The sequence below is a fragment of the Cucumis melo genome, chromosome 1 (assembly GCF_025177605.1).
Source record: "Cucumis melo cultivar AY chromosome 1, USDA_Cmelo_AY_1.0, whole genome shotgun sequence".
In the NCBI taxonomy this organism is placed as follows: Eukaryota; Viridiplantae; Streptophyta; class Magnoliopsida; order Cucurbitales; family Cucurbitaceae; genus Cucumis; species Cucumis melo.
The window spans coordinates 18,565,910-18,637,998 of NC_066857.1; the positions used below are offsets into that span (position 1 = coordinate 18,565,910).

Sequence of the window (72,089 nt, forward strand, 5' to 3'; positions counted from 1 at the left end):
ATGGATCCAAAGGGATGAAGATGGATTGAGGACGCATGTTTAACACGGGTTGAAGGCAAAAGTTGAGGAGACAAATCGGCAGATGATTGGGAGAGTTTTGAGGGTAAAATGGGTATTATGGAAACCCTAAAACTAGGGTTTCCATAACCCTTGATCCAAACAAGGGTTAGGTTTGGGGTAACCTAACCTCACAGTAATAAACCGCCCACCAAACACCACCTTAGTGTTTTAGATAAATGTTACGCGACTGAAGGATTTTTCCATGGCAAGGGATTTGGGCATTTTGGCAGAGAGTGAAGGAAAATACATGTATGATTTATTTTAATTGTGTGAGAGAGGGAATTCAAAAATTTTGAAATAAAGTATTTTTTTATTTGAAAATATTTTGAATGACATAAAAAAAATTCGTTAATTAATAATGCGAAAATTATGTCAATAAAATTGGATCATGAAAAAAATTCGTATTTTTATTTTCAACGACACATTTTACTTTACCCCACCCTTTTTTCTTGATTTCAAGTGCGTTAAAACCCATTTTTCTAGTAGTGATTCGTTAACTAACGAGTAATTCTACTAAAGTCTCGTAGTTGCACTCACCTCACAATAGATATATTTATATCCATCTAATATAACCATGATCAGTAAGTTAATCCTTCACAGATTGTTCGTAATCTCAATTGAGTCAAAATACTATTTTACCCCTGAAACTACATCTTGTTTCTTAAGTCTCACTAATCCACTATTGAACAATTGGTTTAAGGTTCAACCTATAAATTGAATTCCTCTCAGGCCAATGAAAGAGTGGGGAGACCACTTATTCTAGACTTGGATTCAATTCTTAAGAGAGCAACCTATCTACTAACCTTAAAACGCCGATAGGAGTGAATTTCGTCTTGCACCCTATGTCCCAAGTCATCTACCCGATCTTACCCCTAAAATGGAAGGCTTGTTGGGTCAACGTCGTTGAGCTGCACTCACCTATGCAGATCTAAGGATAATACCGATTGAACAAAAGTTCAAAATTAGCTCAGAATTAAGATTAAGTTACCTAGGTCATCATAATCAAAATAGTTAGTTTTATATAATCAACGGTGTTATAACTTAAAAGTGACTATTTCATAGTTCCAGTGTAAACTCTTTACATAAGATGCCCCCACTTCCATGTCTCTACATCAACGATTCAGGATCACATCGTTTCTACTAATTGTTGGGGTTGATGCCCTAAATCTAGTGGTCTTATAATTTTTAATTGTATATATTATACAAACTTTTTTATTTATCTAATAAAATAAAGTGTTTTATTTTATTTGACATTTAGTTACATTAACCCGCAAAACCAATAAACTAATATCCAAGGTTATCTTCTGTAACCTAAACATGTATGTGGAGACATACAAGTGGATCATGTTTAAGTGATAACTTAAATGGTTGTAGTAAATGGATAAGGTTGTATACCTTATTTTGGTGACACTACGAATACAACCTGCTTTGTAGTTGTTACAATTGTTCTAAACTGCTACAAATGATTTGATCTTAATCATCATTTTGAGACATTAGAGCGAGGATATTCTATATAAAGAGTTTGTATAAGACCGGACCATGAAATGAATAGTCTCTCTTATTAACACCGTTACTAGTTGAGACTACATTTTACCAGGATGAGCATAGGTGACTTGACCTGAATCTTGGGTGAGTTGTGAACTCCTTCCTCTGAAGGCGATCCTTCGATTGTCATGGGTGAGAGTGGCCTATGTAGCCGACTTAATATGCCTACCATTTTGGGGATTCGCCTGATTGGGGAGCTGGGAACACAGCTACACAAGAAGGAATTCACTCCTTTTCTATAGATAGAGTAAGTAGAGACATTGCTCTTTTAAAGGCTAATTCCAGGGCTCGAACAATGTGGCGCCACACCCTCTTTTGGCCTGAGAGGAGTTCAGTTATAGTATGACTATAATTATTATTCATTAGAGGAATCAGTGGTACTTAAGGAGTTAGATGTAATTACAGGGGCAAAACGATAATTTTTGGCCTAGCTGTACTTACGAGCAATTTGTAAAGGGTCATTGCACTATTGATTGGTTATATCTAATGGACACAAAAATATATCTACAGTAAGAAGAGTGCAACTATTAGTCTTTAATGGAATGACTAATAGTTAATGAATAGAGATTAATTTAATTAAAGAGTTTAATTAATTAATTCCATTTTATTGGAGCTTCAATTTGTAGGTCTATAAAGTCCCCTTGTTAGCTCAATAAGGATAAATGAGAATCAAATTTTATTTTAGTTTAATTTGAATTGTTCAAATTGATTAAAGGGAATAAATTGTATATAATGCAATTAATATAATGTATCAAATACATTATAATGTAAAGTTTTAATGAGAGAAGTTAATATTTGAATATGATTCAAATAATAATAATAATATGAATAAGATTCATAAATAAATTGTAGGCTAAAATTAATATGGATTCAATTCATATTAGAACTATAGATTATATGAGAGATCTAAACCATTGGTTATATTATATATGATATAATATAAAGTTTATATTATATGAGATATAATATAGATTAATTAAATTTTATGTTTAAAAAAATAAATAAATAGAATAACTGTGGGAAAGAGGGAGGAAGTTATTTTGATAACTTCCCCCTCCATATCAATATCAATGGTTAAGATTTGATATAAAAGATAAAGAGAGATTATTTTGAGTGCTCTTTCTTATCGATCTCTCTGTATTCCAAAAAGAAACAGAATTCTCTCAAAAAAATTTCCCTCACCAAAATTACAGAAGCCCACAACTCTCTGTGATTCTTTGTCTGAAGAATAACAAGGAAGACTTTGTGGTGCTCTTGAAAGGTTGGAAGAAGAGTTCTTTAAGATTCTACAAAGGTTAGTTTCTTTACACCTTTTCCTCCATAAGAAGCATGCTTAAGTTCTTTTGTTTGTTTTTCCTTTGAATTTATTGGTTTTACAAACTGAATTTCATTTGCACGGCGTTCATACGCTTCCGCTTTGAGAATTCCATTCCTTCACTAACTACAAAGTGGGCTGCATCCATAGCGTAACCATAATAAGATATCTAACATTATTCATACACTAAAGAACATTTTGGCTATATACTCGAACTTGATCCACGTTTATATCTCTACATAAAGTTCAATTCTACATTAGATAGCCTTTGGACTTTAGTTTATTGGATTTAAGAGTATAATATTCTAATTTCACTAATAAGTCCTCAATAATCATTTTATTGAATAGAATATAATTTAACTACAAATTACGAGTTTTAGGACATAAATTCCAACATTTTAAAGGAAGAGAAAAATAATTATATTAAGAATAATATAATTATTAGGAATATTATATTTTGATTTTGGTAAAAGATGATTTGATAGGTATTAAAGGAGGAGAGAAGATTGGTTACTATTTTGGAGAGGGAAAAGGAAATATTAATAATAATAGGATATTATTATTAATATTATTATCATTTTTTTTAAACAGACCTCCCTCGTGAAGCGATACACTATTCACCTTCTTCTTCCTTGAAAAACCCTAGTCGATGCTAGCCTTTGTTCACCGTCATCATCTCTCTGTCGCGCATCATCCATTCGCTGCTCGTTATCTTTGTCCCTCACTTCGATTGTCTGTCACCTTGAAACACGTCACGGAAGCGCATCACGTTCAAGCATCATCTTTTGTCCTCCATTGTGCGTAAGGTTCTCCGTCAAGCGTCGCGTCTGTTCAGGCTAGCACCTCCACCATGTCGTCCGTGTGGCTCTGATCAACTTCCGTTGTTCTCCTCTGTTACAGGTGAGTCTAAGCAGGTGCTTCCTCTAGAGTCGAGGTCTAGTTGAACGAGTCTGTCTAAGTCGGTCCTCTCTAACCCAAGCCGCATGTGCCAGTCACCAAGCCACCCGAGTCGATCTCCTTCAATTGTAAGTCGAGTCGTATTTGTCCTCCTCTCCTTCAAGCCAAGTCGTCAATGAGCTTTTTTGCATTTTCCTAAGCCATTAGAGCCATCTAGTACTTTTGGTAAGTTTTTGAGTGGGTTTTGGTATGCCCATCTTATATTGATTTTTGGTTTAAGAAAACTAGTTTTTGGATTAAGTTGATTTAGGATTAAAGTAGGATCATTTTTGCATGAATGTTCGTTTAGCTAACGATTTATAAGCTGGACTTTAAACCAACTGATTCAATAGTGAATCAGTAGGACTTAAGGAACAATATGTAATCTCGAGAGTAAAACAATAATTTTGATCTACTCGAGATTACGAACAACCTGTAAGGGATTAACTTACTAATCATGGTCATATCAGATAGACCAAATATATCTATAGTGTAAGGAGCGCAACTACGGGACTTTAGTGGAATGACCCGTTAGCTAACGAATGTTGATTAGCTCTATCTAAAAGGGTTTAGCTAGTTAAAATTTTGGTTTGTTGGAGCCCATGATTTATATGTCCATTTGGTTCCCCTGCTAGTTCATATGGAATCAACTTAGAATGGTATGTTTAATTAGTTTGAATAGTTCGAATTGGAAAAAGAGAGGGAAAAAGGGAGGGAAACTGATAAGTATATGTGATATAGCAGTCAATTATAAGATTGGGATAGGCTTTACGTTTAAATGTGATTTAAATATAAAAAATGTGACTGTGGATTCATATTCGAAAGCTCAAAAATAATGGAAATAATCAAAATTGTAAAAGTCAAAGGGTTAATGAAGGACCGAGCCATATGATAGACGACGAAGAAAACCCGACGACTAAAGGAATCGAATGGCAGCAGACGACGACAAGGTGCAGCGAGGGGTGGTGTTCACGAAAAAGAAAAATAGAAACCCTTTTCTCCTTTTTTTTTTCTTTCACAACACGATTCTTGAGAGAGTTTAAATAATAATAATAATAATAATAATAATAATAATAATAATAATAATAATAATAATAATAATAATAATATTATTATTATTATTATTATTATTATTATTATTATTATTATTATTATTATTATTATTATTATTATTATTATTATTATTATTATATATTATATATATAGACACACACACATTTATTCCTCTTTTCTCTTTCTTCTCTTAATTCTCCATCCAGTCAATTTTATCCTTTTACCAAAGTAATTATTCTTTTACTAATAATTATATTTTTCAAAAACACAATTATTTTCCTTTTTCTCCCCTAATAATATATTTTCTCCAAAATACAATTATCCTTTCTTTAAATAATTATATTTTAACAAATATAACTATCTTTTCATTTTTCATAATATATATAAATTATCAAATCTCCAATAAAATTTACTCTCTTCGATTTAATTAAATAACACCCAAAATTAATTAATTAAATTCCAACTTCCACAAAACCAAATAATTTTCATTAAATGAAATCAAAATACCACCTAATAAATTAAATCTATTTAAACAAAACTAAGATAATTAATTCCAAAATTATCTAAATTTTTTTGGCATTACAGGAAGCCTTTTTAAGTACTCATACTTTCACATATGGGCCATCCAAGTTTTGTAAGGGGAGAGAAGATAGGCAAAAGTTGGTTTGACGACATCTTCACGCTTGCCGCCGTCTAGCCGATCGTCGTGGCGAGGAACAAAATAATATCTTTTGCTAAAATCTATTTTTAATTTTCAAAACCATTTTGGATTTAAAGGTTTTTACCATTTCCAAAATTGTAGGACTTATTACAAAATCGTGAACTGTTGAACCGTTGAACAGTTACACTTTTGACTGTCATAAAAGAATTACTATTGGAAAGTTTTTTGTCATAAATTAATTAACTGTTGAAGTCTCCCTCATCTACTATAAAAACACCAGCACAACAAAAATTCTCTCCACTTCTCAATCTCTACTATCTTTCTCGGCTCTAATCTCTCCTATCTCTCTCGGCTTGAATGAATCATTTGAAAATAGAAGAAAAAAAATCTGAAAGAGGAGATAAAGAAATGTTGAAGAGAAAATGAATAAATTGCAAAGAATAAGAAATTGAAGTAGTGACGAATTGTCTCTAATATTCAAGGGCAAATCTGAAATTTATGAAAATATTGTACTGACTTCTTGGACTTTTGATTTTTATTACATAAGTGTAAATATTTTTGTATTTTGTTACATTTATGAAAATTAATCTTAAAAGAAAATTTTCTTTTCTTTTTTTTTTTCTTTTTTTTCAGAAATAATAGTGTCATGTATAAATAGAAGAAAAGTAATGGAGTCTGGCAAAAGAAAAAAAAATTAAAACAATAATAACCCTACATTTTCCATCCTTTTTCCCATTGAATTTATTTCCTTTCAATTAAAACAAACCCATCCTAAAAAAGGGTTGTGAGAAGAGACTTAATCTAATATAAATATTTACTTTTGAAAACTTTTGGTATACCAAACCAAAAGTGTATTATCTGTCCGAAAAACTATCAATTTTCAGGTTAAGAATTTTATCTTATCTACTTTTCTCTCATTAGATATGGATATCTCCCAGAAAAACATGTTCGTATGTATTGGTGTTCTTCTTATTAGCACAATTCTAATTGATATTACAAAAGCAACGACAAGAACCATAAATTATGATGCTCCTCAAGATGCGGAGATAGTATGTAGCCCAGAAGATCCAAGAGTTTTCAAACTACATTATGCAAATGATGAATCAGGTGAATATAATTCAGTTGATAATTGCAAAACTCTAAAAAGTAACCTCAATAATGATGGCGGAACGCAAAATGTGGCTCCTCAATCACCATCGCAAAATGTGGCTCCTCAATCACCATTACAAAGTATGGCTCCTCAAAGCTCACAGGAAATTAAAGGAGATAAAAATGTTGGTACTCCTTCACCATCTATGAATTAAATTCATTTGGTGGAAAATTCTTTATTTTCTTTTTTTTTTTTTTTATGTTTTGTTCTTTCATGTGAGTTGCAATCTCACAAAATTAAATATCAGAATTTTTTATTTTATGAAATTGAATTTTTTTCAGACGACGTTTCATTCAATTGTTTCTAGTTGATTTATGTATTGTTCACGTAGAAACAATAACAACCATTAACTCTTCTCATGGTATTAAATTTTCATCAAATCCGACGACGTTTTCATCGATATTTTTGCATATCTTTGAGTTCAATATAAATTGACGTTATCGTTATATCGTAAAAAGATGATTAAAAATATATAAAAAAATAAAGAGTATTATCTTTAATACAAATATTATTGGAAGCAAATGTACATTTCAATGCATTAAAAATGTAAAATGTTTTATTTATTAATTTAAATTGTATTTTATATATTATTTTTCGAAATATTCATCAACATCCATATTCGATTTATATTTCTATTGATCATTTCATAGGGTAGTATTGTGTGAAATCATATAATGATATAAATATATTTGCAAGTTAACTTACTATATAAAATACATAGTATAAAACATGGGCAAATCAAATTTAGAACTTTTTCTTTTATTATTTCAAATGCTTAAGTTTGTTTTTATATATATTTATATTTATATTTTAGGTCCACTCTCGATAATTAACTTACATGTTTCTTTTAAAAAAATTCATATTAAAATAGATAAAACCCAACTTAGTTTAATTTGGATAAATGTGATAGAAATCGAGGCATGCACAGCAGAAATGAAAATCGAAATTTACTCTAAATGCAACTAAATTATATTTAGTGATTAACATGCATAAAGAACCCTAGTTAAACGAAATTAAGGATAAAGTGAGATCATACCTTTAATGTTTTTCGATTCCTTGAAAACACCTCACGAACTCGAATCGGGACCACTACTAGTATTGACCCGCTATTCTCCAAACTTAGAACCGGGTTGTGGGACCCGATTAGTTGTAGGAAAATGACAGAGAGATAGAAATTTGAGGTGGAAAAATTAGGGTTGAGATTTTTTAAAAAAATATTTTATGAAACAAAATTATACAAAAAATGGCAAAAAAAAATTTACAAATTTGAAAAAGAACCTATCTATAAGCCATTTGTAATTTGTTTATAAAATCTCAATACCTAATATCCCACTAACATCTCATGTAGCTATCTATCCCATTAAGTGTCAGTGGGATTATCCAATAAAATGTTAGATTTTTCCATTAACATAGTTTAAGGGCAATATGATCATTTGACCTTTTAAATCAAATTTAAAAGTCAACATTTTGACTTTTTACTATTTTGTCCATCTTGACTAATTTCAACCTCCCAAGCATGAATCCGCATTCATTTTTTTCAAATTCAAATCTCATTTGAATATAAAGTCGGTTAAAGTTTGACTTTTCAAAGTCAAAAGTCAACATCTTAACTTTTTACAACTTTGATCATTTCCGTCAATTCCAAGCTTCCAAATATGATTAATCCGTATTCATAATTTTAGTATTTAAATCACATTTAAACATAAGACTCTATCTTAATACTATAATCGGCGACTATATCACATATATTTGACGGTTTCTCCCTTTTTACCTAATTCAAATTATTCCAACATATTTTTCTAAGTTAATTCCATATGAGCTAGCAAGGAAATCTAATGGACCTATAGATCATGGGCTCCAACGATCCGAGATTAACTGGTTAAACTCTTTTAGACTGAGCTAATCAACATTCATTAACTAATGGGTCATTCCACTAAAGTCTCATGGTTGCACTTCCCTCGTTATAGATATACATTTCTGTCCATCTGATATAATCATGATCAGTAAGTTAATCCTTCACAGATTATTCGTAATCTCAATTGGGTCAAAATATCGTTTTACTCCCTTATTACATCTTGCTCCTTAAGTCCCACCGATTCATTATTGAACAATTGGTTTAAGGTCCAACCTATAAACTAAATCCCTCTCGTGCCAATGAAAGGGTGGGGCCCATTGTTCAAGACTTGAATTCAGTCCTTAAGGGAACAACCTATCTACTAACCCTAAAATAGGTAAGAGTGAATTCCGGCTTGCACCTTATGTCCTTAGCCATCCACCCAATCTTACCCTTGAAAATGGGAGGCTTATTGGGTCAGCGTCGTTGAAGTGTCCTCACCTATGTAAATCTAAGGATAATTTCGTGTGAACATAAGTTCATAGTTAGTTCAAGATTAAGATTAAGTTACCTACGTCACCAATAATCGAAATAGTCAGTTTTATACAGTCAACGATGTTATAACTTAAAAGTAATTATTTCATAGTTCCAGTCTTACATAAACTTTTGACATACAATGCCCCCACTTCCATGTCTCTACATGAACGATTTAGGATCACATCATTTGTACTAATTACAAAGTGGGTCGCATCCATAGTGTTCCTAGAATAAGGCGCTCAACCTTATTCACAAACTATAGACCATTTAGGCTATATACTCGAACTTGATCCACGTTTATGTCTCTCTACATAAAGTTCAAGTTTACACTAGATAGCCTCGGGACCTTAGTTTATTGGATTCAAGAGTATAGTATTCTATTTTCGCTAATAGGTCATCAATAACCACTTTATTGAATAGAATATAATTTAAACTATAAACTACGAGTTTTATGATATAAATTCCAACAAAATGTAACAAAACCTCTAAATATTTACAACCTGTATAACAACAAGAAAAAGACAAGATTCTCCTTTTATTGCAACTACAAGAAAGAATATGGGCTACTATTGATACAATTGTCAAGCCAAAATAAGGAAGAAGAAAGTGAAAAAGAATGGCATAAACGTCAAAAGGCGCCTTCATTTTCCGATTTTGAGAATTTATGAAGTGTCAAATTTATAAAATTTTTAATTATCATTAAATATAAATAATTAATCTATGGATGTGTTTGGGGAAGGGAAAGAGTTATGGGGGGAAATGATTATGATAATCCTAGTGTAATGATAATATGTGTTTGGGGGAAGGGTTATTATTGGTAGTGTTATTGTAATGTGTTTGGGAGAAGGAATACGAAGGTAGTGTTATGATAGTATGTGTTTGGGGGAGAGATTATGATAGTAATGTTATAATAACATGTGTTTCGGGAAAGGATTATTGTTGTAGTATTATTATAATATGTGTTTGGGGGAATGATTATTATTGTAGAATTATTATAACATGTGTTTAGGGGAAGAGTTATGAGTGTAGTATTATGATAATACTTGTTTAGGGCAAGACTTACGTTAATTAGATTTAGGATATTTTTTTTAATAAGGAATATTAATATAAGAATTAAAAAAATATCATATAATTTTTTTAATTATCAATATTCATTTATGTAATTATAATAACCCAAAATATTTTTTACATACGTTTTCAAATATTTTTCTTACATACCCTGTGAGTAACTAAATATTTTTTTCTAAATCGTTAAGATGAGTCCCATTTAATTATTTTTTTTCTTCTTTTTGAGCATATGTCGTGCAAAATTAACGTGTAAATCCATAAATCCATTAGCGCATTGAAACAAATTATTTCCACTTATACGTAATTGAGAAATAGTCTTTCAATAGAACTTCTGGTTAACATTCAACGAAAACAGTACATTCATACAATAGTACAACAATATAGACCATTACATAGGAAAGCGAAATAAAAATATAGACCATAAAGCTTGAATACAAAGAGAAGTTCATATGATAAGAAGACAAAATACGTAATAAGAAGAATGTATAGTCAAAGTCTGAAAATCCACTAATACAAATACAACAAACAAACAGGTCATCGATTTTCTTCAAGAATGATGCTGCAATACAGGTACTTCATATTGTCGAGAACGTCAAGGAAAGCTTTCATGTCGTCCACGTTACGCATCAGTATACACATTAGGCGACACCTATCCATCAATGTTAGCTCAGGGATGGTCTCCAACTATCGGACGACCTCTTGACGTGTTTGGCTTGCTCTTAATGTTGTAGGACAAACCATTTGACAATGCGGTTAAGTTATTTATTTTGGTACTCAATCGCAGTGTGAATTACGTCTTCACTGTTTACAGGTTATCCTCCATGTTTCCGCTTAGACCCACTCGAAACATACCTACCCTCACTTACCCGAGCGGTTCTTGTTCCCATTAATTCGTCAGGCGACATGTTCAATCCCTGACTGTATATAGGTTGGAACTCCATATCTGACGCAGTGTCAGTGACAAATACCTCATACCCAGTAGGATCGTTTGACCCCACATCCGCAAAAGTCTTAACCCGGGCTTCCGTCACAAGATCTTTGCCAAACACGTACGACAGCTCGTCATAGTGGGGAAACGACTTATTAAGGAGGCACTTGGCCGCTGGATGACTCTATTCAAGTGCAATAATAAATTGTTAGTCATTTTTGTAAATAAGCTACAATAATTGTTGAAATTACTAATAACGCACCTTGACCCAATCGTCAAACACTTCTTTCTCTACGACGATGCACTTTTGTTCATCGTTCCACCCAAACTCACTGCAGGTTGGGCCACACATCTCTGCTAGCACATGGAACATTCTCTTCAATAATTTTATTCGACTATCGATCGTTGAAGCATGGACGTTACAATCTGGGATATTGAAGGTCATCTTCTCGCTAGCTGATTTAGGTAGCCAGGGCGAAAGATCCCGTTGTCGAACCTCCAACCACCAGCATTTACTAACTCGACGTGGCACTTGAGAAGGGCTGCCTTTTTCTCTTTTATCCAACTGTACTTAGGTAGTCCCGATGTAGTTGTCATGCTATAAATCAAACACAAACAATTAGTGACATTAATTTCCCTACGATTACAATACAAATACATGGTTCATTCAACTCCTATTGAAAAACAGTTCATCATTCATTTACTTGCGTAATCAACACATTTGAAACAAATATATTTCAAAAACTATGACAAAATAAGACCCAATGCAATCACTACTTAAATGTGAAAATGAAAGTCGAACATTCAATTATGGTACACTAACTGTTCTACTGGTTAAGCAACTCCCGGTCACCAAAATCTACAAACTCGTCCCTCCACTGACTCCACTCATTGGAGGTCTCTATGTAATGTATGTCATCGACGGCAGTAGTCACGTGGGTGGAAATTAAGGGTGAGCATCAGGCGGTTGGGGTCGATTTTCTGAGCAAACCGCCTCGAACCGACCAAAAGTCGATATGGAAGTTGAAAAATTGGCTTTCGTCGCTGGTTCCAACAAAATCGATGGGTCCAACAGTCGATCGGTCAGTTTTGTTGGTCGGTTTGGTCGGTTTTTTAATAAAATTGCTAATTTTCTAAACATTAACACATTTTTAAAATATTTTTTCTAACATTTTGTCTTTAATTTTTTAAATATTTTAAAATTTAGACAATAAACCATAATTTCTTACCTATAGATTGGTTTTTGTGTACTTCAAAAAAATAATTAAGCAATCAGTAAATGAAATTGAAATGGTCCATGAATAATAATTCAAAAAAGAAAGATGAACTGACCGGTCATCGAATAGGGCGAACGGCTGCGGAAAGGGGAACGGCTATGGACGGCAAACCGCTGCAGACGGGCGAACGATTGTGAACGACAAATGGCTGTGGATGGGCGAACAATTATGAACAGTCACCAGGTCACGAACTTCAAGCTAAGGTTCACCGGACGACAGGCAAATGCTCATTGACGGTAGGTGAAGGGTCACCGACGAGATCTGTAACAGTGAGATTCAAAATGGTAGAGAGGTAGTGCGTCACGAGGGAGAATCGGAATTCGGGAGATGTGAAGTCGAAAAAAACCTAACTTATAATATATATATATATATATATATATATATATATATATTATATATTTTAAAAAAATACATAGGGTCAGTTCGGTCAGTTTACAAGACCAACCGATCCCTCTCAGTTAACCCGACCGTCGACCAAGCGATTTTTGAATTACTAGAACCGAACCCGACCACCTAGTGTATTTTTTTCGATCGCCCAAACTTAGTTTGTTCGATTTCTGTCATTCGTTTTGGTTTTTTGACCCACCCTGCTCACCTCTAGGTGGGATCAACCTCATCTATGTCGTCTAGTATATCAAAGTTTGTCATATCTCTATTGATAAGGTTGTGTAGCAGACAACATGCAAGTATTGTGCGACATTAGACTTCTACAGAATAGTATGACTTTCCCCATAGTATTTTCCACCAACTCTTTAACACACTGAATGCTCTTTCGATTACATTATGCGCAGACGAAAGCTTCATATTGAAGAATTTTTTGGACGTTGAAGGTTCATTTTCAGCGCCACGTCATTCCTGCAAGTGGTAGCGTAGGCCTCTATAGGGTGCCAGGAAACCCTCTACATTTGGGTAACCGGCATCAACAAGATAGTAATAGCCTATGATCACATTGCACGATTAAAATGCCGCAGCTGCTAATCGCTAAATAGAATTTATATATCCAGTGTCATCGATAGTTACCCTTGGGCACCTTCAGGCCATTAGGTCTTGAAATGGCATCACGAAGGATGCGTGAGTCCGTAGTTGGTCCTTCCCAACCAGCAAGTACGTAAATGAAATCTCTTTTCGTGTCACACACGCCAAGGACATTTGTGGCGACCTCCCCCTTGCGTTTTCTATACCTAGCCCGATCACTTGCTGGAACGTTGACTTTTATGTATGTCCTATCAATGCACATAAGCAATTCTACAACGCATAATTGATGATTACTGACAAGATCTAATGTCGGATGGTTGAAAGTATGTAGTTCTAAAGAAGTGTGCACCTCAAACCACCTCCATCTTTGATTTGTGAAATCGCTAGGCACTAGTTGTGGTTTTTTCAAAAGCTCGTCATGTAGTCGAATAATGGCCAACAAAATCATGTTGAAATGATGAGAAATTGTCTCACCTGACCGCATGAACTCCTATTGAATCACACGATTTTTTATGTCATGCTACCATTTCCTCATCATTGAGGACTTTCGTCGACGTTAATCCAGCAATGGTCCTCAATAGGTGGCACAAAATGGTGAAACATCTTCGATCCATTCTCGTACTCTAGCGATACATTAAGTCTGAGGCATGAATCATGCGAAAATAGGCTAACTATCTAATCTTATGCCTAGTGTCATGTGGGATGTGTGTTATCCTCTTTGTGCATTGTTTAACAACTCCAACATTAGTAGGAATTGACGTTGGGATGTTATGAACGCATTTAGAAGAGACGCAAACTCGTGTTGGTCCATTATAAATTCTAGATTGACACCCTATTGAAAAAGAATCCTAAGAACGAGTTACATTCAAATGTTGTTAGTCTAATGACATACTTCAAATTAAGTTTACAAATGTTGAAAATATGTTTAAATTTATAATTTGTTTGTAAATTAACCAAGGGAGTTTGTAAAATATGTTTATAATTATAATTTGTTTGTAAATTAACCAAGAGAGTTTGTAAAATATGTTTATAAATAGCATTTGTTTGTAAATTATTAACCAGGGGAGTTTGTAAAATATGTTTATAAATATAATTTGTTTGTAAATTAATCGGGGGAGTTTGTAAAATATATTTATAAATATAATTTGTTTGTAAATTTACTAGGGGAGTTAGACTTTTTTAACCCACTACACATTAGATAAAATAAAGTTCGTTGAAAAAATATATTTCAAATTTATTATCATTTAACATGAATTAAATACAAATAAATTATTTGTCAAAAAAAAAATTAATGTGAAATTACCACCCATTGAAAAATCCAAAAGACAAAATAAAAAAAAAATTATATAATTTTGAAAAGTTAATCGAATATACTTTTGTGTGCAAATTAATCGAAACAAACTTCTTACCTAGCTCAATGTCTTAATCAATTTTCTTAAAGAAAAATGTCAATTAATTTTCATCTAATCCATAAATTTTTTAAGGTATTACACTTTTAGTCCTACACGTAAATGTGACACCATTTAGTTTCAAAACAGTAGCTAAGTAATGAATATGGCATTGCTAAATATGGGCAGCGGCAAGTTTAGTATGGAAAGGAATGAATAAACAAAAGTATCATTCAACTTAGTAAGAAAAATACGGTTTACAAGCTAGAATTCGAAGCGTTTAGTATAACAAACATTAAATCGAATGAAAGAAAAGAATTAATTACAAAAACTAATTAAGTAGACCACATATAGATCGACTTCATAAATGAATGAGGTTTATAGCCGTAGTACCTCGTTTACGAATGGTTTAAGTATGACAACCTGAAGATGAAGACAAAAAATGGCCTTGACATTACATATGTGTGCCAATAAACATTACGTAATGTAAAAAAGTAACGAAAAAACGCAAAGTAAACATACCTTAACCACAAATAAAACCTTACAAATCCATGTAACCGTACAAAAAAAGCATTAGTACATAATGTAAGGGAAAGGAAGTAGCCTTGAGGTAAGAAATTCTCGCAAAGACGTTTAAGAAGCACGCATTTGCAGAAGAATTTCGTGTGGTGGACTCGATAACATCATATGTAAAAGAGAAGCAAGCAAAGAGAGACATAAAATAGAGATCATTCTAGTGTTGAATATAGACATGTTCACAAAATAGTGGTCAGTGTGACAAAACAGTGAGCCAACCAACAGCAATGGAGCATTGAAAACAGCAAGCAAACATTATGACAGAAATAGTGAGTTGTAAGTAATTACACATAGTCGCAAATAAGGCAACAAAAAGGGGCTGAATGAAGATGATAGTTGATAATAGGAGACATACACAATAGTGTGACATATGGGATGCATTCAAAAGAGCAATTAAGAGGGTTGTAAAATATTAAAAAGTGGCTAAAATGCCAAAACAAATGGGATGCATTAACATTGTAAGTGAACATGTTCGACATGCAAAATAATGGTGCAATAGGAAAAAAAAAGCTGAGGTGAAGTGCACGAGGAAACCTATAGGGAGAAAACATAGTATAACAAGCAGAATTCTTTTGTAAAAAACAAATAAGTAGGCAACATTTGAAGAATATACGAAAAAGTAATTAAATCGAGAGCAATAGAGCGTTCAAAAGAGCAAGGGGTCATTCAAAAGAGCAAGCAAACATTTTCACAGAATCAGTGTATTGTAAATAATTACACATAGTGGCAAAGAAGGCAAAACAAAGGGGCTGAATTAACTCAATATTTAAGCATATGAGACATATATCAAGTGTGGTGAGAAATGGGATGCATTCAAAAGTGATTGGGTTGTCAACTATTAAAAGTAGTGGCTAAAGTGGCAAAACGAATGGGATGAATTAACATGGTAAGTGAGCATGATATACACACAAAATTATGGTGCAATAGCCAAGAAAAAAACAAAGATAGACAACACGAGGAAACAAATAGGAAGAAAATAGAGTTTCAAAAAGCAGTGTTCTTCTGTCAAAAAAAAACTAGAAGGCAAGATTTGATGAACATACAAAAGAGGAATGCAAGTACAACAAAAGGGAAAGACAATCGGACATGGAATGCAAGGAGGAATGTCCAAATATGTAGTAAAGGGATTATCATAATAAATAGGCAGCCAACATTAATTAAGTCCAACAAGAATCTCATAAAATAGGGGATTTCAGAAATGAGAGTGACAATTCAACAAAGTCAGTCAAAGTTGAAGAAAGTAGCCATGGTCATATTTTTCAACACAAGTACATAGTAGCCATCACATTGTTGATAAGATGCTAGAGGAATAAATAGTTTTATTAGAAACAAGAAGGCAATAACAGCAATTCAATACAACCATGGAAATGGAAGAGCTTATAAAACAAATCCATACATGTGAAGAAGACAGGGTGCAACAGATAAAAAATGAAGAACAAATGGAATGATCCTTTCTTTTAATTTAGATGCAGGGCTCATAAAATGGAATGGGAGATGCAAGACAAAATTGATCACATAGGGAGGCAAAATAAATGAATACATGTGAGGAACATAGAGTAGTGCCCAACATTCATGGGCTAAACATACCTTCGAACCATTGGCAATGGAAAAAGAAATGTATATTGGACCCAAAAAATGAACAAACATAAAAAAGAAATCAGAGAGACCACCAACACCAATTTACTCATCATGAGCTTAACATACCTTCGGTGCAGACCGACAACCCCTGTCATGCTCCGCCATGCCTCTACTCGGCTTCCTTTCACCATATTACTGTAGCATCTATGATAATAATGATTGTTTGGGTCGAAAAAAAAGTGCAGTAAACTCGTTCTAGGACTGGCAAGGGTTCATCGGTACACAAAAAGTATGGAGAGAGGATGAGAAACGTTGAGGTCATACACGTTCGTGGCAATCGATCAACGAAATGCAACATAAAGAGAGTATGAGAAGCATTTCGGAGGCAGTGTCAAATGCAACCGTAGCAAAACGAAAATATGTTTCAAGGAAAACGACAAAAGAATCAGGGAGAGTAAGCAAAAATCAAAGACAAAGACCACAAAGAGATGCTTCGAAAAGGGGAGGAAGGAAATGTAAATAAACTTTCATTCTAGTTAAGATCAAAGAGGAAGGGAGAAGAGATTGAAATATGGGAAGATAATCACAAGAAAATAGAAGAAAATGGAACGAAAAAGGAAATGAAAACGGAGGATTTCGGCTGCAAAATCATGTAGGCTTACGGTGGTGTACAATGGAAGATGTGTAGGAGAAGATAGATTAAATGGGAATTAGGATAACCCTAATCCCCATTTACCATAACACTTAGCCCAAACAAGGTTTGTCCCAAATTCCTTATCCTTTTTCCCTCTAAACCTGAGGCTCAAACACACCCCAAGTGTTTATTTTACTTAAATAAAAATAACTTTATTCTTTTTATTCCTCCCAACCTTTTTTTCTCTTCCTTACCTCACTCTTCCTATTATTATGCTTCAAAAATTTCTGGTAATTTTTATTTAATTATTTGAAAGTAATTGAAATTATCTAAATTAAGTTGAATTATTTGATTTGAGAAAGATTTTATGATTTTAGTGGTAAGATTGGTTTTGTTTTGGTTATTTGAAAAGAGAAAAAAAGGAAAATTTTGTGTTGTTATTATTATTATTATTTATTTAAAGTTATTAACGAGGCGTTTGGGGCGAGGAGTGACTTTGTAACGCCCCAAAAATTTGAGGAATTTTATTTTATTATCTTTAAGTGTAATTTTGAAATTTTGGGTGTTATTTAAATGTTGAAGTATTTTACTTTATGGAGGTTTGATTCTATTGGATATTTGAAAAATATCTAATTGTTGTTAAGTTGGAAGTTATGTTTGTTTTGGTTATTTATGTTTAGGTATTATTTGGTTTAAGGAATTAATAATTGTATTATGAAATAATATAGTTATTATGAAAAGATAGTTTGATAAGATAAAGATGATTGGATTGGTTGCGGAGAGAGGATATGTGATTTTATTTGGGAAAAGATAAAAAGAGAGATTTGGTGGATTTTAAATGAAGTGAGAGAAGATTTGATTTGTTTTAGATTAAAATAAGGAAAAGGAAAGGAAAAATAATAATTAATGTATTATTATTATTTTTGGGTTAAATAGGTTATTAGGAAGTGGGTCATCATCTTCTTCACAAAGGAAAAGAAAAGAGAAACCCTAAATTTCCTTAGCATCCAAACACCCTAGCTCCCTTTCACAGCCGCCACTTCGTCGACCACCGCTGCTGCCTTCACCTCTGTTCGTCGTAGATCACCGTCGTCGTCGTGGTTTAGGTCGCAAGTCGAGTCGCCGAACGTCGCCGTCACCGCCACGTGAATCGAGTCGTCCATCCCTTTGTTAGCCTTCATCAAGCCAAGTCGCTCACCTCACGCCGTCAGCCACCATCGAACAAAAGTCGACAAGTCACCACTATTCCCCATCGTAAGTCCGTCGCACCGGTAGTCGTTGCGAGCCGTCCCAGTCGTCCCAGTCGAAGATTTCGTCCTAGTGGTGTGTGTGTGCGAGTCGAGCCCAACCCAGCCGTCTGAGTCGAGCCCAACTCCTGCGCGTGCCCTCAGCCGCCCTCAGTCGTAGACGCCGAGCCGCTTCCTTCCAGCTACGTGCACCCAATCGACCCACCTTGGCCGAGCCGTTTCTGCCTCTCAACCGAGCCGTCAAGCCATTTTTTAGCCACCTAACCATTTTTATCCTTTTCTACCTGTTTTTGGGTAAGTTTTGATTGGGTTTTTGGCATACCCAACAAAGATTTAATTTCGAACCTTAAATAATTTAATTTTGGATTAAATTAAATTATTTTTCTTAAAGAGTTGTTGGATCGTTAGAAGTGGAACTGAGGAATTTCCAGGTTAAGGCTAAGTTGATCTCAACCTTGATCTTGGGTAAGTTACTTCGACTGAAATTGTGGACTTAAATTCTGTGAAGGATAAGTTATTAAATTGATGTTTTCTAACTATTTAGGACGTCGCTGCTTGGAAAGCGTGATTTTACTGTTAGAATTCGATTGAGCAAATCTCCAGGTAAGAGATTCTACTACTAGACACTCGAGTTTAATTTAAAGAGATCTCATGTATGAATGGTTATGTACTGATGATGGCTAGCTACAGAACTTGAGGTTACAGATAGAAACTGATATTGTAAATATGACTCCTGGATGACTTTGTGGTTAGGGCTGATAATGCATTGATGTTATCACATGCGTTTAATGATACAGTATTGTGATTGAGGATGATATGATATGATGGGATAGGATATATATGGTATGACATGTTATGGCATGATATGTTATGATATGATTTGATGATGTGTTATGTGCATGCTATGGATAGGGTGTATGTTAGCTTTACCTATTAGAGTCGTACCCATATGAGTGTCCTTCCACTCTTTTGATGACTGTGTAGTCCGACGGGATCACCAGTCTGACATTGACATTGACATAGACATGATTTGAGAGATTCGACGAGATCGCTCACACTTATGACTACGTAGTCCAACGGGACCACCAGTCTGACATTGACATTGACATAGACATGATTTGATTGATTCGACGGGATCACTCACAGCCCGATCGTCTTAGGTATTCCTTTGGGTTCACCAAAAACCAGCTTGTTCCTACGAAATCACAGATTGCACGTGTTCAGGAACGTGCTAGTTTAGGGGTACCACTCTTCAGAACTCTAATAGGAAGTTAACAGGCACCTAGCGGGACTAGTAATGGGTCCCTTACTGAGTATATTTTATACTCACTCTTTCTATTTCTATTTTTCAGGTAGAGGTAGAGGTAAGATCAAAGGCAAGTTGGCGAATGACTAGAAGTGACCGTGGCGAGCCATAGGGACACATTTGCTTCCGCTTACATCATGTGCCAGATTTCAGTGTTGTTACTTCCTGTCATTTTATTTTTGGTTTTACTTATTTCCTTGTTTTTTCTTTAAAACTAGTAGGGCTCGAGATAGGATTTTGTTTAAATTTATTTTCATACACTCTATTTATGAATTTATTAACAAACTGCAGTTTTGTTTTATTATTTATTTAATTTAAATAAATTTTATTTCTTTTATTTTAAAGTAAAGTTTCTCGACCTAGTACAAGGAGTTGGGTCTTTACATACTTATAATAATCTGGGATTATAATAGTCTGCGTTTGGGATACATATTATTATATGTTTGTGTTATTATAGTCTGTATTTGGGGTGCATACTATTTTAATCTGGTTTTTTCACTACTCTTTTTTTGTTTGTATACTGTACATGAAATACACATTTTTTTCAATTAATTTTATTAAATCTTGTTAATTAAAATGTTCATTTAATAAATTTAGCTTCAAACTTGGTTTTTCACTTTTTTTTTTTTTTTTGCCATATATATATATATATATATATATATGGTACATGAAATAGACATTTTTCTTCAACTAGTTTTATTAAATCTTGTTAATTATGATGTTCATTTCTTCGATTACATTTTTTTGTAAGTCATTAATTACATGTCATAAAAATATTTATAGGAGAAAGTTTAATTACCAATTCTTCATTTTCATTATTTAATTACTGGTGTTTTTCATTACTTTTGTTTCTTTTTTCAAAAATGATTTTTAAAGGAAGTTATAAGTTTGTTAATTTTGTAGAAAAAAATTATACAAGTTTTTGCAATAATTTTAACCACTACATACCATCATTTTTTTCTAAATGTATTTGTCATATTATCATTGATTTTTTATTTTTCCTAAGTATGATACAAATTTATTCTTTTTATGATAGAAATTTATTATTTTTTCTCTTTTATCATGTTATCATTCTTTTTATAACACAAATTATCTTCTTAAAAAAAATGTGTTATGATGCATATCTTTCTTCTTCAGATCTATGATACAAATTTGGTCATTCAAATTTTGTTTTATGCTAAATCTTTTCATAAAATAGATTTTTAATGAAAAAATAGAATCCTATTTTTTCTAAAAATTATTCTTTGATTTATTTAGAAATAAAAGCTAAAAAAAACAAATTTTGATTCAATGGAAATACACGCATAGTTTCATTTTACCCCACCTAATCACCAATATTTATTTTTATTATGATTATTTACTTTTATAGCAAACATTGTCAAAAGTTGTTGGCTTTCTGGTTTGTTTTTTTTTTTTTTCTTTTTGAAAACTTGAATAAATGGATAAAAATGTGAATTACTGTTTTTCCTAAGTTTAACACAATTGACTTTTCTTATTATGTTTAAGCATTAACCGTTTAACCTAACTTTTTTAAAATTTTGCAAAGGAAATTTTTCTGAGATATTTTTCCAAATTAGTTTTCCCTAAGTAATTTTTACTACATTATTTTTGCAAATATATTTTTCGTAATTTATTTTTCCTAACAAGCCATATTCCTAAGTCATTTTTGCAAAGTAGATTTTTTCTAATTTATTTTTTCTAACAAAATTTATTAAATAAATTTTTTTGTGGCATAATTAAAATTTGTGAAATATATAATAACCCTTGAGAGTAAAGAATAGTGATAAAAAGAGAAACGGAAGAGTGAGAAATAGTGTCACATAAAAGCATAGAAGAGTAAAGAATAATGACAGAAGAGAAATAGGAGAATGAGTATAATAATCCTAATTTTAATTCTCGAATTACAGCTATTCTTGGACAAACATGAAATGAGCAAACTTCTTGTCATTTACATAGCAAACAGCCCCTGAGCAGGGTGTCTACATAAACGTGAAAGTAAATGAAAAAAAATGATTTTTTTCTTTCCTCCTTCGTTTTTACGCGCACTCCCGAGCCGTCGTCGGCTGTTCCCCGCCCAGCACTAGTCGTGCGGGTTCTTCAAGCCGCGCAGATCCTGCCCCACCGCCCACCGCCGGCCGTTCGTCACGCCCTGCCGCCCTCTGCCGCCACAAGCCTCGCCGGTCTGTATGGGAGGTCAGTTTTGGGTACTCTCCGGTGAGTTTCTTAGCCTTTTCTTGAAAATTTGTTTTCTACCCATTAGCTTTGGCTTCAAACCATAATCACGTTGTGTTTGATTGAAGGGAAGAAGTGTTTGTGTGAACTGCTAATTGGTCTTTGAAATTTTGGTTTAAGGATTTAATACCCATAAAGTTGTGAAATTATAAAATGTGAATTGAAGTGGAGATACGTGGTCTTCTTAGGTTATTTTAGTGATCCATTATTTATGGTTTTGTGGAAACTTGTAGATGTTGTTTGGGTTTAAAATTGGGTTAAATAGGAAATGTGTTGGAACCAATGTCTTGAAATTAAACTTGGAATCATTTGGGTAGGTGTTAGTTCAGGATTTTTATTTGTTGAACCATGCAGTTGCTTAGTTGGTTAATTTGTTAAGTAACCCATTATCCATTGGAAAGTCATGGTTGCTTAAATGGACACAAATCTCCCTTTTAGATTTGGGAAGATATAAAAAATTGTTATAATCTCGACAGGATATTTCAATGAATTTTAAAAAAGATGACAGATCTTATTAAACACCAATTTTTCAAAGTAACGAGTAGATTGACAAAGTAAAAGGTTATACATTTCTATTATCAAAGCTCCATAAAATTTAGGTCATACATGCAAAAATCTTGTTTAAGAAAAACGATATTTCTAACTTTTTGATAAACGAGAATTGGCCGTTGAAAAATAATAAGAAAAAGGCTCCCACTGCAGAGCACTTTCCTATCTTGTTGACAGCCATAGCTCCCGCCATTTCTGAAAGCTATAATGTTATCTTCTTCATCTTTGTACTCAAACCCATATCCCCAGTTCCCTCCTCTTCATTTCTGCCTTCCAAATCCTCTCTCCAATGTCTTCCTCTTCACTTCCACCCGCATACCCATCCCCACTGTCGCCTTCGCCGAGCTCCGCCCCCACAATCCGACAGAAAAACCATCCACCGCCGTCTCCGACCACATTCATCCCGAAGCCCGCAAACACAACTCCAAATCCGCCTCCCTTCTCAACCACTACCTATCTTCCGGCGAATCCCCTAATCCACAAAACCCAGAACCCCCTTTGCCTGAAGACGAGCGAGTGAAGCTTCTTGAGCTCTCGCTTGTGAGAAAACGAGCGCCTCAATTTCCTGGATCCATTTATGTTCAATCCCCAAGTGATTTTGGTGTGGGTTCTTCTCTTCCTCCTCTGCAATCCCTGTTTCGAAATGGAGGGGATGAGTTTTGTGCTGAAGATGACCGGAAGATGATTAGAAGGGCTCTTGAGATTCGCCGGAAGGTGACCTCTGAGATCTTTAAAGAGGCGATGCGGAAGGGGAAATTTGGAATCACTTATACCAACAATTTGCTTGGGTGGTTGTCTGAGTTCGTTGATTTTGTGATGATTCAAGCTGCGTCCATGAAACAGTCCCCTGAATTTTCTCATTTGTCGTTCAATGTTCGTGCCAAGACCGTCATTGAAGATTCGAATGTTGTGCCACTTATCAGGTAGGTAGAATGGGTGCAAAAAACTATTTGGGTTTTGTTTGTTTTATGTTATCCATTTTAGGTCCTTGGTTTCTTGTGGGAAGAATTCGCAATGGGATCTATAGTTGAATAACCCCATAAGCATAATAGAGTCCAGTGGTTTTACTTTTCCTGAGTGGGGAGATTTTCCCCCAAGTCATGTGAGTTCATTGGAAGTAATACTATGATATTCAAAATCAAATAACACCTGTGCCTGGGTAAATATTTGGTCTTTTATTTTTTAAAATTCTGCTTGTTTTCTCACAATTTCGTACCAAAGTTTTGGAATCCCAACATAAAAATTTGAATTCTTAGCAAATTTCTAAAACCAAAAACATGTTTTTGAAAGTTATTTTTTTACTTTTCAAAATTTGACTTTGATTTTAAGAATACTCCTAACGTGTAAGCAACAAAACATAGAAACTAATCAATGGAAGTGATGTTTATAGATTTAATTTTTCAATAACAAATTACCAAATGGTTACTAAATGGACTTGATTAACTTGAAAATTTTGAGGACTTTTCACCCTACCTAACTCACCCTTCTTCTCACAGGTGGTTGAAGCATAACTCATTATCATATCCACAGATAGGGAAGCTCATCTGCATGTCAAAGGGAAAGCTTGAATCTATTAGACGCCTTGTGGAATGGCTGAAAGGAATTCATGTGAAGGGGGGATATCTTGGACTTACACTCACGAAAGCTGGAGTGAATATATTGGAACGAAGCAATGAGGAATTAGATGAGATTGTGGACTACTTGGAGAGTAATGGAGTTAGAATGGTTTGGATGGGCTTTGTCATGAGTCGATGCCCTTACTTGTTGTCTTACAGCATGGAAGAACTGAAAACTCGTGTGGAGTTCTTCTTGAATATGGGAATGAATGACAAAGACTTTGGCACAATGGTCTTTGATTTCCCCAAGGTTCTTGGTCAGTATACTTTTGAAGATATGAACCAAAAGGTATGTTGCTTTCTTTCTGATCTTTAATCAGAGTTCTGTGAACTGCGATTCAGCGATTGAATTTTGAGCATTGCTTCATCTTAATCCCTATCCTGTAAATAGTTCCAATTCTGTTTTTGGAATTTGAACGATATTTGGTTGATAACCGCGTTAATCACGGCATGTTTATAATGTTAATGTTGCATTCATTTGAATTTGAAGTAACATGTCCATTGTGTTTATTTAGTCCTTAAGTGTTGAATACTCTTGCGTAGAATGTGTAGTGCCATGAGAAGGAGAGGGAAGTTTGGATGATGATAATCAGGATTCACGTTGTAATGGTTTTTTAATTTCTATATCAGCTCATTTTCTTTAAACTGACCTTGATTTCTACCCTTTCAAAGCTGTGGGATTAATGTTAACATTTTCTCTTCTATGAAATATCGTGATATATGAAATCACATATCTGATCGGCTAATCACTTACATGATGTGTTAGTTACCATATTCATATAGGTCAACTATTTAAAGGAGTTTGGCCTTGACAATGAGGATGTAGGCAAACTACTAGCGTACAAACCACAATTGATGAATTGTAGCATTGAGGATAAATGGAAGCCTCTTGTTAAGTATTTCTACTATCTTGGAATTTCCAAAGATGGTTTGAAGAGGATGCTTACAATCAAGCCAGTAGTCTTCTGCCTTGATCTGGAGACAATCATTGTGCCAAAGGTATTTCTTTTTTGTCTCTTTGTGAATTTGCTTCAAACTCTCATTTCCATATTTTAGAACAAAAAATGAACTGGATAATGAAGATTATCTAGCTAGATATTGATATGATTCTGTCATGCCATAACAATGCTCAAATTTACATAGTGAATGTATCTATGGCTAAGGGGTTTTCCTTTTTTCCGGTACCATGAAGGTGAAATTCTTCAAAGACGTAGGAGTTCGAGATGACGGGATTAGTAACATGCTTGTGAAATTTCCATCATTATTGACATTCAGCTTGTACAAGAAAATTCGTCCTGTTGTGAGTTATTATCCTCCGTGCCCTATCTTTATCTACTATAGTTCAGATTATTTATATGTTGAATAGAACCACCAAGAAAATCATACCCATATATTGACATTTGGAGTTTCACTCTGTTGTATTTTTATGCCGTCTGTATAAGTTTTTCCTTCGGTGCATCCGTTGCCTAGTTGATGAGAAAATGCTATACAATTTAGTTTCTTTTTCTTTAGACAGATATTTTAGGAATGCTAGTAGGCTACATCTTATGGGTATTGTTAGGATATTTGGGGGATATTATTCATTATATAAAGAGTTTGTTTACAAAATTCATGAAAGGCTGGTTATAATATGGATGGGAGGAGTAAATGGGATAAAAAGTTTGTGATAGCCATCTGAAATGGCAATAGTATGACCGTCTTTTTCTCTATGATGTTGCATTATAATCCCGATCCTATTTTCTTACTTTTCAATACCATCGAGTTCGTGTGTTATCCACAGATGTACTCTATAATAATTTAACACATGATCGAGACAATAAGGAGTGTTTGAAATGCTTAAATAGACTTGCTTCATCCTACCTACTTCATATTACTTCTGTCTAGCTACGAATCTAAGCGTTATCTCATGTCGAACATGTTGAATATGTCATGGTTTCTCCTTCCTAGAAACACATTATGCTTTCTGTTCTAAGAGTAGATTAAAATTTTTCATTAAGATATGCTCAACAGCCTTAACTGCAAAACCATGCAGGTCATATTCTTGATGACCAAAGCAGGAGTTAGGGAGAAAGATGTCGGGAAAGTCATAGCTTTGGGGCCAGAGCTTTTTGGCTATAGCATAGTGCATAAGCTTGAGGTCAATCTAAAGTATTTTCTGTCTCTCGGCATATATACTCGGAATCTAGGAGAAATGATTACTGATTTTCCTATGCTGCTCCGATATAATATTGACATTCTTCGACCGAAGTATCAATATTTGCGGAGAACCATGGTTCGACCTTTGCAAGATCTTATAGACTTTCCAAGGTAAGAATCAACATATGCATCTACTAATTTCTCATAAGCTTAGGTGATTTTTCAGTTAAGTTCAAGTGAAATTCACGTAAGAAACCTAAATGTAGGAGTTGAGAAGGCCCTTTGGCTCAGTCATGTTCATTTGAAGTACAATGAAGCCATAATTTTGTTGTCAAAATACTTATGATAATAAATACAGGTTTTTCAGCTATTCTCTGGAGGGGCGCATCATCCCAAGGCATCAAGTTCTAGTTGAGAATCGTATAAACATCAATTTACGTTCCATGTTAGCTTGCACAGATGAAGAGTTTAAGAACAAGGTTGCAGATATAGTGGAAAGACGCCAAAGATTTGAATCTGGTAACATCGATGGTTCTCTCTCCATTCCCCATACAACTAACTACTCTATCAACTCGAGTGGACTTGATGACTTTTCGAGTGAAAATAAAGAATGATTTGATGTTGTACTTTCAAATTCCTTCCCTACTTAAAAGGATATGAACGAAGAAAAGCTCAAACTTTTTCTTATGTCGTAACTATCGGGATGGATCTAAGTCTTGTTTACATGAGAATTCATGGCTACCCAAAGACATTCGAGATCCCAGCAGAGAGAAGGTAAGGAATGCTTATCATTTTATCATACTACTTTTACCGAAGTCTCTACTTATTGTATCTAATGATTTTCTTTCCATGTAAAGAGTTTAAAAGGTTAGAACAAGACAGTGACGATTCACAAGTGCTCATCAATTCACAGCAGAGCGATTCATGACTAAAAAACGTTATATCTATGCTGGCAAGTTAAATCAAAAGTCTCGTCCCTTCGGGAACATCAATAAAATTGGAACGATACAGAGAAAATTAGCATGGCCAGGAAGGATGACACACCCAAGTTGAATCAAAAGTCTCAGCTTAAGACAATGGGTCAAAGGTGTACACTAACGGTGGCTGTAAGGTATAGGTGTACTACCCATCTACTTGTCATATAGTTCTCTTTTTAATATAACAAGAATTTGACACCATCTGAATTGTACAGATGAGAAAGACATAGTTTGGATAATGATTAATTTCTTGTCTACTATTCACCTAGATGATTAGTAACAAAATTTGGCTTTTCCATGACGTTTCATACACTCAAAAAATAAGTTGAAGAGGTTCTTTTGCAAGGGGATACTCCTTAAAAGTCAGCAATTCGTGTCCAACTGTGGCGTCAATCATTGCATTTATGGGGTGGGGAAGGAGAAAGATGTTCATTGTGAAGCTTTTGCCTCAGAAAGGGAACAAATTATACTGTTCTCTTATGGAGAACAAGCATTTTCCCTGTCAATAGAAGATGCTCCAGCCCCATAAAAATATAAGACGTTTCTTTCAATATTTCCTCACAGAACAGAAAACTAATACTAATGTTATTTTATCGATTCACTATTGCTGTCATTGTCAACTGGCATCAAGTTTTATTATCAAACTTAAGTCAAATGCTCAACAATAACTAGCAGTTGATTACCATTCTCTGTTTTTTAATAATGGATGTAATCATTTTCCTGGAGTACAAATTACACCAAAAACTTTTATAATTACAGCCTTTCTACATTTTCAACAATTGAAGGGCCATTATTTTTTGTCTCGATTGGGAAGGACCCTCTTATCCCTTGTCCTTTAAGTTCTCTCTTGTTCTTTGAGTATACATGTTTCTTATCCGAAAAAAAAAAAAAAAAAAAAGAATAATGGATGTGATCAGAAGCTGAGGTTTTGTTTTTCAGATTTTCATATGCTACACTACAAGTTGAAGTTTGTTGAGGGCCCTCTACTATCCACTAGAAATATTACTTTTTTCTAATATCCTTCATTGATGTATGAAAGTACGAAGGTGGGCAAGAGACCAAAACCAAAGGAGTTACAATAGATTTCTCGAATTAGTTATAATGAAGTCAAATGCATTAAAAAAGGTGCATTTACACCGAGTCATGACTAAGTAGATAGGGTAAGATTCCATATTGCGGTAGGATCTTTCTTTTTCTTTGAAAATGCAGTTGTTTTTTTCCTTTCTAGAGCCCAGAGGAAAGCACGAATGGAACCATATAGTTTTTTTTTCCTTCCAAAATCGCTTAACCAAATGACAATGAAGAAGAGATGGGTTGTGGGTCTCATAATCCAAGAAGCAAAGGTGGCAGCCACGGGTGAAAGGGCAATGTGTGGGTGACGCCTTTGATTTTATCGTTTGTATTGATAGCGTTTTGTCCAATTTCACACTAGAAGAATTTGACTTTTTTGAGTGAAAGTACGTCTAAATTGCATCCAAAAGTGAAGAGAAGGAGAAGTTCCCATTCTTGTCGACGCCAAGTCCTTTTATCTCCAGAAGTGGTAGGGTTGAGAGTGGATCGGAGATTCATCAAAGTCAACCAATCTTCAAATTCCTCCTCTTTTAAGTTTCTCCTATAAGAAATGTTCCATCCATGTTCATCTTCCCAGAAGTTGCTCCCAACTATCATTCCAAAAGGAGGTGTTATTTCCATTTCCCACGTTGATTGTGACTATCCTTTATAAGTTCAAGGTGTTGAAGGATGGATCTCCATGGTCCTTTGACTGTATCGAGGAAAAATGTGTTTGGCCACAAGAAACAGAAATTCAAATGACCATTTTATGAAATTTCCTGGTGTTTTCATATATTCCTTTTTTTCTCAAATCAAAATCAATACCAGAGAATGAAGCCGTGAAGAACATTGATGATAATGTTTTCATATTTTACCTAAATTACAACTACATGGGAAACCATAGAATTCCCATTTTTATTGGGAGGAAAAACAAAAGATTTCTGAGAAAAATCCCAAACTTGGGCAGTAATAAGCAACAAGTTTTGTGTTCTCAACTCGTGTACCAAGAATATGAAAGAATTTCAACAACATGCTCATGTTTATCTTATTATGAACGCACTGAGAAAAGTCAAATCCAGACTGCACCGTGAATGTATCAGCGATAGAGGCTTTCAGATCTAAGATTCTCGGCAATCTCAGTCTCCCACCGGTCTCCATTCTCGAGCAACTTTTCTTTGTCATAGAGAAGCTCCTGCAACATTTCAAAACTATGAGGCAAACAATCTTCAGCAAGTTTCGAAGCAGCTTTTAACATTCAAAACACTAATAAGATCACCTCGTGAGTCTCTGTAGCAAACTCAAAGTTTGGTCCTTCAACAATGGCGTCAACAGGGCATGCCTCTTGACAGAAACCACAGTAGATGCATTTGGTCATATCAATGTCATACCTGAAAGTTAAGATTATTTAGGGACACATATGTGACGATATGAAGATGATGTGGAGGTGGTGATCACCTTGTGGTCCTACGGCTACCATCTTCCCTTTCCTCAGCCTCAATTGTGATTGCTTGAGCAGGACAAATCTGACAAGAAAATCAATATAGAGTGGCAGGCATAAGTTCAAAGCCACAACTCGAAGTAATGATTCAGCTACACAACTCGAAGTAATGATTCAGCTATCAAAGTATCTAATTTGCCTCCATGGCTACTTAAGAGATCTAAAAACCATAAACATTACAAGCATGGCCTGCTAAAATAGTATGTAACATTATCAAAGGTCTCCACAAAATTTAGAACGTGAAAATGTTATTATCCAGCGTACTGATGGGAAATATGAGTACATAAAGCTCTCGAAGTTGCATCTCTAAGAGAACCCCTCTCAAATACAATATTTCAGTCAAGGATTAAAGACATGCCTACATACCTAAGATACATCTACCCTAGTATGATTTCTCTACTTCGACTACACATAACATAACATATGTGTTTTAATGCATTAAGGGGCAGTAAAATATCAACCAAGCTATTGTGCTCTACAGCTACAATCTAAAAGTATGAGTCCAGTAGGAACAGCTATTATTTTCACCTTCAACTGAGAGAATGCTTAATACAAGAGAGATTACAAAATCAATGTTAAATTATGGTTTAGTACTTAACCTTTCAAGTTTTTGCCTGTTTGATTCCTAAACTTTCAGGTGTCTAATAAATCTCTACACTTCCGATTCTAGATATAATAGGTCCCTAATATCTTCAATTAAAAAAAAATAATATCTAATAGAATCCTAGAATTTAAATTTTATGTTCAGTAGATACATGAATTTTGAAAATATGCATGTGTGTTGAATAAGCTGACCCTATTAGATACAAAATTGAAAAATTTTAGTAATCTATTTATTAGACAGAAATTTGAAAGTTTATCCATTTGACACTTTTTAAAAGGTCTGAAACTTAATAAGTGACATGGAATAGAAAGCTTAAGAATCTATTAGGCAATTTTTCAAGTTCATGGGTTAATTTGGCAAAATTTGAAAATTCATAGACCAATTAGACACTTCAGAAATTTCAAATACCAAATCGAAAATCAACAAAAACCTGAAAGTTTAGGACTAAACTCATGATTCAACCTAAAATCAATGATGGCAAGAATTAAAAAGACCTCTCTAAAATTCTTCTGTAGAATTATTTTGTCCAAACCAAAATGACTTGACAGACAGTTTAAAATATAAGTCCAGAGTCTTACAGCTTCACAAAGTTTGCATGCAATGCATCGTTCTTCTCCAGTAGGGTATCGTCGGAGGGCATGCTCACCTCGAAAACGAGGACTTAAGGGGCCTTTCTCAAATGGATAATTGATCTGAATGATACATTTACCTTAATCAGAAATCAGAATCCACAAGAGTTTTGGCTTAGTGCCAAAAAAAGGTTGATTGAAAGACACTTACAGTGACTTTTTTCTCAAAGAAGTATTTAAGAGTCAGTGATAGACCCCGGACCATCTCAGTGAGAAAGAGTGTGTTTATGCTACGCTCAAAAACTAAAAATGGCCAGGAAATTGATTTTTGTAAGAACCATAAATTATAATAGAACAAACAACTGGAAAAGATGAAGCAGTGAAGAAACTATGGAAAGATATAAAAAATTACTAGAACTCCAATCCTTCGAGATCTCCTTGGCAAGCTGCTCTCTTTCTTCATCATCTGCACAATTACCGAGATGGAAAAGAATTAAAAATAAAAAAAAAAATCCATAGCAACATCTTGGCAGAAAAAAAACAAATAAGTAAATGTCTTGTTGCAAAGTTCAGCTTCAGCAATGATTAATTATGTTCATATGGTAATACAAGTAAATTTATGAAGATGATAAGAACCAGAAACAAAACCTTTGTTGGTACTGTACAAGTGTGTTGACTGGAGACCATGAAAAGGAGAACCTTGCAGTGTTTGCCCAGAGACAGCCTAACAACAGTAGATTATACGCATGATAAATAAAGTAAAGGGTAGCAAAAAGCTATTACAACTACTAGAATTGAGGAAACTGATATTTGTGGCATGATTCCCATCAAGTTTTCAATCAATATTGAAAATACCTCCATTATAGAAGATGGGGGATAATATTTTTCATCAAATATCAAAGTGAAACATTCAGATCAAAGAAAATAACACTAAAAGGCTGAATATGCACAGAACCCTCCCGCCCCAACCCACAACACCATAATGCTAATCTTTCTTTGCCCAAATTCAAGGAAAGAACATAATTCACAGTCTTGAACATCTCCCAAAATTCCGACTATCTACAAATCTTTATATTGCATTAGATAAACAGCCTAATCATCAACTTCCTAGTCTGCAAGTATCCAGTATTTCAAGTTCCTCGTTCTAAACTCTCCCACCAAATAGGACAATTAAAGTTAACAAATCCTTCCAAGTTAGGGAAAAGAAATGACACACAATCCCATTTCCATATCAAAAATGTTAACCCAACGGAGCAAATAAATTACATACAACAACTCCCACTGACCATAATTGTACGATTCAGTAAAAACAAAAAGGAAACCAATACCCCGTCTGTTCTACAACTCCAATATCAAAGCTAAAAAGAAAAAACGGGCGCCCAGAAAACCTCAATTCAATTACAAAAGCTAGGAATCCCAAAACAGAATAAAAGCTCAGCAACGTCCATATTGAAGCAATTGGATGGTACAAGTCCATCGCGGGTAAAAGGATATGAAGGTCGGAGAAGAAAAATTAGGGCAATAGGAGGAAGAATACTTACAAGCTGACGAGCACGAAGAGCGAGAAGGGATTTCCGAGCTAAGATCGCAGCCATGGCGAAGCCAATGTTTTTCACCGCTACTCACAGGGAGGGATTCCCAAATATACTTCTCTCTGTTGAAACGACTGAGCTTTGTGATCGCTAGAGGTCACCTGAATCGGTTCCGAATTCCGGTTGATGAGACGCTGCGTTTTGGGCTTGGCCTTCGTCTTGGGCTTCCTTGTGGGAATTTGAACGAGCCCACACTGCCCATCAAGTTGTGAGAGAATTTGGTTTTTATTTAGTTTCAGGTTTAAGTTTATTTATATTTTATGTCTGTTAATATAACAAAATACCAGAATACTTATAGTTCGTGTAATAAAATCGAAAAAAATTCATAAATTCTAGATTTGTGCTTGATATTACGGAAGATCTGTCACTTTTCTTTTTTTTTTTCAATTTTTCATATTCTCTTCCATTTTTTTTCTCCTCTTTCGGATTTTCTTTCTTTTATTTTTATCCATTTCTTTTACTTTCTTTCTTATAGCTCCTCTTCTATAATATTGAGATCGTTTAAATATTATTTTGATATATGGTACCTTCTATCTAATTAACACGATCGTTTAGCATGAACAATACAATCGTTTAGATTTGAAACCCTTTTCCCATTGTTTAAAAAGAACTACATCATCGTGTATGTGTAATTTAAACAATCGGTTACCTAGTCAACACAATCATTTCAGGTTTGAAACTCATTCTCATCGTTTAAAAAGAACTACATGATCGCGTGAATATAATCTAAATGATTGTGATCTAAACGATCGCTTACCATAGTCAACACAATCATTTACATTTGAAGTTATTTTTCCATTGTTTAAAAGAGGACTACACGATCGTGTATCCTATATGATCGCGTATCACGATCATTTAGAACAAAAATTACACGTGCGCCTATGGTCGATGTTGATACTAACTACATGATCATGTATCAATTTCTACATAATCACGTATCATTATCGTCTAGAAGAAAAAGTACACGTGCACATGTGCCCGATTAATCGAGTGTTGACTAAGAACATTTTTGGTATTTTTCATAAACCTATGGACTTTTTCCGTTTTCAAAATTTTTTATATAATATAAATATTTTGTCGGTTTATTATATTCTTTAGAAAACCCTTTTACATTGATGGGTTGATTTTTGTTGTTAAATTTAGGTTAACTAATTTAAGTTCAAATGAAATTGATTTGCTGAAAATGTAAACTTTAACTTTAACTTCATCAAAATTTTCTTCGAATTTATATTAGATATATGATGGTACTCTCGATTTCATTTCACTAATTCACTCATTAACCATTATTAAGTAATGATCTCATGAACTCACTCATTTTAATAAAAATAAAACTTTACGCAAAAATAAGTTTAATTAATGCTCGAATTGATTATTGGATAATTTTTTCACCATTTTTAAATTTTAAAAAAATACAATAACATGATAACTATTTGATTCGTAAATTTTTTTTGAACCATAATGTTTACATGTATGAATCTACTTATTTTTATTATTAGTGATAGATAAGTTCAGTAGATGTTGATTTAGAAAATACCTAAACCAATAACATTTTTTAAAAAATTTAAAAACTTCAACCAACCAACCGAACAGACAATTAGTCGATTTGTATTCTTTCATGATCAATATCAATGTGAGATTTATTAAACCAACCATAATCACTTCAATATCAGTTTGATTAAAAAATCAAACCCGATCAACCGAATCTTCCATCGTTTTTATTAGAGTAAAAAGATGTTGATAGGTTTACAAAGGTTATTGCTTTAAAACCCCCTCTTAAAGAAAATAAAAAAGAGGAAAATCTTAAAAAGAAAAACCCAAAGAAACTTTCTTCACTATAAAAATCCAATTGCTAAACCCGCCTCCAGCGGTGTGTCAAAGAAATGGCTTCCGTTTCCCGATCGCTTCTTACGGCGGCGGCGGCTTCCAGGTCCATGGCCGGCCGTACCAGACCACTTGCTCATAAAACCCTAAATCCATTGCTTGTTTCTTCTTCCTCCAGAAGCTTTCCTTCCATTACCAGGTACTTTCACTTCAAAGTTTGTAGTTTCACTCAGTGCTTTACGTGCCGGAATTTCTTTGCGATCTTCTTAGTTAACTTTTACTATTTTTGGATCTTGATTAATCTTTATTTACTTCCGTTTTCGTTGCTCGTTCTTTGTTTCTCTTTAGGATTGTTTCGTCTTTGGCTAATGTGGAGTCTTTGATGCCACTCCACACCGCCGTCGCTTCGGCTCGGCTGAAGTCCAAAATTGCCGTCGACTCTCATTGCTGGAGCTGGCTTTCTGAAGGTTCGTTTATTCTCCATTTCCTTTTTTGCGTTGTTCTTTTAAATGTCTGTATTTTTATCTGCGATATGGAGAGGATTTTTTTATTGATGTGATTTGGGATTCTGCCTTGTTAAATACCTTCTTATCCTCTGTTTCATTCTCGAAACATTGCAAAATTTCTAGTTGGTGTTCTTCTAAAATTGATTCTGTTTTTCAAATTCATCTTTTAGCCTCTATTAGATGTACGCGAAGTAAAAGAAATTGAGAAATGAACTTCTTATATATGGAGACTTGCAATGTTTTCTTCATTATTTAGTCCGAATTCTTTCATTTCCATGTAAACATCATTCCTTTCACAAGTCTGTTCACCTACCCCTTCAAATATGGAGACACTTATACGAGCTTTAGCAATATTGTTGATGAATTTCAAAATTAGTACTGTTTTACCCACTCTTCCCCTACTAATGGTCCTATTTTTTGGGGGCTGAAAGATCCACTTCTTTAATTACCGTTTAAAAAATAACTGTTCTTGGAATTTTGATTGCCTTGAACTTGGCCTCCTATCCATTCTAAGTTCTGGTTGTTTGGAGAACAATTTTGTTTTTTATTTTTTGAAAAATCAGAGCTTACTAATTTCTTTATTTAGTTTCTTACTCACATGCAGAAAATCGTTTTGAAATGTTGGCCAAATTTCAAAAACCAAAAACATAATAATCACATCCGGTACAAACTATGTATAAAAAGTGGAAAATGGGATATAGCCACATCTGGTACAAACTATTGACTAACATTGCATCTTTAGTGTATGTACTCTTGATTTATGAATTACATTCAATAAATGGCACTCCGTATCTATCTATCTATCTTGCGTCTCTTGTACATTTTAAGACTTTGTTTCCTAACTTCATCGTTTTATCTTATCTTTTAGGATTTGCAACATCTTTGTGACATAGCATGGTTGGTGAAGGTGAATTGTAATTGATAATACGGCTGAATGACTGGTAGCTGAAACGACCTTCCATTGGACTTGTGAGGTTTTTCCATCTTTCCTACTTATCTTTGTAAGATACCTTTATCACAAGGAAGAATCATTTAGACAACTATTTTTTCGTTTTTATCGTTGTATAATGCAATGCGGCCACATTTTCTGGATATGCAGAGAGCTATTGTTTTAAGCCTTTGAACACAAAGCTTGCAGTTTAGATTTTTGTTAGGCATCCCTCTTGCTCTTGACTTGTTCAATAACATGCAATTGATTTCTTACATTCTCTAATTATGAGGTCTTGAGATGATTTCTAATGCTTTTAAAACGTTGTGCTGAATTGAAACTTCAGATTTTTTTTGTAACCGGTTGGATTATCGTTTTTCAGGCATTCGTTGTCGTTAAACTGGTTAGGTTATGGATACGTGTATGGCTAAGATTAGAATAGAATGATCTTAAGTAAGCTGTAGCTGTGCTAAACATGTGATGGATCTATTATTCAGTAGTTTTCTTTCTAGCATCATCAACCAATATATGTTTCAAACCATTTCTTGAATTTGGAATTAGATATTACATAAGTCTAAGTTGGAGGAAGAATTTGTCCCACATCCCCATTAGAAGCGGTGTACCAAGTTTTTTTGCTCATTTCTAATAGGCGTGAAACTGTATATTTATGATCATATGTTAGGTGACTATGGGTTTGTGTGATGAATAGTGAGGATGGAAGTCGTTGCAACTTCCAAGATGGAATATGGATAACAGGAAAGGAAGTGTTTCTGAGGTTTTGTTCATAATTGTTCTCTATCTGTGAGGTTCAATGGATTAGGAGATGAAGTTAAAAACAGGAAATTGCCTTAAGTGTTAAATATGGCAAAGTTTAAATGTGTTTTCAGAATTTATGACTATATTGCAAAGGGTGTCTATCAGTCTTATGGTTATGGCTATTGGCTACAACGCAGTGCAGAAACCTACGCCCTATTTTTCGTTTTCCCATTCTTCTAAAATAGACAGAAATGACTAAAGACTTATAGGATCTGCATGCGGAGTTAACATAGCATCAATTAAGACACCGGGAGGCATTAAGGCTAAATTACAATAATTTATTTCCAAAGTTACTCATACTTCATAATTAATTACTTTTTTTCAAAAAAATTGATTGTTTTTTGAAGTAGAAATTCCCACCGTGACTTAGGATGAAAATTAGGATCTATCACACAGACACTTCTAAATTTTTACGGTTGAAACCTAATAGAATGTGAGACAAAATTAACCTAAGACACTTGAAATAGAAATTATGACTCATACCGTTTCAAGCTATCGCCACTCTATTCCCAATCTCAATTTTTGTTGAATGCTCTCCTGAACCTTTGCTTTAAAAATAAGGAAATCGATCATTTTGTATTCTAATTTTGACAATTGTATCTATTTTAAAATTGAACTTTTAATTCCACCCGTTTAAATCTTATACTTGAAAGGTTATACCAATTTTAATCATAAATTTTTTAGTTGATTGTTTGGTTGACCCACTCGTATCTATTATTATTCGATGTTAAATAACAACTTTATACTCAAAACACAAATTTTAGATTTTCTAACTAAATTTTACCAAGTTTCCAAGACACCTCTGGTTTAAGTATAATTCAACATTTTTATAAGGCTGGTTATTGGAATATCAACCTTGATAAATAACAAAAGTATTGTATTTGTTCAAGAAATCAAATTATGTTGGAAACCTCATCCTAGGAGCCCCCTTAAAGAGAAGGCAATGCAGCAAGGCAACAGCATGCACCTAACCAAAGCCTCTCATAAATCAACAAACCATTCTTTTTAAAACCTTGCAAGGAGCTCAATTTATTACTCTACGGCCAACAGATGACTGTACAAAGTGTAGGCTTAAACTTAAAACTCATATTCCAGCTAATAAGTTTACTGAAAGGTAAAATTACGTTTGTTAGCAGCTAGGCCAGAAAGACAACCTAACAAGTCGCACCCCGGGAATAGAAACAAATAACAACCTTGGGTTTCCAAATGAACTAGATGATAATTACACCTGGAAGCACAAGCGAACGTCTCTCTAGAAAAACTCTGTTCTAAAATTATTGCCCAATATGATATTTACATGCTCAAACGAAATCGAAATTGAAATATAGATGAGTTTCCAAAAGAACTAGATAATTACATCACAACCAGAACCACAAACAAAAAAGTGGTGCTAATAAGAAATGGTACACTTGGCAAAACGAAATCTTTCTGGGTCTATATACAAACTTTTAAGTTTCCACTTTCTATATGTACAATAATGAAAGGATAGGAAATCACAACTCACAGTTCCTCTTTCATCAAAGTTTCTCAGTCTGTGGAGGATGAGTTGCACGGCGGAACCAGGTATTAAACGCTTTGAAGAGATGCGGGCAATCATCAACATTTCTGGTGAAGCTAAGGCACTGCTGCAACAACTCTTGCGCATCTGACAAGGGGAGTGTGGAAATGATTCTCAGGAATGTTTCCTCTAGCTCCATACACAAGCCCTTGTTGCTGGCAAGCAAGGGTGAATGATCTTTGCTGACAAGTAGAACTGGAAGCCAATGCTTTACGAGCTTCTTTCTAACCTGAGAGAGTTGGGACCCCGAGTGAAACCATGTAAATTAAGCAGTTTTCTAATCAATCAAAAATCTCCCATCAGTAGTACTTGGGTTAATATTACTTTACTTATGTAATCGAGCTGTTTTCAGATCGATCATCTCAGAAGACTTTAGGCAAAGCAATCTCATTGATACCAACAAGGAAAATTTTGGGGTTGTAATTAAACCAAAGTGACTGCAGAATGAATCAACTAAGATTTACCCAAAAAAAGAACAATATACGTCCCTAGCATTTTTGCTTGATTTTTGCAAAAAGACTACAAGAAAGGATATTATGATCAATTCTATAGCCTGATTTCATTCATCCGTTCATCTTCGTGATGATTTGGTTTCATATGGGGCAAAGAATGCAATAAAACCTATTACTCCCTGAAACTGCGTCTGCACTAATTTGGTTTCTCTTGCTTGAACTCAAGCAGTTAGTAAGGAGAAAATGGCGGGACAGAGTAACTCAACTAGTGTTATACAAAACACAAATCTGAATGCCCAAAAGACAGCCTAGGTACCAGCTTATAAAAGCCACAAACTAAACAGAGACATAATTAACTCCAACTTAAAATGATCAATTCAGTCATCGACGAGCAAATAAAAAGTAACCATGGAGAAAACCAAAGACTCAAGTACAAGAACTTGACAAGGATCAAAGATAAAAACAAGAACTAAACGCAAAATTATAAAAAGACTAAAAAAAACATAAAGAAAAGACATAAAAGCACAAAGTATGATATGCTCTACGTCATTAGCAGTCAACAAGTTTCAGACAACAAAAACTTGATCTGTCTACTTCAATTGCAATTCAAAAATATGAAATAAAATCCAACCAAGGAACAAGAGATAAGGTAACCCACAATGCATTGGGAGAATCACATAATCACAAAAAGAGAACTTTCTGATTTTTCAAAATCATACAGGCAGCACATTTAAACATGATACTCAACTGAAAATATAAGCATTTTATTTCTTTTCTTCTGAATATCCACAGAAAGAGAAGGATAAAGCCTATTATATCTTATTATTTCATTCGCAGAGATTCTTGACTGAATTCTCATGGGAAGTTGGAAAGATTATGCAAAGCGATTGGTACCTGTTTGTTGGCCAAAATGCTACCAGCAGCAACCGCATTGGCAAGCTTGGAGGTACATCTTAGAAGGACTGAAGGAAATCCTGGCACAATGCCCCTCCACCCATCGTCTCGAAATGCTCGTTGTAAATCTGCAGTGAAAGAAGCCTGTTCACTCCATTCGTCCACAGCAACATCAGCCACCCTTAATTCTATCATCCTCTCAACCAGCCATGACAGATGCTTAGCATTTGTCATTGCAGTGTGTAAATTGAGCCTTTGAATGGCTTCTGTCTCGTTATGATCTCCTCTAAAATTTGGGCTTGAATATTCCTCCAAAGACTCCTTCACGACCTTCAAGCTCGTTTCAAATGCCATCTTCAGCACTCTCTTAGCTGACTCCTTTGAAGAGAAATCCTTCAAAAGCTTCGCCACAAATGCCTTCACGAAAGCCATATTGGGATAATTATGGATAGCAGCCAAAATCAATCCCTGCAACATTTCCTCACAAGAATCATTCTGACCCGGCAAAACCCTAGCAAGAAGCTCCTTCGATTCTTCCTCCTGCAGAAATGGAATCAACTCCATCACTCTCTTCTCCTCCTCATCAGTCCACGGCACAGCCTCGAGAAATCGAACACATGACTTCACACAATCCTCAAAAAGAAATTTAAGTGCAACAGGGAGGAGATCCAACGCAGCCTTCGCGCTATGGATAGCGTCCGACATATCGTCAACATACAGAAGCTCAAGAACAGCCAAATGCCCATCCATGGAACCCTGAGCCGCCGGAACACCGAAACTCAACTTCAAAGGTCCAGAATCATCATCTTTCCGGGGCTTCCATCTATCTGATAACAAAGCAGAAAAATACTTCGATCGGCGAAGAACATGTGAATGAAGATAAATCTGAACATCGGAAGACGACAGAGAATCAGAACCGGATGAATCAAAAGGAGTGACCTCCGAATACAAACGGAGAAGAACGTCGGCAGTGGAGGCTTCGTTGAAGGAGCCGCCGGCGGGGATGGAGGAGAAGGATGAAGAACGGCGGAGAGAATGGGGTTTCTTACAGACTTCGGTTGAGGAGTTATCCGGTAAGGGGAAACAGTCGGCGGCAGCCACGACGGAGGAGTTGCGGGTGGAAGAGACAGAGTGTTGAACGCGCTGCCTCTTCTTTGAAGTTCCGACGGTCATGTCCAAGCGAATCGCCGGCGGGATTTACAGAATCAAGGGTGCAAAATGAAATGGAGAGAAAAGAGAAGATGAAGAATGGATTGTGAGAGGAAGAATTGAGATGGTTCTAGATTTGGACCTCCATCGAAAAGCTTGAAATGAAAAAAATTATTCAAAGAGAAATGGAAACTATCGGCGGAGTTCATCTCAACAATCATCATTTTGGGGATTTATAATAATATCTAAATTAGTTTTCAATTTTTCTGGATAATTTAGGATTAAATAATTTTTTTTGGTTAAACTAAAAAAAACCCATATTTATGTAAAATATACCCTAAAACTTTCAAAATTTTTAAAAATATTCTCAAACTTTAAAGAAAGAAATTCAAAATACCTTTACCTTTAATTTCGGACAAAAATCATCAACAATTTATTTTAAAATTAATCTGAACCTTCAAAAGTTTTAGAAAATAACCTTAAACTTAAATAAAATGTCAAAATGCGTGTATCCGGTCCGTCATGTCCTCTATTTCTTAGGTAGGTGGTCAATATGAACCTCTATTTCTTAGGTAGATGAACAACATGGATTAAAACCACGACGTTTTACCTCACTTTTTACTTAGTTATTGAGACTCTGTACTCTTTTTACTACTACGTCAAACCTATGATGATTATTTGACAATATAGGTGGAATGTGGAGTAAGAGACATATAACATTTTGAGATTTATTGTAGTTCTAAAAGTATTTATTATAATATTGTAGTTTTAATAGTTTTAAAATTATTTTGTCTTCTTCTTGAGTTCTGCTTTCTCTTAAAACTAGACATATGCCTCAACAAATAATAAAATTTTCTTTTACCTGAAGATAAATTAAATTAATTCTTCATTTTTCTTTTACCTGCCGAAGATGGAAAATGAAGAATAAAATAATATATATTTAAGAAAATTTCAAAATAGGTTTGAAGACTTTCTCTTTCGGTAAATATTAAAATAATAAATTTGTTTGAATACTTTAATTTCTCCTCAAGTAAAAATTAAAAAGAGGAAGTGAAAATGAAGAATAACATAATAAATATGTTTAAGAAAAATAATTCTAAATAATAAATATTTTCTCGAAAAATAATAATAAAATAATAGTTATATTAAAATAATATTTTCACTTCTTCACTTTCTCTCCTTCAAATAAAATTGATCATCGCCCTATCTTTTATTTTAATTATTATTTTTTAATAACCTCTTGCCCTCAGTTCCCTTCCCTTCCTTCGTATTTAGACTCGGCTCACTCCAATTCAACCGCTAAAATCAAAACCTTAGATTTGATATACAAATATTTTTATTAGTTTTATTCTCATTAGTTACAATTTTTTTTCTCAATCATTCCTTTCATAAAATTTTGATAGAAAGCAGTAAAAGAAAAATATTTACAAATAGGTCATTTCGAATTCTTTTAGTTTAGTCGATTTTTAATCCGAACATTTTCTATTGAAAAATTAAATTTGTTTAGTGGTTAGTATTTATTTTAGGGAAACTTTTGTAAATATAACAAAACATCAAACTATTTACGACTTGTATAATAAAGCCCATAAAGTTATCTATTTTTTAAATATTCCAGGTTTGCTCTTCATCTTTCTTTTCTTTCTCGCGATTCGTCTTTCTTCTGCTATTTCTTTCATCTTCTTCCTCTTGGGATTTCGTCTTTCTTCTTTCCTATTTTTTTCTGCAATTTCTTTCCATCATCTTTCTTATTTTTCAATTCTTTATTTACGTCGTTTAATATTTCCATCGTTTTTCTTCTTTTTCTCTTTTTTTTTACTGCGATTTCTTTCCATCATCTTTCTTCTTTTTCTTTTTTTACGTCGTGTATAAAAAATCTTGAAAAAAAATCATTTAAATTGAAGTAGCCAAATGTAAACTATTGTGTAAAAAAGAAATCGTGTAAAAAAAAATAAAAGATCCTGTATAAAGAATCTTGAAAAAAAAATCATTTAAATTGGAGTAGCCAAATGTAAACTATTGTGTACAAAAAATAAATGATCGTGTAAAAAAAATAAAAGATCATGTATAAAGAATCTTGAAAAAAAATCATTTAGATTGGAGTAGCAAATGTAGACGATGATGTAAAAAAAATAAAAGATTGTATATAAAAAATCTTGAAAAAAAAAATCATTTAAAATGAACTAGCCAAATTTAAACGATCCTTTAAAAAAAAACAGTCGTCTAAAAAAATGAAAGATGTGTATGAAGAATCTTGAAAAAAATTATTTGGATTAGAGTAGCCAAATGTAAACGATCGTGTAAAAAAAAAGTAAACGATCGTGTAAAAAAAGTAAACGATCGTGTAAAAAAAGTAAACGATCGTGTAAAGAAATATAAATGATCGTGTAAAAAAATCTAAACGATCGTGTAAAAAAAGTAAACGATCGTGTAAAAAAAGTAAACGATCGTGTAAAGAAATATAAATGATCGTGTAAAAAAATCTAAATGATCGTGTAAAGAAATCTAAATGATCGTGTAACCAAATTAAACGATCATATAACAAAATTAAACGATGGAATTGAGAAAAGATAAATTGTAGCTATATCTAAACGATCGCGTATAAATTGTAGCTATATCTAAACGATCGTGTATAAATTGTAGTCAAATCTGAACGATTGCGTATAAATTGTAGTCATATTTAAACGATCATGTATCAAACAATAACCAAATCTAAACGATCACGTATCAAACAATAACCAAATCTAAACTATCGCAAATATATTACGTGCGCGTTGTTGACGGAGGCATTTTTTGTATTTTACACGGTAGGCCTATGAGCTTTTTCTGTTTTTTAAATTGTTCTATAGAATGTAAATATTTTGCTGCTTTTTTATATTTTTGAAAAGACCCATTTATTCTATTGAATTTATATTTTGTTTTAGTTATAGATTTTATTTATCCTATGATATTACTACTTCTACATTTTGTAGATCGAGACATAAAGAACAAAACAAATTGTCGCATAGATAAATTGTACTTAATATTTTTTTAAAGTTTTTAATAATTTCTACTAAATTTCTCATTATATTATACATTTTTTTTTTAGTTCGGTTGGATTTGATTAATATCAAAAAAAGAAAGAATCATCATCAATTTGAGGAAAAAGTATAATCGTTATTCAATTTGTAAGTTCTTTTCATTTAATATTGATCTATAATGTTATTGTTGTGTTTTATATTCTAAAACTAAACTCGTAAAAAGTAAATATAATCCATTGACAGTTATTAATTAATAATTTCAATAAGTGTTATTGATTATATTATTAGTTTTGTCTTAATAACCTAAATCTAATAAACTAACATCGCTAAGCTGTTTAATGAGTCTTGAACAGTACGTAGAGACATACAGGGATCTGTAACGCCCCAAAATTTGAGGTTGTTTAATTTTAACTATCTTAAGTTTAATTTTGAATTTTGGGTGTTTAATTTTTTTTTCTTGAAGTAATTGGTTTGGGGAGGTAGAAATTTTAGATATTTTGGAGAAATATCTAATTGATTATTTAAGGTGGGTTGAGTTAATTATGTTTAGGTGTATTATTGGATTTAATAATTGTATTATAAAAATAATATAATTATTTATGAAAAGATATTTGGAGGAGTTAAAAGGTGATTGGATTGGTTGAGGAAAGAGAATATTTGATTTTATTTGGGAAAATATAAAAAGAAATAAAAAGGGAGATATGGTGGGTTTTAAATGAGGAGAGAGAAGGTTTGTTGGTTGGATTAAATAGGAAAAAGGAAAAGGGAATTAACGTTTATTTAAATAGGGTATTGGAATGCGAGCATTTAATATTCCATCATCTTCTTCACCAAGAAAGAGAAGAGAGGAAAAAAAAACCCTAACCCTAATCCACCCTCCGTTGCCTTGGTCAGTCGATTGTCTGCGTCGTTCCGTCGCTCGTCGTCGCAAGGCAAGTCGGCAGCCGTCGTCTTCAGCCGCGCCCATTCGTCAAGCCATCAGCGTCCCGTCGCAATCTATCGTCAATCGTCATCCGCCGCCTCGTTTCGTCGTCGACCATCGGAGTTCGTCGCAACCTAAACAACGTCGCGTCGTCGAAAGATCGAGCGCCCATTCTCCGCGAATCGACCCGACCCACACGCTGGCATCTGTGCTAGTCGCCCGCGTGAGCCTCGTGCGCCCCAACCGAGTCGCGCCTGCCTCCCAACCGAGCCGTCAAGCTTTTGTGAGCCACAAGCCTGTTTTTGGGTCCTTTCACCTGTTTTGGTAAGTCTTAATTGGGTTTTTGGTATGCCCAACTAAGTTTAGTGTCTGGACCTAAATAATTTAATTTTGGTTTAAATTAAATTATTATTTATCCTAAATGACTGATTCGACCAATTGGAGTTTGGGCTGTGGAATCCCTTCTGATTAAAGGAAATTATTGTAACCTTGATCTTGGGTATGTTACTTCGAATGAATTTTGTGGACTTTAATTCTGTGAAGGTTAGGTTATTAAATTGTTGTTTCCTAACCATTTAGGACTTTTGCTGCTTGGAAAGCGTGATTTTACTGTTAGAATTTGATTGAGCAAATCTTCAGGTAAGAGATTCTACTACTAGACCTACGAGTGATATTAAGAGATCACATGTATTTATAGTTATGCCTGGATGGTAGCTAAATTGTGTAATGCCATGATAGTGATGATGAGCAACACTGTGTTGATTACTGATGCTGATAATTGACGTTATATTATGATGAGGATGATGCGTTGTATTCATGTTTAGATATGAGTTAAGTATGCTATGATTGTTATGATACACCATGCTTATGATGATGTTATGACATGTCACATGCTATGGTTATGGTGTATGTTAGCTTTAGCTATTAGAGTCGTACCTGCATGGATGTCCTTCGGGATCACCACTCTTTTTTATGACTGTGTAGTCCGATGGGATCACCAGTCTGACATTGACATTGACATAGACATGATTCAAGTGATTCGACGGGATCACTCGCCGCCCGATAATCTTAGTGTTTCCTTCCTGTACACTAAAGACCAGTTTGTCTTAGGTGCTCCTTTGGGTTCATTGAAGACCAGATTGTTCCTACAAGATTACAGATTGCACGTGTTTGAAAACGTGCCAATTCAGGGGTACCACTTTTCATGACTCTAATAGAAAGTTAATAAACACCTAGCGGGGCTAGTAGTGAGTCCCTTATTGAGTATATTTTTATACTCGCTCTTTCTATTTTTTTATTTCAGGCAGAGGCAGAGGTAAGAGCAAAGGCAAGCTGGCGAATGACCAGAAGTGACCGCGGTGAGCCATAGAGACTTGTTTGCTTCCGCTTTATGTTATAGTTCAGATTTTAGTATTTGCGTTTTTATTTTATTCTTTATTTATTATTTTATTTCTTTAAAATTAGATAGGGACCGAGTTAGGATTTTATTTTTATACTCATTTCTAATTACATTTTGTTTATGCTTTTAAATGAAAAATTCGAGGTTTTGTTTTATTTTTCTATTTTAATTTTACAAATTTATTTATCTTTTAAATTAGTAATGACTTCGGCTTAGTATAAGGAGTTGTGTCGTTACAGAATCAATGTTCAAGATACAACTTAAAGGGTTTATAGTATAGAGATATAGAAGGCTGAGTACCTTATCCTGGTAATACTCTGGATACAACTCAGTTTGTATTTGATACAAACGCAATGATCCAATATATTCGTGTAGGTGACATGTGAGTGAAGGTATATTAGATTGGACCACGAAATAGTAACTACTAGATGTAACTCCGTTAACTAGTTAGGTTTCTATTTTATAATTAGGATGACCTAGGTAATATAGTCATAATCCTTAGTGTATCATGAACTCTTGTTCGCGAGGGGTTGACCTTTGATTTGTACGGGTGAAAGTGACCAAATTGCCAACTCAATATGTTTATCATTTTGGAGACAGAATCGAGTGGGGAGCTGGGAACATAATCACACAAGATGAAATTCATTCCTTCCCGACTTTAGGGTAAGTAGATAAGTGTTCCCTTAAATGGTGTCTCCAGGACTTGAACAAAGGGCTCCATCCTCTCTATGGCACGAGAGTGGTTTCTATTTAATGGTTGAACCATTAAGAAATTGTTCATTAGAGGAGCATTGGTATTTAAGGACTATAAGTAACCTAGAGGCAAAATGGTAATTTGACTTAACTGATGTTACGAACACTGTGAATGACTGACTTACTGGTATTGGTCTATATTTGTACTATGAAGCATCTGCATATGTATCAGATGGATAAGAGTACCAATAAGAACTAGAAAATCAAGAGGAGCTACAATACAGAGTTCAAAGTCAACGGTGACAACCAACTCAAAACCAACAATGTCCAAGTTGTGGAATACGTTTATTTTATTTTATCTTTTAAATGAATATAATTTAGTTATTAAAAAATATTTTAATTTACATTTAAAATTTTCAATTACAGATCATTATTAAAAAAATCTATAATTATAAATTTTCATAAAATTCGTAACAAATAAATGATAGATGAAATATGTAATCTATAAAAGAATTGAAATTTCAATATGGTTTGATTTAAAAAAACAAAAATCTCTCATTATCTAATTATATAAATATACATATTGTAAAAGAAAAAAATGAAGAAGGCAAGGTCTTGGGTTAGAAACTCGACCTTGAAGAGAAAAAATAAAAAGAAAAAAACAAAGGATTTGTGTGAAGAAGAGGTATTGGGTTCAACCAAAGACATTGAAGAGAGAATAAGAATGTCTTGAATTGAACCTATGACGTTAGAGAGAGAATACAAATCTACTATATTTCTATAAATGTTTTTGAAACTATAATATTTTGGTAAGTATTGTGTAAACTAACCATATTTATTTAAATTTCTCCATTTTGACACTAATTAAGCATAATATGCATCTATTTAATAATGTTTATAATAATAATATAATACTTCACAAAAAAAAGAATGCATACAGATTTTTTTCTCCTTTATTCTTTCGTTTGGAATTCAAAAAGTTGAAGAAATGATTTTAAATTATTTATTTTGTTTAAAATGAGAAAGCTTTGAAATGAATTTGTTTGGATGATAATCGAAAAAGAAAAGAAAGTTAAGAATGTATTAATATAGGCTTTTATCTACCAATTTGAATATTAGGAAATGATGAGATCAATTGTGTAATTTACTTAAAAATCCTACCAATATTTTAACAAGAAATTTTTTAAGTAAAATTAGATTTTAAATCGTTTTAGATTTTAAAATCATTCTCTTTCTTGCGATAAAAAAGACAACAAAATTCATTTTGCATCCCTTTTCAATGGAAATTTCTCAAAATTCGAAGGTTCCAAACACATTTTTAAGTTTTTCTTTTTATATTTTTTTAAAGTATATATTATATCACTCAAGTGAAGGGATCATAAAATTTTCATATTTCTTAAATATCATCTCTCAATGGAAAATGCCATACTAAGTTTAAAAATAAATTAAATAATAGGAACAAAAAAAAAATTAATATAGACAATATTTAGAAAGCTCAAAAGTTAGAATATAATTTCTAAAAATATAAATCATAATAAAAAAAATATATTTATATGTATTAAGACAATATCAAGAGTTCAAAGCATAATATTAAATTTTTGTTGGTATGTTGATATTTTCACGTTTATATGAACAAGACATCGGTTGATATCTAAATTAAAATTTAATATAATCAACAAACATGTTTGTTTGCTTAAAAATTATAAATATCTACACTGATATAAGTTTATTTTTTTAATTTATTTCTAAACTCTTTAAAAATTGTCAATCCCCGTCGATATTTTAATAAATATTTATGTAAAATTAAGACTTCCATGATACGATTTAAGACCTATTTTGTGATGATGAGTAGAAATATGAAATGATAATAGGCAAAATGTTTTTGTTATTATTATAAAATAGGTAGATGGCATTGTGGAGTGGAGATAGATAAGCATCACACCAACAACATATATCATTGTTTATTTATTGTCTTCTGCAATCTGCCCATGTGTTATGAGATACCCTTTTTGAAAGGTGAAAGCTTTTTACTTTTTAATTATATGCAGACAGATTCACAGTGCACTCCATAAATGGAAACCTTATCCAAACCAATCTTATCAAAAGAAAAATATACATTTTAAAATTCACATCTGATTTCACACTATATTGAAACATCTTGATCAAAGATGAGGACAGCTAAACAAATCTAGAAATTTAAGGCATTTAGTGGGAATTAAAATTAAAAACCAAGTTTTGAAAAAGGAAAATATATTAAGAATGATGTGAGTGAGGGTAATGGGCCAAGTCCACTGAATGGATGGTTGGGCTGAATGAAAACATGGGTCTAATGGGCCAAGAAGATTTTCAAGTGTATGTTAAGCTGAAAACCTTCACGATTCTTGATCAAAGATCAAACCCACACATCTTAATTATCTCTTAACTAAACTCAATTTAAATATTCTTAACCAAAATATTTCCAAATATTATAAATATATATTGTTCGCATGCCCAAGTTGGTTTTTCTTTATATTGAATTCTTTTGTAATTTAACTTTTTTATCTTGATGTAGATCAACTAACATCCACAAAATAGGTTAATTTTAAAATTAAAAAAGAAGAAGTGAGGAGCATTTCATCGATTAGACTATATTTAAGAAAATTTTCTCTATCTCAAAAGAGTGAAATATTAGTATAACTTCTTAAAATTCGTGTTAGATTAGCCTTCTAATAAATAGATTATTTTAAAAATATTGATTAAAATCATTTTTTCTTAGATCAAATGTCGAATTCTTAAAAATGTGATCCCTCACCTTAACAATCTTAGAAAAATTGGACTCCTAAATTTACTAAATTCTATCGTACGATTTTGTTTTAAGGAAAACAATATAAGTTATTATAAAAGATTGATAAGGAAATTTTATGAAATCATATATTAAATTTTGAACAAAAGAGTTTTGTGAAAGATTTTAAAACTAAGAAAAATTTAAATTAGAAGGATTTTAAAATAATTGAAAATTTTAATTAGAAAGATTTATAAATTTTAAATAGAAATCAAAATGAGAGTTAATAGGAAAATTAGATAGGTAAAAATAAGAGTAAATAAGCATCATAATGAATTAAACAAACATAAAATAAAATATCGAGATTTTAATAAAAATATATTGCACATCGATCTTGAACTTCCAAAGAATCGATTTTCTTAACTCAATAAATCTAAAAAATCGAACTCTCAAATTTCTTAGATTCCATCGTTGGAAAATTTTAATAAAAAAATATGCTCGATAAAAAGAATTACAAAAATATATAACTTACATAACAAATAAATAAATATTAAATTGAACATCTACGTAGCAATTAATGTAAAATATCATGTAAAGTTAAATTAAATCCCAAAATATTTGCGATTCGTATTATGAAAAAGTTAAACCTATGAAGCCACCGTTATTTTTCATAAATTCAAGATTTTCCTTTTGTTGTTTTTAGATCATTCATCATTCCATTTTCTTTGCGATTTATTTTTTATATATATATATATATTATTAATTTCTTCATATTATCACTTCTCCTTCTTCACATTTCCTTTTTTTTTCTTTTGCGATTTACTCATTTCATCCTCTAGAATTTTTTCATTCTTCTTCATCTCTCATTTTTATTTTCTTCTTGGTACAAAATCTAAACGATACCAATATCTAAACGATCAGTTATCTATCATAGATAGACAAAAATAGACCATTATCACTAATATTGATCGTTTAGATTTGTTACAATATCGTTTAGATTAGATACGAAGGTACAATATTTTATTCAAAAATTATTTAACTAAAATAACTTAAAATGTATAGCCAAATAGTTTGCATCAGAACTATTAATGAAATTAGAGCAAATATCATGGAGTAGATTATTCTGTATTTAACATCATTGTTATTTCCTTACTTAGCCTTAGTTTGGTGTATATTTATACATGTATATTGTAATAACTAAAATAAGAAATACACAAAAAAATCAATAAAGTTACATGGTATCAGAGCCAAGTTTCTAACCTAGCCGCCGCCGCCGCCCTCATCCGCGAATCAGTTTCTGCACATCAGCCTTCTGCTCGAGTTGTTCATCCATCTGCCGCAGCTATTTCCGCCACAACTCCAGTTCCACCCGCAGCTTTTCGTCCACTGCCGGTCTATTTTCGCCACAGCCTGCTCCGATTTCCGTTCGCCGCTCGATTTCTGTCCACAGATCGAGTTCCGTCACAGTCGAGTATCGCTTCCACATCCGAATCTCGCCTCCAACGAACTCCTAAACTCTCGCTTCCACATCCGCCCATCCCTGCAGATCCAGTCGAATCTCGCCTCCACAGAACACATCCGCCCCTCTCCGTCCGACCTTGAAGAAATCAACTGTGAGTTTTGCCGCCCGACCACCTGCAGATCCATTCCGCCAGCCTCTTTGTCCGTACCGTGAGGAAGTTCGCCGTGAGATTAAGTCTGCCCTCTCTGTCCGATAGTGAGGAAGTTCGCCGTGAGATCTACAGATTGACCACGTGCAAATCCGACCAACTGCCGCCACGTGAAACTGCCGAGTCTCTCCTACTTCAGATACTTCAGATCTGTATTAGCTAATCGTCTGTGGAATCATTTCTGTGATCTGTGCTAACTAATCCGTGAGATTAAGATCAAGGATTGAATTTTGCCACTTTAATCCTCAGAGATGGAGAAAAATGACGTAGCTCGCCCCATTAGCACCATCCTTGATGACACAAACTATATTACCTAGGCCCACCAAATGAGGAGTTTTCTAATAGGTCGAAAATTATGGCGTATCGTCACGGGAGATATTACCGAACCTGTCAAACCTATTGTCCATGAAACCAGTGCAGAGGATATTCAGTACATTGAAAGACTTGAGGATTGGGACAGCAAAAATCACCAAATTATCACTTGGTTAGGTAATACTTCTATTCCAGCCATCCACACTCAGTTTGATGCCTTTGATAGTGCAAAAGAACTCTGGGATTTTCTATACACACGTTTTCAGTCTATAGGGCTGACTCATTATTATCAGCTGCACTCTACACTTGTTAGTCTCAATCAGGAAGTGGGACAATCTGTGAATGAATATCTAGCCACTCTTCAGCCTATTTGGACTCAGTTGGATCAGGAAAAAATTAGCCCTGACCATATTCGTCTCATCAAAGTATTAATGGGTCTCCGACCTGAATATGAATCCGTTCGTGCTGCTCTGTTACACCGTAATCCTCTGCCATCTCTTGATGCTGCTGATCAAGAAATCTTATTTGAGGAGAAAAGACTTGGCATTGTCTCCTCTCTGCACTCTGATGTCGCCCTTGCAACTACTTATCTCCGACAAGCTAATAAGACCATCTTTTGTAAAAATTGCAAACTTCATGGTCATAAGTTTGCTAACTGTCCTACCACTGAGTGCAGGTATTGTCACAAACGAGGTCATATTTTGGATAATTGTCCAACACGCCCGCCCAGCCCTCCTGGTCACTCACACAAACCCAAGTTTTCCCATAAAGCCGGCTCTTCATCTGTTGTTGCTGCTGCTACATCATTTGACATCACTGAACCTTCGAGTCTTCAGTTGACTGATCTTCATGATTTACTGAAATAGGTGATCTCTTCCCAATCTACTGCTCTTGCTGTCACCCCAGGTACCTCTTGGCTCCTTGACTCTGCCTGTTGTAATCACATGACTTCTGATATTTCCTTATTATCATCTCATATTCCTGTTCAATCACTTCCCCCGATCCACTCTGCTGATGGTAATTCCATGTCTATTTCCCACATTGGCACCGTTAGTACACCCACCATCAAACTTTCTAATACCTATCATGTCCCAAATTTCACATTCAACCTAGCCTCTGTTGGTCAATTATGTGATCTTGGACTTACTATTATTTTTTCTTATGGTTGTCAGGTTCAGGATTCTCAGACGGGACAAGTGATTGGTACGGGACGGAAGGTGGGTCGATTATTTGAGCTCACATCCCTCTAGCATTCTCCTGTGTTTCCAGCCATCTCTGCTCCCGTCATTGATAACACCCTATTTCAGTGGCATCTTCGTTTAGGTCATGCATCCTTTAATAAACTCCGTAGTTTAACTTCTACTGGTCTTTTAAACAATGTTTCTCAGTTTAATACTTTTGATTGTTTACATTGCAAAATGGCGAAACAACCTGCTTTGTCCTTCCTTAAATCTGCTTCCTTATGTAATAAACCTTTTGGCCTAATTCACTATGATATTTGGGGACCTGCTCCATGTCCTACTGTTAATGGTTATCGATATTTTGTGTTATTTATTAATGATTATTCTTGTTTTACTTGGATTTACTTTCTTAGAAATCGTTCCTCCTTATATCAAATATATGTTGATTTTGCAAATAGGATTCAAACACAATTTTCTAGCAAAATCAAAATTCTTCGCACAGATAATGCAATGGAATATAAGGACTCTCGTTTTCTTTCCTTCCTTGCACAACAAGGCACTTTGATTCAACGTTCATGTCCTCACACTTCCCAGCAAAATGGACGAGCGGAACGCAAACACCGTCACATTTTAGACTTTATTCGTGCCCAACTCCTCTCTGGATCCTGTCCTGAAAAATTTTGGGGAGAGGCTGTCCTCACCTCTGTTTATGTCATCAATCGCCTTCCATCTCAGGTCATACACAATATTTCCCCATTTGAACGACTATACGGTACTCTTCCTTCTTACTCTCATCTAAAAGTCTTTGGGTGTGCATGCTTTGTGTTATTACATCCCCATGAACATACCAAACTGGAACCTCGTGCTCGTCTTTGTTGTTTCTTGGGTTATGGCACCAAACATAAAGGTTTCCGTTGTTGGGATCCTATCTCTCAACGATTACGTATTTCTCGCCACGTCACCTTTTGGGAACATCGTATGTTTTCTAGTCTTTCTTCATTTCATGGTTTTCTAGTCTTTCTTCATTTCATGCCTCTCTATCTAGTCCGCACTCATTCTTTACTGATCCTTCTACCCCTCTATTTCCCACTCCTGATTCACCATCCAACACTACATCTTGTCCCCCACTCACATCTAAGCTCACTGAATCTCACACTACCTCCGCACTCCCGGACCTCCCATGTAACGACCCAACTTTCCAGACTAAGCTAAGGTCACTACTCAGTGCTAAGACTCGACCCCAAAACACAAAATTCAAAACGGACCGGTTACGATTCATTAAAAAAGATAATATTAATATTAAAATGATAAAATAATAATATAATATTAATTATATTATTATTGTTAGGTATTATTATCAGTATAAATTAATATTAATACTTTTATCATTATTTAATATTAATATTAATATTATTATTTAATATTATTATAATCATTTAATATTAATATTTTATTATAAATTATTATTGTTTTATTTAATATATATATATATATAAATATATAAATATTTTTTTTAAAAACCCTAAGCGCGCGCGGCACACCCCCCTCGTCCGTTTTCGTTTTCTCTTCCTTGCGCCGCCGCCCTCCCTTCTCTTTCGGTTTCTCCTTCTTCTTCGTTCTCTTCTCGTCCGACGCCGCTGCCGTCTCCCAGTTTCCTCTCTTCCGCATTCGTCGTCGCCATCCAATCTCTCCGTCTCCCTCTCTCTGTGGTGGTACCGTTTCGTCTCCGTCGTCGGAATCTCACCGCTCCAGCTTTCGTCCGCCGCGACCATCCATTTTCGAACTCCCTCTCGATCTCACGCACCGGGCACCGCCGTGCGTCCTTCATTCCACCGTGTCCGCCGACGCCCTGTCACTCTCCGCCGCGTGGAAGCGGAGCCGGTCGTCGGACTCCTCCAAGCCGCGGAGCGTTTCCGTCGTCGAACGCCGAAGATCGATGTTCGTGGTCACCCCGGTTTCAAGCTTCCGAGCCGAGCCGCGAGCCACAAGCAGATCCGAGCCGAGCCGCGATCCACAAGCAGATCCAAGCCGAGCCGCGAGCCGAGCCACGAGTCGAGTTGAGTCGAGCCGCGAGCCGAGTTGAGCCGAGCCGCGAGCCGAGTTGAGCCGAGCCGCGAGCCGAGTTGAGTCGAGCCGCGAGCCGAGTTGAGCTGAGCCACAAGCCGAGCTGTGAGCCGAGGCCAAGCCGAGCCGAGCCGAGGGTGAGCCGAGCCGAGCCGAGCCGAACGCCTCCAAGCCAAGCTGAGCTCCTTGTTCACCGAGCCACCTAAGCCTTCCTTCCTCCACTCCGGGTCACGGTGAGTTTTCGGTAAGGATTGTTTTGATGATTTTCCATAATGTTGCTATATCCGATTCGAGTTGAATATTGGAATAAGCTTTGGTCCTATCTTCCATCCCTTGAAGGTATTAAGGAGTTGACGTTTAAGTTCTCGGATTCCGCGGCAGGCTTGTTTGGAGATAGCTCTCCCTTCCTTGGGTAAGTCAACGGATGTTGCTTAGGACCATTTAAAATGACTTCTACTAGTATCATTGATTAAAACCTTCATGTTTTCGTTTAGGTGGATCCGTTGAGCGTGGACTCGATCAAGGGGCATAACCAAGTTTCAGGTAAGGGTTTTCCTACTACTGGACCTCGGATTGAGGCTGGAAACGTAGTAATCCACAGGGGATTACACGTTAGTAACTGTACCGAATAAATGTATGTGTGTTTGACTTTTAAGTATTGTTGCTATACTCTTGTCTGATGTAAAGGTAACACGACCGCTAGTTGTAGCTTGTGTGCTATCGAGTGTAAGGAGTTGCTTGCGGATAGACCCCGATGCTGGATGTTCGGTATAGGGTGGTTACGTTAATGGGCTACGTTGTAGATTGGAATTTTATGTCGATGGACACTGAAGTTTACGATTAAGTACGTGGTAGTCATTGGTCTGGTCATTGATCACGGAGTTTGGTCGGGAAGGACGGTGAGTCCGATTTTGATTGATTAGTAGACTGGGTCTAGGGGTTATTAATGGTGTGCGAATTGGAAATGCGTATAGCAACTGCGGGTGTAGTTGTTTAAACTTATACTATCTGACTGGCAAAGCCTATGGCGGAACTGTAATATGAATGTTGTTGGGGTATGACTGCTGTAGACGGTTTAGTATGGACTGAGGGGTAACGGTTAGCTTCATCTATGGGGTAGTGTGCCTTACGGATATGTGCATCCTTCGGGAGCACTAGACTGATATGTGCATCCTTCGGGAGCATTAGATTGATATGTGCATCCTTCGGGAGCATTAGACTGATATGTGCATCCTTCGGGAGCACTAGACTGATATGTGCACCCTTTGGGAGCATTAGATTGATATGTGCATCCTTCGGGAGCACTAGACTGATATGTGCATCCTTCGGGAGTACTAGACTGATATGTGCGTTCTACGGAACCACTAGACTGTTATGTAGGGTACCCCTGAATAGGAAGTTAACTGTTGTTCCCTAACGGGCCCAGTAGTGGGTCCCTTACTGGGTATGTTTATACTCACCCCTTTTCTCTTCTTAAACTTTTCAGGTAAGGGCACAGCGAGGGGCAGACCGACGAGAGGCAGGAAGGACGCGTGAAGGCCATATGGACGCGTCTGGTTTTCTTATTGCTTCCGCTATGTATTTTGTTAGAATATTTGGTTTGTGATTTTGAACTGATGACTTGAGCTTTTATTTGAAATTTTTGTGACTGTGATTTAAAATAGGGCCCGAAACTATTTTTTTTTTTGTAATGTTTCTAACGTTTTTAATGAATCGTAACCGGTCCGTTTTGAATTTTGTGTTTTGGGGTCGAGTCTTAGCACTGAGTAGTGACCTTAGCTTAGTCCGGAAAGTTGGGTCGTTACATCCCATCTGTCCCCTGTGAGGAACCTGAACATGCACCTGTCCGACGGTCCACCCGGGTAAGAGAAACTCCTTCTCATCTCAAAGAGTACCATTGTTTTTCTACTATCATGCCTTTAGTTGAACCTTCCTCGTATAAGGAAGCCAGTACTAACCCCTTGTGGCAGCAAGCAATGGATGATGAACTTCAAGCCTTAGCAAAAACTCACACCTGGGATTATGTTGACCTACCTCCTGGTAAGAAATCTATTGGCTGTAAGTGGATTTTTAAAATAAAAACGCACTTTGATGGCTCTATTGAACGATACAAAGCATGTCTTATTGCTAAAGGATATTCTCAGGAATATGGGATTGATTATGAAGAAACGTTTTCTCCAGTAGCTCGAATGACATCTGTCCGTAGTCTTCTAGCCATTACAGCTGCAAAACAATGGCCCCTTCTTCAAATGGATGTTAAAAATGCGTTTCTGAATGGAATCCTATCTGAAGAAGTCTATATGAAACCACCACCTGGCACTACTCCACCACCACAGAAAGTATGCCTTCTTCGCCGTGCTCTCTACGGCCTCAAACAGGCTCCTCGAGCTTGGTTTGCAACATTTAGTTCCACCATTACACAACTCGGGTTCACCTCCAGTTCTCATGATTCCGCCTTATTTACTCGTCAGACGCCTAATGGTATTGTTCTCCTTCTCTTATATGTTGATGACATGATTATTACAAGTGATGACCCTCAAGCCATATCTGATTTACAATGTTACCTGGGTAAGCATTTTGAGATGAAGGACTTAGGAAATCTCAACTATTTTCTTGGTCTTGAGATCTCCTCATCATCTAGTGGCTACTATTTATCTCAAGCAAAATATACGTTTGACCTCCTCAATCGATCTGGTATTACTGATTCTGCCACTTTCTCAACACCTCTGGATCCGAATGTGCGTCTCACTCCTTTTGATGGTGTTCCCCTTGAAGATCCCACTTTGTATAGGCAACTAGTTGGCAGCCTAATTTACCTAACTGTGTCTCGTTCAGATATTCCGTATGCAGTTCACATTGTTAGTCAGTTCATGGCTGCCCCTCGTACAATTCACTTCACTGCCGTCCTTCGCATTCTTCGTTACATCAAAGGTACTTTGGGTCATGGTCTACAGTTCTCCTCCCAATCCTCCCTGGTTCTCTCTGGTTTCTCTGATGCTGATTGGACGGGTGATCCTACTGATAGACGATCTACCACTGATTATTGCTTCTATCTAGGTGACGCTCTTATCTCCTGGCGAAGTAAGAAACAATTTGTTGTTTCCCGTTCCAGCACAGAGTCTGAATATCGTGCCCTGGCTGATGCCACTTCAGAATTAATTTGGCTTCGTTGGCTTCTTACTGATATGGGGGCTCCACAGACATCACCCACTATTCTTCATTGTGATAATCGCAGTGCTATTCAGATTACACACAATGATGTATTCCATGAACGAACAAAGCATATTGAGAATGACTATCACTTTGTTCGCCACCACCTACAGAGCAACACACTTCTTCTCCAACCCATTTCTACCACCGATCAACCTGCGGATATATTCACCAAAGCTCTCCATTCTCCTCGTTTCACTCAGTTAATTCACAAACTCAAGGTGGTCTCGACACTCCCATCTTGAGTTTGAGGGAGGGTATTAATGAAATCAAAGCAAATATCATGGAGTAGATTATTCTGTATTTAACACCATTGTTATTTCCTTACTTAGCCTTAGTTTGGTGTATATTTATACATGTATATTGTAATAACCAAAATAAGAAATACACAGAAAAATCAATAAAGTTACAAGAACAAAATTTTGTGATAAGTGGAAATACTTGTCAAAGAGTTTAAACTTAGTTGAGATAATAGGCTAATTTGGGGATTTGTAATTTTTTAATCCAATCACCATTCAAATTATAACTATGAGATTTCAAATAACATGTAACTATAAGATTTCATGAAAAGAACAGAAAAACCATGCAAGTTTCACGAAATCTCATTTTGAATTTTTTTACAATAATTAATTTTCCATTCTTTCTTATTTTTATCAACAATTGTTTTCTCAAAGAAAAAAAAAAAGAACTATTTTTAAACTTTATCCTTCTCTTCCAACGTAGGTCCTGTTTTTGCATTTTTTGCATTTTTTTTTTTTTTTTTGCCAAGTGATTTTTGAACTTCAATTTTCTCTCTCATTAAAAACGGTTTTTTCTAGAACCAACAGCTAGAAGAAGAAGAAGCAGAAAAACCAAGTAGCCAAAAGGATAACATCTCCAGAGAGGGAAGCTGAGGGAGCTCCAAAAATAGTTCGGCGGCGAGAGACATGGTTCGCCGTAAAAGATCAAACCAACCCCCACCCATTAACAACATACTAAAAAGAAAAACTCAACACAATGGGTCTCAACAGGGAAAAGGAAGAGATATTGATTTAAAATTGAAGACGAGGAAGAGGTAGAGGTAGAGGTAGAGGTAGAGATAGGGTACTGCTGCTTTGGTTGTTGTGTTTGGACCCCACCAACCACGTAAAAACATAATGTATATTTAATATGCTTTTCCTCTCACCATTTTTGCTCTCTCTCTCTCTCTCTCTCTCTCTCTCTATATATATATATATATATATATATTTATTAACCAACTCCACCCACATTTTCCCCTAAATTCCTTACATCATAATACATACAAACTTTTGTTTCAATTTTTAATTTAAAGGTTTTCAACCTAATAATAAATACATAACAAATAATTAAATACTCCAAAGTTTTTTATTCTAACTTATACATTTCAAAATATTACATTTTCAATCTATTATTTACTTTACATTTTCATTGTTAATTATATTTTTTTCCCTTTATCAACCAAATCTTCATTTTCATTCAATCAATTACATATTTTCAAATATTTTCCATTCAATTTTCACATCAAATTCTATTTCTATTTGTAGACCTTTATTTTTCTGTTTTCCTTTTCCATCATTACAATTTTCATAAATTTCCATAAATTTTTTCAAATTTTTCATTGATGTTGATATTTCCATAAAAATTGAAACTTCATATTTTGAACCTTGTATGTTTCTATAAATAAGATTAAATTATATTTTTAAAAATATCCTTAAATCAAAGACAGCAATCTAAAACTATTTTTAAAGTGCAAATATTTTAGAATATCAAATGAAAAAGTGATAGATCGTTGACTTGAAACAATATAGTACTTGCCAAGACATTCATATAAATTAAATTTGAATTAACAACATCTAGACTAGCTCGTTGATTTTTCATATGATATTCTGACAATTTTATCAAAGTTAGTCTAATTGTTTTTTTTAAAAAGAATATCAATATTTTTAGAAACAAATAACAAAATCGAATTATTCTATATGTATATATGTATGTATAACAAACCTAATCTGAAAGATATTTAGATATAGATATTAAATATCATAATTGAAATTTACATAATTCATTCTCATTCTTCCTAATTTTCAAATTCTTACAACCAGAAAATTCACATGAATTTTTTTATAGAAATTTTTTGAATCCTTTCAAGGAATCTAACAAACTTTTTTCTTTAAAATTTTCAATTCTAATTTTGTTAATTTATAATTGAAACTTGCGAGAAATAAAATGAAAAACAAAATAATTGGGTCTTAAAAAATTAGTGTTAGGTAAAAACAAAATTAAAGGCACCCAAATGACTAACAAAATAATTAGAAGTTTTTAAAAAGGAGATTAAATTTTTTGTTTGGAGAGATGAAAGCTTTTAAAATAAAAATAGCAAATTTCCATTATTTTGGGCATAATTTGATGACAAGTTTGTTTTGTGTTTTTTAATAATAATAATTATAATTATAAATAGGTCTTACCTAGTTTAAGGCAAAAATAAAAACAATTATGGTTGAAAAGGAAGGTTATAATATTAAAAAAGAAAAGAAAAGAAAAGAAAAGAAAAGAAAAGAAAAGAAAAAGGTGATATTGAAAATTAGAAAGAAAAAGGAAAAAAAGAAAAATGATAATGTTGGTAATGGTTAGCCTAAAAATGTAGAGCGTGAAATTGGAGAAGGAATATTAGAAGATTTAGAAGATTGGCGGTATTTCCAAAATATATATATATTTGTTGGTCTATTTATTTAATTCCCACATTGCTCGTGATTTTCACTTAATTTACGCCTTCTACCCCCCACTCTAAATCATTACCTATTTCATTTTTCTTAAAAAAAAAAAAAAAAAAAAAAGAAAAATCATCCATTTACTAAACACTAAATTCAAACTTTTAATTTCACTACACATATATTCAATTTAATATCATGTAAATTATTTATTCTTTTCTTTTCCAGAAAAATAATTTCATACCATGGTGAGCTAGAGGCACAAATTTACATATGAATAGAAATTTAGCTAATCAACTTTTATGTTTGTTTCTGCGTGTGCTTTTATAATTTTAGATTGTATATAAAATGTTCCTAAATCTTTATATGTTTGATAAATTTTGTATGGTTTTTAAGTTCATATTAAATAGCTAAAGTAAATTTAGGGCAGCAACAATAATTGATATAATCTTTCATTCTACGAGTAGGATGTTTGAATTTGCTAACTCTCAACTGTTCTAAAAAATGTGGTTCGTTGGATATGATTTTTTTTCTTTTTAAAATTTAATATTTTAATGCTCAATTAGATATAAACTTAATTTTTTTATCCAATAGAATAACTAATTTTATTTTTTTAATATGTTAGAAACTTATTGTATACAGAATTGAAAGCTTCTCAATCTATTAGATATTTGTGACTTAATAGACAAGAAAAAAAAATTAAAATTATAGAAACTTGTTGGACACAATTTAACAACGTTTTAGATTAAATTTACATTTTACCATTTATACAGATATAAAATGTTAGAGATTTGGGTAGTTGGCTTTATATTTGGTATATTCAATTATCACAAATCAAGCTCTAACATTTGTTTTAGACATCAAAGTTACTTTTCATATAATATTTTCCTTATCCGGAAATATTGGACAGTTATGTTTTGTGCCATACTTTTCTTTAATCAATTTCGATCTTTCTAATCAAACTCAATATTTATTTCATTTCTTCAATTCAATTATTTAAGGAGTATTATGATGATGATTTAATGTTGTCGAGTACGATGATTATACCATTTTATGTAATGGGTTATTGTTCTTTTTTCACTATTTCATTGTGCAAGTTCTTCATCAATTGAGTCTAATTCATTAAAGATTATCATGGACTTGGGGGAAGCTTAAGCCATTTAGCATAAATAGTTGACTTTTGACCTTAAAAAGTCAAAATTTGACTTTAACCTTGAGTAAGCGGAAAAATCCACATTTATAGAAAGATTTCCCAAAATTAGTTTTGTGACTAAGGTGTTTAGCTTGGTTTGTTGTTCATGGTGAATTTAGTCACCAAATCCATTTACTTGGTATATGTTAAGTGTTAATTTAAAATGCAAACGTACTAGATTTGCATGTGAAATGACTATATATATATATATTTGAACAATTAAAGGGTTAACAAATCATTATGAATTTTGTTGAAAATTTCTCATTGCTCAAACCTTTTAAGACTTTTAACTTAAAGTTCTCTCAAATTGATCACAATTTATTTTTCACTAACTAGTTCTAAATCTAGAGAATAGTAGGGGAGATGTTTGTGTAATGGTCCTTCCTGAGTTCGTGATCAAATCCATTAGCAATCTAAGAAGAATTCGAGCTTCAAAGGTAAAACCTAGAAAATTTTGTTTTAAACTTTTTATCCAACATGTTAACCCTCAAAATTGAAACACTTAAATTTGTGAGTACGCTCTGTTGCATCCCATTGAAGTTGATATTTGATCCCATTCCCTCTGTTGCATGTCAGTGGGCTCTTTCATGGGAGTAGTGGGAAAATATTAATAAAATACTCGATATTAAATTATATTTTTATAATTAATTAAATAATTAATTTAACTAATTATTTTTATATTTAATATTAGTTTTCGAATTAGTTTAAATATAAAATTATTTGAAAATTTTACTTTAGAAAGACTAAAGAGCTTGTTTGGTAAAGAATCTGAAAACAAAAATGTAAAAACAATGGATTTGATGAAAACATATATAATTGTATTTGCGTTTTTTGATTGATTAATTACAAATTAAAAAAAGTGGATTATAGTTCTAAAAAATGTTTAAATGTGTTTCTTATTATATATTTATAAATCATAAAACAAATCCTACGTATCCACTAAGATTTAGCTAATAATAAGTTATTATTAATTTATTTATGAATATAATTTATGTTTAAAAAGTTAGTTAAACTATAATTTTAGTTCCTATTTTTGGAGAAAGTTAGAGGTTAGCCTAATTTGATTAAACTTGATATATAGGTTTTATGATTTGCAACCTTCATAAATAGTCTCTAAGAGCAAGGCTATTTTATATAATTTTATCAAACCAAAATAACTTGAAAAAGTTATGAGTAATCAATAAAATCTTTAGTTAATTATAAAGTAATTAACTGTTGTAATAGCTAGAGGGACAACAGAAGTAAATAACACAGAGAGCTTTAGTAACCCAATTCGGCAAATATCACCTACGTCTGGAGAGCTGTACGTAGCTCAGATGAGTAATATTATTAAGATTCACAATAGTCAATATAACTCAATACAATAAGGAACAATCTTCTTATGTATATGACTATTTTAAAGTATAAGACAATTTAAGAATTCAAGCTCCCCTGAATGTATGAGTGAATCTTCTTGAAGATATGAGTGAATCTTCTTGAAGATAACTTCACACTCCCCCTGAGTTCAAGGTGATCTCTTGATCATCACATCTTCTTTCTATTACTCATCATTAATCTCGTCGAATATCAACATGTTGAGATCATAGTTAGTTAATCGTATTACTTTCTTTCGCTCATAGTTCTGCAACTGTCTTTTTTTATTGGTGGCACGAATTGTCTTTTTGCATCCCATGTTGAGATCATAGTTAGTTAATCGTATTACTTTCTTTCGCTCATAGTTCTGCAACTGTCTTTTTTTATTGGTGGCACGAATTGTCTTTTTGCATCCGTAATTCAAAGAAAATCTCAAAAAGATATTTATAAAAGATTCCTAAAATAAATGAAGATTTTTTATCTTTTTGAAATCAAATAACTCATTGAATAACAAAAGAATCTCATCAATTTTTTTTTTGACAAAATTCCAACAGAATTATAAACTATGGAGATTAAATTCTATTATTTTAAAACCATAGAGACCAAATTTGTATTTTAACCTAAACTTTTATATAATTATATAATTTATAGTACATTACATACTACATATTATATTAAAAATGGAATTGAGTTTATAACATAACATATTATAATTCTAAATATTTTTATATGTATTTAATATAATTTTGTTTTTTAAAATGTAAAATTCAAGTTCTGAATACAATGAAACATAAAAAGTTATTTTTTCAGAATTTGCACTACTTGGACCATAAAATTCGAAAACAGTATCTAGAAATAGAATTTGGATTGTATGTGAAATATGTATTTGCTGAACTTAGTGGTTTTGAAAATATAAAACAGAATCTTGATTCTCTACCAAACAAAACCCTAGTTATTGGAAATATCCAAGCTTTGGTGGGATTATCCAACAATGATGATTAAGCTCCTTGCTTGCTTGGTGTTGCTTCGTCAACAAAATACTCATTGTCACACCCCCACCCAGATTTGTCCTTGCAAAACCAAGAAAGGATGCAACTTAGTGAAATCAATACCTTGAAAATGAATGCCAACAACAGCTAGTAACTTAGTTTACTTAATCAACACCTTCGTGGAACGTTTGAAGAACTTTTTGCTACTTGGAGGAGGGAACACGTAAAACATTAGTCAAATGTTTAGTGAGTGACATATTTTCAAAATAGATTTTTGGGAATACAATTTCAAAGCATAAAGTTCACAAACAACTTTCTTTCTTAGGCACTCGTTAGTTTGACCCATTCCTTCTTTCTAAATGTTTTCATTAGGCGTTGCATGTCAAAACCACATTAGTTTAACCTGTTCCTTCTTTGTAATTGTTGAACATACTCGACACTTACGCTACTGTGGAGTGGACAACCTAACACCTCCAGCATCTAAGTGGAACCACTTAGTTCAACACTTGTTGCTCGACAAATTGGCCTGAACGTGAGCAAATTTATACATCTGGCTACAACCAGCTAGCCTAGGCAAACATATATTGAACACTTGACATATCCTTCACTCACATGTACACATAGAGTTGACTTAGAATCAGGAACAACACAAATAGTTTGAAAACAACACAACAAATAACTTATACAAATAAATAAAAAGCTTAATCATTCAAACATACTTTGTAACTCATAATTATGTATCATGCTTTCATTGCAACGCACAATTTAAAAGAAATAATAGTTTTTCGAAAATAACGAAAGAATAACTTTTCGAAAATGTTTCCTTTAAAAAAAGGTCAATCACAACACATGTTTAGGTTCCTCGTTAGGTTTCCTTCTCCCTTCATTAGTTTCTTGTTGCCTAACTAGCTACATAATGCCTAACTCTTCATATTGCGTTCTCCTTTTAATATCACACTTGTTTTACTTCACTTTCTTCTTACAACTCATGAAGACTTTAATCCTATATGTACTAATTATTAACATTGATTAATCATCTTAAAACTTCTCAAATTTGACCTGCTCCTAATCAGTTCTTAACACTTCTTTCCATAAACCTATTTAGATAAAATTAACTCTAATTAAGCCATATCAAACTCCAATAAACTCCCAAATTGCCACATGTCCCACTTCACTTAGCACTTCATAGCCATAATTTCAATTTAATTTGGTCATTTAATCTTGTCGAATCCTGCAATATTGCCTTACGGTTGGTCCCTTCAATGCGTTACAAAAATTTGTGTCACCTATTGTAAAATCATAACATATTTTCCCAAAATATTTACAAGAACCTTCTAAGAACGCCCAACTCCTATTCACACAATGTCTAATAACACGTCTCATCTCAACTTTAATTCCAACTTAGAACAAATAGTCACATCACGACAGCCCATCCTTGACACCAACTCTTTAAATCATAGGTGTTACACTAATCCCACTTAATTTTCTTGAAATTGAGTGTAAATTTTTTATGGAATATTTATTGCATGAAATTCTCTTTAAATAGAGAATCTTTAATGAGATTTAGTACTCTTAGAAGCTTGAATTTCTTGGATAATTATTAGAAGAACTCATACTCCCTAAAACTCTCTCAAAATCTAAAATTCCACAAGTTAATCATCAATTGAATTCAACAATCTTGTTCTAATGTTAGCGAATAGTCGAAAAGACACTTGTAGTGGTCTATGAACCATTCTGAATAGAATCATAAAAGATTTAGTTGGAATTTCGAGCTATAGAGGTTGTACTTCTTAACCTCTGTTTTCTCGTTTTATCCAATATGTTTTATTAAAAGCAATTAACAACAACACGAGGCTTACATGGAAACCCGAAAATCGAGAGAAAAATCACGATACTTTAATTTTTATTATTTCTCTTATGAATACAATAGGTACAAAAGGGAGAGAATAAATAGAGTACAATAGGAGTAAGAAAGGAAAAGATTCAGGAAAGATTTAGGAAATAAAATCTTCTATATTATTCTTTCCAAAAAAACTCTAAGGGAAAAGCTCTACTAATTCTAATTCTCTCCCTCAAGTTGGGACATAAATACCAATGAGTCCCAACTTGCTAACACAAAGGTCGAAGTATCGTCTGAGAAGCCCCTTGGTGAGAATATCAGCAACCTGTTGGCTCGAAGGAATGTACGGAATGCATATGCTTCCACTGTCAAGTCTTTCTTTGACGAAATGCTGATCAATCTCAACATATTTAGTTCTATCATGTTGAACTAGGTTGTTAGCAATACTAATAGCGGCTTTATTATCACAAAAAAGCTTCAATGGTGTCTCACATTCCTGATGAAGATCTGACAAGACTTTCTGGAGCCAAATTTCCACACATATTCCTAAACTCATAGCTTTGTATTCAGCCTCAGCACTGCTCCTGGTCACAATACTTTGCTTCTTACTCCTCCAAGTTGCAAGATTGTCCAAACAAAGGTACAATAACCGGAGGTAGACTTTCTGTTAACAACAGATCCTACCCAATCCGAGTCAGTATATGCCTCAATAGTCTTTCTATTTGTTTTTCTAAACATCAACCCTTTACCAGGTGTATTTTTCAAGTATCTTAGAATCCTGTTAACAACTTCCATATGTTTCTCATAGGGAGCTTGCATAAACTGGCTGACAACACTCACAGCAAAGGAAATATCAGGACGAGTATGGGATAAGTAAATTAATTTACCTACAAGGCGCTGATATTGTTCTTTATCAACTGGAACTTGATCATCAAAGTTTCCTAGTTTACAGTTGAATTCAATAGAAGTATCGGCATGACGACATCCCAACATACCTGTCTCAGTTAGCAAATCAAGGGTGTATTTTCTCTAAGACACGGAGATGCCTTCTTTAGATCTGGCCACCTCCATTCCAAGGAAATATTTCAGATTTTCCAAATCCTTGATTGCAAATTCATCACTCATTTTCTGCTTTAGTTGACTGATTTTTGTTTGATCATCTCCAGTTAAAACAATGTCATCTATATAAACTATTAGAATAGCAATCTTCCCTGTCTTGGAAACCTTTGTAAATAAAGTATGGTCAGAGTGCCCTTGATTGTACCCTTGGGACTTGACAAAGGTAGTGAATCTGTCAAACCATGCTCTCGAAGACTGTTTCAGACCATATAGGGATTTCTGGAGTTTACATACCTGCTGACCAAATTGGGCTTCAAATCCTGGCGGGGCTCATGTAGACTTCTTCCACAAGGTCTCCATTCAAAAAAGCATTCTTAACATTCAACTGGTATAGAGGCCAATCTTTGTTCACAACAACATATAGTAGGACTATAACAATATTCAACTTAGCAACTAGAGAAAAGGTTTCTGAATAATCAATACCATAGGTCTGAGTAAATCCCTTTGCAACTAACCTTGCCTTGTGTCTATCAAGCGTACCATCTGCTTTGTATTTGAGAGAGAACACCCATTTGCATCCTACATTTTTATGTCTTTTGGGTAGAGCACAGATCTCCCAAGTTTTATTCTTTTCAAGAGCCTCTATCTCTTCCATAACAACATTTTTCCATTCAGGACACTCTAGAGCAGTGTATATATTTTTTGGTATGATGGTAGAATCAAGGCTTGCAGTAAACGCTCTAAAATATGGAGAGAGATTATCATAAGAAACATAGTTGCAAATGCAGGATCTGGTACCTTTTCTCAAAGCAATGAGAGTGTCAAGAGAGGAATCATACTTATCAAGTTTCCTTGTATGACCTTATTCAGCTTCATTGTTACTGGTTTCTATTTTAATCTTAGTCTCATTACCATGGTTCTTTTCTTCTATATTTTTAAGAACACCAACATCAGACCTGTCATTCTCACTTATCGTATTATTAGTACAAGGTTCTATAGGGTTTTTCATACCTTGGTCTCGAGGAGGTTCGAAGTCTTGGACTGGAGTCGGCGGTTGACTATTAGGGGACTCAACTTCCTTTTTGAGATTCATCTTATAATATGTTTTCCAGGGAACTTGGTTTGTGGGTAAGATTATGGGATGAGGATCAATGTCAGATACGGTACTAGGAGTAGGTTCAATAAATTCAAAGGTGCTGTTAGACTCTTCACTCACACTTTCTCCCTGAATATGGCTAACGAGAAAGTAGGGTCGGTTCTCATTGAAGGTAACATCTGTAATGACAAAGTATTTCCTAGACAGCGGGTGAAAACATTTATAATCGCGCTGGTGAAGGGGATACCCAACAAACACACAAGCCTGAGCCTAAGGGGTAAATTTGATCTGATTAGGGCCAAAATTATGGACATAAGCGGTACACTCAAACACACGAAGAGGAACCTAAAAAACAAGACGGGTAGAGGGGTAAGACTCCTTAGGACAATCTAAGGAAGTCTGAAGATAAAGGATACGAGAAGACATTCTATTGATTAACTGAGCGGTTGTAAGAATAGCATCTCCCCACAGGTATGATGAAAGGGAAGCGAAAAGCATAAGGGAATGGGCTACTTCCACAAGGTGACGGTTTTTTCGTTCAACCACTCCATTTTGTTGAGGAATGTAGGCACACGAGGTTTGGTGAACAATCCCTTTAGAGGTTAGAAATTCACTAAGGTTATGGTTTTGAAATTCCCAACCATTATCACTCCGAAGAATTACAATTTTTTGTATAGAATTGTGTTTCAATAATATGATAGAAATTTTGAAAAATGGATGAAACCTCGGATTTATTTGTGATAAGGTAGACCCAGGTAAGACGACTATAGTCATCGATGAAAGTTATAAACCATCGCTTTCTCGATGAGGTGGTGACCTTGGAAGGACCCCAAACGTCAATATAGATGAGGATAAACGGTCGTGTAGGTTTATATGGTTGTGAGGAAAAGGAGACCTGATGTTGTTTAGCCCGGATACACACATCACAAGATAGAGAAGAGACATCAAGTTTAAAAAAAAAGAGGGGAAATAAATATTGCATATATGTAAAGTTTGGGTGGCCCAGTCGAAAATGACACAACATACAATCTTGTTCAGAAGTGCTAAAGTAGGACGACAGTAAACTAACCCTAGAGAAACTACTACATGAGGTATCTTCATCAAGGATGTAAAGTCCCCTACTATGCCGAACAGTGTCAATCGTCCTCCCTAAGCTCATGTCCTGAAAATAAATCGATTCAGGTAAGAAGATAGCTTTACAATGCAACTCACGAGTGATCTTACTTATAGATAATAAATTGTAAGACAGTTTAGGGACATGCAAAACATTCTTGAGAGCAAAACCATCAAAGGGAACTATTTATCCTTTGCCAGCGATCAGAGCTAGAGAGTCGTCAGCTATTCGAATTGTTTCATTATCGGCATACAGGGCATACAGGATAGAGTGTTCTGAAAAACCTGTCAAGTGATTTGTAGCCCCCAAGTCTAAGATTCAAGAATTCTTCCCATCAACGCTAATAAACCCAAGGGACTGAGGCATACCTGACTGAGCAATGGCACCCAGAGTCGGAGTCTTGGTCTGGCTCGTAGTAGGACCAGTTGATTGAGAAGTGCTGGCAGGGGTAGTCTCACTAATGTAGGCACGTTCTGAGTTCTGTTTCTCGTTGGAGGACCGTTTCTTACCTCCTAAGGGACGACCGTGGAGTTTCCAACACTGTTTCTTAGTGTGCCATTGTTTCTTGCAGTGCTCACACACAGGGATTGACTTTCCATTATTCTTGTCACTATCATGATTTGAGGACCGAGCGCTAAAGGCAGCAGAGTCAATGGTAGGGGTAGTCAGTACACCCATAGCATTAGTGCGATCCTCTTCCAGGCGGACTTCAAAACATACTTCCATTAGGGAGGGAAGAGGTCTTTGTCCGAGTAGACGACCACAAACAGTATCATATTTGGGATTAAGTTCTGCAAGAAAGTCATAAACACGGCCAGCCTCTTCAAATTTAGCATATTGTGTACCATCATTTGGTGTGTCCCAAACTGTCTCTCTGCACAAATCCATCTCTTGCCAGAGGAGAGAGAGTTTGTTAAAATGGTAGTCACGTCCAGGGTCCCTTGTTTGCAATTATGGACCTATTTTCGCAGTGTATACAACCGAGAGGCATTCTGTCGTTTCGAGTAAAGGGTCTGAGTTGTATCCCACAAATCTTTTGTTGTGGCTACATATAGTAGAGGCTTGCTGATATGTGGTTCCATACTATTAATCAACATGGATCGAATAAGTGAGTCCTCCCCTTTCCAGAGTTGTTCCAAGGCATCTCCTAGTGGAGGACGTACAGTCTCTCAAGTTAAGAAGCCGAATTGGTGGCGACCTTTGAAGAACATCTTTATTGATTGGGACCAAGAGAAACAATTTTTCCCATTTAATTTTTCACCTGAAAAATTCTCTGTAGACGAACCCAAAAAAGCCATTTATATAATTTGACGATAAATTAGGAAACGAAGTTATCTGGTTCTTGGAATACATCGACAATTCGGTTGGTTTGGAATGCGTCGAAGACTCGTCCGCTTCAATGTCCGATCTTCTCTAAGGTTGATCAATCCCATTACCAGAAAAGAATGGTTGTTGTAAAGAGTCAACATACAACGGATGCTTATTGTACAGATTTGACAGATTTACAGTTGAGGGTTGCTGTCCGGAGTTCATAGGCGGCGCGTAGGGATGTGAATGGCCGGAAGGGTATGACGGTTGGACATCCGACGACGCGTAAAGGGGAATGGGCTGGGTGGTGAGATGAAAAGACAACGATACGTGGGCCCACGTACCGAACAGGAGCGACACGTAACGCATTTTCTGGTCCAACGGTGGCACATACGCTGCGAAACCACTCCCGTTGGGTAGATCGACCGTTTCTGTAGGTTTTAGAGCAGTTTCTCCATGGCGGCGGCGACAGTGACGGGTTCAGTTTCGATCTGGGTTTCTCCTAGGTTATTTTCTAGGGTTTTGTTATATTTTGCTTTGATACCATATTGAAAGCAATTAACAACAACACGAGATTTATGTGGAAATCCAAGAATCGAGAGAAAAACCATGATACTTTAGTTTTTATTATTTCTCTTATGAATACAATAGGTACAAAAGGGAGAGAATAAATAGAGTACAATAGGAGTAAGAAAGGAAAAGATTTAGGAAATAAAATCTTCTATATTATTCCTTCCAAAAATACTCTAAGGTCAATGCCCTACTAATTCTAACATGTTTAATCCTCTTAATTAATGTATATAAAGTGGTTTTATCCACACCACTTCTGCTAGCATGTTATTTACTCTTTCAACTAAAATATAACATAGTTGAAAAGATCGAGATTAAAATGAATTTTGAAAGTATTAAAAAAATAGCAAACGTTTTAAGAGTACAACAAATAATTATATTTTCGGAGTACAAAAAATAGAATGAAAGTATTAATTAATTTTTTTTTTATCAAAATATCAATTTGCTTCATATATTTTGAATTTTGTTTACTTTTAGTTCATATACTTTCAAGTGACTGATCTTAGTCTCCATCCTTTCCATAAATGTTAAATATTGATGCTAGTCTATGGTTCATTTAATTCTTTTTATCTATATCATTTTTACATTAAAATTTGACAATATATTCATTTTTTTTTAT

At 34.2% G+C, this 72,089-nt stretch overlaps 5 protein-coding genes and 1 non-coding gene across 9 annotated transcripts; 4 read left to right on the plus strand and 2 right to left on the minus strand.

The window, feature by feature from the left end:
* The first annotated feature begins 22,058 nt into the window (after positions 1 to 22,058).
* On the plus strand, positions 22,059 to 28,179 carry LOC103489580 (transcription termination factor MTERF2, chloroplastic). 4 transcript variants are annotated; one of them, XR_007819874.1, is made up of 8 exons: positions 22,059 to 23,772; positions 24,346 to 24,754; positions 25,249 to 25,464; positions 25,658 to 25,765; positions 26,498 to 26,772; positions 26,960 to 27,375; positions 27,459 to 27,712; positions 27,925 to 28,179. XR_007819874.1 is itself a non-coding variant. In XM_051083065.1 (6 exons), the coding sequence occupies exons 1-6, from the start codon at positions 23,057 to 23,059 to the stop codon at positions 27,213 to 27,215; spliced, it is 1,980 nt and encodes a 659-aa protein (XP_050939022.1). In that variant the 5' UTR covers positions 22,059 to 23,056; the 3' UTR covers positions 27,216 to 28,179. The 4 variants fall into 4 exon arrangements, 1 of the variants encoding a protein (XP_050939022.1); XR_007819852.1 differs by having other exon boundaries at positions 22,059 to 22,282; positions 23,003 to 23,772; positions 27,459 to 28,179; XR_007819843.1 differs by having other exon boundaries at positions 27,459 to 28,179.
* On the plus strand, positions 27,575 to 27,672 carry LOC127144331 (U6 spliceosomal RNA). Its single transcript, XR_007815985.1, has one exon. It is a non-coding gene; the product is annotated as a U6 spliceosomal RNA (small nuclear RNA).
* Positions 28,180 to 29,460: 1,281 nt separating the features above from the next.
* LOC103489581 (NADH dehydrogenase [ubiquinone] iron-sulfur protein 8-B, mitochondrial) lies at positions 29,461 to 33,087 on the minus strand. The gene is made up of 8 exons (XM_008448809.3): positions 32,841 to 33,087; positions 31,948 to 32,023; positions 31,712 to 31,765; positions 31,511 to 31,602; positions 31,309 to 31,422; positions 30,084 to 30,151; positions 29,905 to 30,016; positions 29,461 to 29,820 (listed from the first exon to the last, which is right to left on the minus strand). The coding sequence occupies exons 1-8, from the start codon at positions 32,892 to 32,894 to the stop codon at positions 29,725 to 29,727; spliced, it is 666 nt and encodes a 221-aa protein (XP_008447031.1). The 5' UTR covers positions 32,895 to 33,087; the 3' UTR covers positions 29,461 to 29,724.
* Positions 33,088 to 34,569: 1,482 nt separating this feature from the next.
* Positions 34,570 to 36,431, plus strand: LOC103489582 (protein NUCLEAR FUSION DEFECTIVE 6, mitochondrial-like). The gene is made up of 3 exons (XM_008448810.3): positions 34,570 to 34,911; positions 35,061 to 35,179; positions 36,087 to 36,431. The coding sequence occupies exons 1-3, from the start codon at positions 34,772 to 34,774 to the stop codon at positions 36,104 to 36,106; spliced, it is 279 nt and encodes a 92-aa protein (XP_008447032.1). The 5' UTR covers positions 34,570 to 34,771; the 3' UTR covers positions 36,107 to 36,431.
* A 1,784-nt stretch (positions 36,432 to 38,215) lies between these two features.
* Positions 38,216 to 41,244, minus strand: LOC103489583 (BTB/POZ domain-containing protein At3g05675-like). The gene is made up of 2 exons (XM_008448811.3): positions 39,867 to 41,244; positions 38,216 to 38,749 (listed from the first exon to the last, which is right to left on the minus strand). Exons 1-2 carry the CDS (start codon positions 41,037 to 41,039, stop codon positions 38,480 to 38,482), a joined length of 1,443 nt encoding a protein of 480 aa, XP_008447033.1. The 5' UTR covers positions 41,040 to 41,244; the 3' UTR covers positions 38,216 to 38,479.
* Positions 41,245 to 51,803: 10,559 nt separating this feature from the next.
* On the plus strand, positions 51,804 to 52,655 carry LOC127148475 (uncharacterized). Its single transcript, XM_051082208.1, has one exon. The coding sequence runs from the start codon at positions 51,804 to 51,806 to the stop codon at positions 52,653 to 52,655; it is 852 nt and encodes a 283-aa protein (XP_050938165.1).
* The last annotated feature ends 19,434 nt before the right edge of the window (positions 52,656 to 72,089 follow it).

What these genes read in the sequence shown, in the direction of transcription:
- LOC127148475 (XM_051082208.1), top strand. Translation starts at nt 51,804, where the DNA reads ATGAGGAGTTTTCTAATAGGTCGAAAATTATGGCGTATCGTCACGGGA.
- LOC103489581 (XM_008448809.3), bottom strand. Translation starts at nt 32,894, where the DNA reads ATGGCTGCGATCTTAGCTCGGAAATCCCTTCTCGCTCTTCGTGCTCGT. An exon ending in CTCGAAGGATTGGAGTTCTA is followed by an intron (nt 31,603 to 31,711) that starts GTAATTTTTTAT and finishes GGCCATTTTTAG; the next exon opens with TTTTTGAGCGTAGCATAAAC. An exon ending in TCTTTGAGAAAAAAGTCACT is followed by an intron (nt 31,423 to 31,510) that starts GTAAGTGTCTTT and finishes TGTATCATTCAG; the next exon opens with ATCAATTATCCATTTGAGAA.
- LOC103489580 (XM_051083065.1), top strand. Translation starts at nt 23,057, where the DNA reads ATGTTATCTTCTTCATCTTTGTACTCAAACCCATATCCCCAGTTCCCT. An exon ending in AATGTTGTGCCACTTATCAG is followed by an intron (nt 23,773 to 24,345) that starts GTAGGTAGAATG and finishes TTCTTCTCACAG; the next exon opens with GTGGTTGAAGCATAACTCAT. An exon ending in TTGAAGATATGAACCAAAAG is followed by an intron (nt 24,755 to 25,248) that starts GTATGTTGCTTT and finishes ATATTCATATAG; the next exon opens with GTCAACTATTTAAAGGAGTT.
- LOC103489583 (XM_008448811.3), bottom strand. Translation starts at nt 41,039, where the DNA reads ATGACCGTCGGAACTTCAAAGAAGAGGCAGCGCGTTCAACACTCTGTC. An exon ending in GCATTTTGGCCAACAAACAG is followed by an intron (nt 38,750 to 39,866) that starts GTACCAATCGCT and finishes CAACTCTCTCAG; the next exon opens with GTTAGAAAGAAGCTCGTAAA.
- LOC103489582 (XM_008448810.3), top strand. Translation starts at nt 34,772, where the DNA reads ATGGCTTCCGTTTCCCGATCGCTTCTTACGGCGGCGGCGGCTTCCAGG. An exon ending in AGCTTTCCTTCCATTACCAG is followed by an intron (nt 34,912 to 35,060) that starts GTACTTTCACTT and finishes GTTTCTCTTTAG; the next exon opens with GATTGTTTCGTCTTTGGCTA. An exon ending in CTGGAGCTGGCTTTCTGAAG is followed by an intron (nt 35,180 to 36,086) that starts GTTCGTTTATTC and finishes CTTATCTTTTAG; the next exon opens with GATTTGCAACATCTTTGTGA.